The sequence below is a fragment of the Phaenicophaeus curvirostris genome, chromosome 2 (genome assembly GCF_032191515.1).
Source record: "Phaenicophaeus curvirostris isolate KB17595 chromosome 2, BPBGC_Pcur_1.0, whole genome shotgun sequence".
Taxonomy (NCBI): Eukaryota; Metazoa; Chordata; class Aves; order Cuculiformes; family Cuculidae; genus Phaenicophaeus; species Phaenicophaeus curvirostris.
Genome location: NC_091393.1, coordinates 49,155,294 through 49,227,382, shown reverse-complemented (window position 1 = coordinate 49,227,382; position 72,089 = coordinate 49,155,294). Strand labels below are relative to the sequence as shown.

General features: G+C 41.6%; 2 protein-coding genes across 2 annotated transcripts; both read left to right on the top strand.

The window, feature by feature from the left end:
* The first annotated feature begins 269 nt into the window (after positions 1-269).
* LOC138717947 (p53 apoptosis effector related to PMP-22-like) lies at positions 270-9,064 on the top strand. The gene is made up of 3 exons (XM_069851984.1): positions 270-518; positions 7,869-8,012; positions 8,653-9,064. Exons 1-3 carry the CDS (start codon positions 308-310, stop codon positions 8,886-8,888), a joined length of 591 nt encoding a protein of 196 aa, XP_069708085.1. The 5' UTR covers positions 270-307; the 3' UTR covers positions 8,889-9,064.
* Positions 9,065-18,065: 9,001 nt separating this feature from the next.
* On the top strand, positions 18,066-33,385 carry LOC138717946 (p53 apoptosis effector related to PMP-22-like). Its single transcript, XM_069851983.1, has 3 exons — positions 18,066-18,445; positions 32,348-32,491; positions 32,752-33,385. Exons 1-3 carry the CDS (start codon positions 18,235-18,237, stop codon positions 32,964-32,966), a joined length of 570 nt encoding a protein of 189 aa, XP_069708084.1. The 5' UTR covers positions 18,066-18,234; the 3' UTR covers positions 32,967-33,385.
* Positions 33,386-72,089: the final 38,704 nt, after the last annotated feature.

Below are 72,089 nucleotides of genomic sequence, written 5' to 3'. Positions count from 1 at the left end.
GGAGCAGTGGGTGCGGAGCCGGGAGGGTGTCAGCCAGCAAGGAGTTAAGCGCAAAGCCCAGCCCGGGAAGGGAAGGGATGGGATGGGAGGCTGGCGGGGCAGGGAGGGAGCCGGGGCAGAGCGGGGAGCTCCCTCCTCTTTTCGCTGCAGCCGCCAGGCTTAGTCAGAGGAATGTGGGTGGGACTCCCTCCTCCCCTGGCGCCTTAAAATCTCTCCTGGGCCGAGACGCCGCAGTCTCCCGTCCCGTCGGAGCGTGTCCCCCCCTCCCCGCGACGCCCCGTGTCCCCCGTCCCCGCCGAAGGGCAGGATGGTGGTGTGTAGCCTCGCCTGCTGGAGGTGCAGGTGGCTCCTGCCCCTGCTGCTGGGCTTGGCCATCATCATGGGCATCATCGCCCTGGCGGGCCGGGGCTGGCTGGAGTCCGAGTCAGAGCCCTACGTGCAGCAAGCGTCCCTGTGGGAGAGCTGCACGCGGGGCGAGGACGACCCCAACTGGAGCTGCGAGTCCCTCATGGACTACGGTGAGTGGGGAGCCCCCGGCCTCTCCTCCCGGGGCCCCCAAGGCCGGGGGCTGGAAAGTGGGGTTTGCGGGTGCTCCCCCCGTGAGCGGTCACCCGGCTGCTGGCCTTCTGCGATGGGGTTTCCTTTACGGGGCTGATACTGATGTTAAACCAGCAAGGAAATACGGGTCCAGGCTGCTTCAGAGCAATCTTTTCTTTATGTGCAATACTGAGAAGCTAGGGCGTGTTGTGTTGGGCTTTTGAAGTTATTTGACAACCAAAGTAATAGAACCAATTGGCCCTAAGTTCCTTCGGCTCGTCTGTTCGCTCTCTCTGAACTATCAGGAGGCTTACGTCCCAGCAGCCTCGCTCGGCACTAGCCAGATCCCCTGCCACATGCTGCTTGGACGGTGAGTGCAGAATCCTTCACTCGTGTGTTCACATGTTCACCACCTATGCAGAGCCACACCCGGGCAATATTAAAGTGGTCTTCTCTTGGCCATCTGGAGGAAGAAAGCATCATACTTCAACCCTGCTTGGCCATGAGAAGGTGGCTGTTTTGATGCCTCCTGACCTGCAGCTTAAAATGGCCCGATGTGGGTTTACAGACTAAAAATATGCTGCTTCCTCTGTATTCCTCTCTATTGCACTAAGACCTAAATCATGGGGTAATTGTGCCTCTGTTTTAACTCATTGAGCTGCTTTTTTTTTCTTTTTCTTTCCCCAGCACAACCAGCATAATATTTTTACTGCATACTCCTAGTTTCAGGGCTTTTAGGGGACTTCTTGGTTTGTTTGGGGCTTTTTTTTGTTGTTTTTTTTTGCTAGAACAGATGGGTCTGATTACATCTGCTTTTCCCCTAAATAAAATACTTCTGGACAAATAAGCAGACCCGCCTTAAGATCCTGGACAAGGGGACTTTGGGGACTGGGAAGCTGGGCGTGTTTCAGCTGGGAGAGCTGGGACTGCTGCTCCCGCAGATCCCTTGCTACCCAAGCACAGTGGACTGACTTCCAGAAGCTTTCCATTGCAACACTCGTGCGTAAGCTAAATACTGAATATATTGCAAGAGCAGTGGCTTTTTTCTCAGCCAGGTGATGACTGCAGGTCTTGCTGTATGTGGAAGAAATCTGGCTAGTTTGACAAAAATATCTGTCTGCCCCATTAGTTAGAGAAGAAAAACCAGTGCAGTAGATTTGCTGAAATTTGCATTGCACAGGGAAGAGGTTCTTCTACAGCAGACCTGCTGAAGTTTGCTTTCACCAGCAGTGACACTGCTTCTCCTGTCCCTCAGTACTTGTGGGCGTGTGCTTTCATCAGCCCTTAGTGTTGTGGGGCAAGAGCAACTTTCTGCTGGTTTTTCTGGTTAACAAGCTGTCAAAGAAGAATAGCACCCCTTGACTTCACTTATTTAAGCCTTGGCTTATTTAACCCAAAATTTATTTAAATCCTTGACTTATTTAGACTAACTGGATTTTGCCTCTTCTATAATTTTCATGTCATCAGTGCCACTGTCTATTCAGATACTATCGAGAGATAGCATGCAACGTATGAGTTCAGGTTTGATTTGTTTTATTTCCTTTTTTCTATGCTAATGCAATTAGGCTGAAAATAGGTGAGGGCATTTACAAAGGAAAAAGTGCCTAGCAGGCATTTGCAGCACTGCTGCAGGAACATAAAAGTTAATTAATTGAGATGCATAACTTGTATTTTGCATACAATAACTACTATGCACTAACCATCCTGTGCCTCTCCTGCTGAAACGAAAACTTCAGATTGGACACTCATTAGTCGAAAGCTCCTTTAGACAGTTTCTTTATTGAACTGCATTATGTGTACCTAGAAGATCAAGAGAAAAAGCAGGCTGAGTCACTTATTTTAAATGGATGAAAAAGGGGCTGGAACAGACAAACAAAGATTTGCAAATTGGAATGTCTCCTAAGCTGCATTCCTTCTTAACTGCACATTTGCAAATGCCACAGGAGAGGGAAGAAGTGGAAAGGGAGGAAAAAGAGTAGGATGTCATTTGATAGGGGGGTGGGGAAGAGCTGTACGCTGGTTTGTGTCTGGGAAGTACCTGGCTGACAGCGTCTGTGTATTATCAAAATGTTGCAATGCAGAGCTGCTGGACTGCACGATAAGATGACTCAAGATGACTTAGTCTGGACCATTGCAGAATTAAACTGTTGACTGCGTGTTTAAAACATATCAGTAAGCCATCAGATATGACAAGGATTGTTAGCAATGTGGTTACTTGGACGGCGTGGTTGTCTTTATAGTGACGAGGCTGTAAATTTGGGAACAATATTTGTGGGTGGCTGTGCCTTCCCAGTTCTGAACGCTCTCCCAGTGACTTTGCTGTGAATTATCTCTATAAAAGATGGGTGTGTATGTGTGTTGTAAAGGTGATCCCACGGAGGTTAACTCTTTCTTACCCTCCAAACAGCCATCTGGTATTCATTGAGTACAAAACAGCCAACTTAGCAAAAAGGAAGTATTCATCTGGATCCTTAGCAAGCACCAAGAAAAAATAAAGGGGAACCTAGAAGCAGGAGCCCAGCCTTTGTGAATCATGTTTCACTACGGCTGTGCCACTGTACCTGTGTCCCTAGAGGTATGGACTTTGATACCACACATTATTGGTGAAGCTGAGTACATGTGTTGACTTCACTGGAGGGCCAGGTAAAGAAAGGAGGAATGTTACAGGTACACTTATCTTTTCAGTGCGCCTCTTTTCAGGCATGCTTCTTTCTAATATATGGTGTCAGGATGTATTCGAGACAAACTTATAGTTGTCAGGCGAGTGCAGGCACTTAGAAAATGCTAATGGAACAGGTGTAGCAGCCGCTATCCCTGCCTACACCCAGAAAACATTTACTGCAACTCCCCCAGTAAAAGATCCCAGTGAGCTCACTGGATGCCTGTGTCCCTGCCAGTGGGCTTTGCTGGCCCCTGGGGCAGACGCACATCCACTGCTAGCAATTCACAGGTGTTAAAAGTTGGAAACGTAAAGGATTATGCCTTTCCTGTTCTCCTGGCAGAGAAAAGTGGCTGAAACCGAATTTCTACTAGTGGGCTTTTATTTAACAGTTTGGTAGTATAGGAATTGCTCTTCCGGCATTCCTAAGGCCAAAACTGAGCTGTGATTCCCAGTATTAATTCCCTACCAGCCTTCCTGGCAAACTTTTGATTGTGAGCTGTCCTGTGCTCATGGTAGGTGTGCATATACCTTCCCTTCACCAGTTATGCTGCTATGGAAGTTTGCACATTATGTGAGCAAGAAAATATTACTGACAGTGCTCTCTAACTTGCAGTCCACTACTCCTTTGTTTTGTCAACAAAAGCAGATATTTTTGAGCATTGTATGTAATGGATTCTCAAGGCTGAACAGGAATTGCTACTGCCATTTATATACAGAAAATTGTTATAACTGTAGCGTAAACCCATGCCTTGCCTATGTACATCATGGTAAAACGCCTACTGTAAGATTCCAGCTATTCACAACCTAACAAACTAGCTACTGCTTCTGTAAGGAAGTGAACAAAGATGAGAAAGGCATGCTACTTCAAATCTTGTAGCAGTTCATCTTCCTGCTGTTCTGTTTTTCCAGTTCTTTTATTAATTTCTAAACATAAATCTAGATTTAAATATCCTACCCTGCAGAGCTTCAATCTCGGCTGAGGCATGGTCAGATAAAATCAGGAAATATACCTAATACTGTTGCCTTTTTTTTTTTTTCCATTTCATTGTATTACTGGTGCTCATCTTCAAATAATCCTGACCCCTCCTAGTTATTTGTGTGATAACACTTGCAGCTTAGTTCCTTTCCATAGTCATCATTAATAAAGCTATGTAATAAGATTCTTAAACCTTCCTAATAATTATAGACCTTCAGCACCTGAGCAGTAGGGCTTTTTAATGTTCTTTCAACACCACCTATTTGATAAATACTTTTCTGTTGATTAGGTACAAAGAACATGACTCTTCTTTGAGGCAAAGCTGACCTGGCAAATGCTAATAGCTCCAGCTGTTGTGCTTTTCTGTTCTTCTATTTATGTAGCCCCAAATTACTGTGGTGTTATTTTGATTTCATAAACAGACATAATATTTTTGCCTGTTTTGAGTAAGAAATATACTCTCTGACACTCAGGGACCTGAGAATTTTCTATTTTTATGCAAAACTTAAATTCTGGCTAAATGTCTCATGATTACAAGGTACTTCTGAGCACAAACTAGATAGAATCTGGGGCTGATATGTCTTCCTGTGACAAGGTCTCTCCTGCTTTTAAGGCAGCAAACAGTGAGAGTGTAAACCCATGTCTCTCAACTCCCAGCTGTAAGGTGGAGGATCTTGCAGATAGAGACAGAGAGCTGGGTGCCTGCGGGAGTTCAGTCATCTCTCAGGAGCCTCTGGGAGAAGAAGTTGCTGAGAAAGCCTGACTTGATATGTATGGCATGAAGGGAGAAACATCAGTTTCAGTCGGAGCCCTGCAGGAGTCCGTCACCTGAAAGCTTTCCCTGTTGGTGCGGGTAGCAACAGTTTGTGGGGAAAGAGCATTAGGCCTGCACCTTACTCTTGGTAAGGGTGCAGCCTCCCCCCCAGCCTCTTCTATCAGTCACTTATTAAGACTCCTAGTAATTTTTTTGAGGTTTCTCTTCTGTGGCGTATATACAAGTCCAGAGCTTTTTGCTGCCCTTCCTATGACTCCCACTGGTGCACATCTGGCCATTCAATGGCTATTGTCTAGTCCTGCCTAGAGTAGACCCATCCAATGCTGTGGCTGGCACCTATGGCTTTGTCTTATCAGTACTAACCTGCTGATAACTGCTGCTGGAGAAGATAATCTAGCAGTGGAAGGAGAGGAAGGTATAGTGTCACCAGCATTGAGCACTGTCACGGGAGCGCAAAACTCACTGAATTTCGTAGTGGTGGTACCTACCACTGTCCTGTTTCTGAAGACCTGAAACACAGCTGGTGTTGATATTAATCTTTCTTTTCACATGGACAGAGACAAGAAAATAAATCACTGAGCAGAGCTGGGGGTAACCTGTATCCAAAAGCTTGTTATACCTGTAACGTAAGCACAGCGGGTATGGAAATAGCAGGAAGTGCACTGGGGCCCTTCTGGCTTATATCTCCTCTGGTCATGTTTGTGTTGCACCAAACCTCAAGGTGTCTAACATGCGGGTGTGTTTGAGTTTACAACCTAAATTTTATCAGGCAGATGCCAGACTAGGTTTCCTATGCTGTGCCAGCATATATAATACATCCAAAAAGGATTGTGCTTTGATAACTAAGTGTTCCTTCTTCTTGTTGTGCTTTTTTTCTTAATAGGGCAACTATCAATAAATAGTATTGCTGGATCCTGTAGTCTGAATCACTTTTCCTGGACTGGCTGTGTGTAATGGTTGAATATCATTTTGTATTAGTTGTCCCTAAATAAATCTTATTGTGGAGACAATATCCAATACCTGCATTGGGTATATCAGAGACTGTTTTATATTAAAAGATTTTATCAGACAATTGACATAGCTTGAATGTCCAGATGCTCATTGGATGTCACCCCTCACCCTTACCCCTTCTGTAAGGGAGTTCTGTGGGGTGATGAAACATGCACAACTGGCTGAAGGAAAACTAATTTGAAAAATATGTGATGTCTTGAGTTAGCTCCAAAGAGAGAGGGGAAGGATAATCCCTTTCCTTACCTTTTCTATGCCAGCATGACCATCTTCAGCTGACAGCAACGGTGACTGGGGTGTTTAGGCTGAGATCTGTCTCACGGATGGCTGCTATGTTTCACTTTTGCTCTTGTAATAGGCAGGAAAGAAACCAGTGCAGACTGATCTAATGAAAATAGCTCTAAAAAAATGCTTCGCTTTCGGAGAGTAAATTGATATATGGAGTAGGGGTGAGTGAAATAGTTTTATGCATTCTCTGTCTTATATTACTAGTTTTTCCCTGTTTATGTGACTAATTGAGTACGTGAGTTAAAGTGGAGGGGTTTAACTCTTTAGGAAAAGATTATCTGCCTCACTGTCTTTTTTGGTTTAGTTTTTGCACAGAAAAGAACAGAGACTATGTTGAAAGCAGGACGTCTCCAGAGTCACTTCAGCTGTGTTGGAACAGGCAGCTCTTATGAAAGAGATATTCTGGAAAATGTTCTGACCTAGATATTGCTGCTCTCTTTATTCCTACATTAGAGGGAGCTCGGGATCTGGCCCTACCTCTATCTGAATGTGTGAAAGTAAAAAGCGACTTTATGCAGATGTGGGAAGTGAGCTGTGATGACAGCTGACTGGAAGCCAGAGCACTAGCCGATATGGTTTAGTCCATGTCAGCATGTATCCTGCCTCCTGGGCAGGAACAACTTTGCTTGTTGTTGTTTGCATTAGGCTCACCTGAACTTCTGCTTGGTCTCTAAAGAGGAGAGAGTCTGACCACAACAACGGCCTTTTCACAAGCTTGTGGTACTGCAAAAGGGGAACTGCAGTTTGGTTTTCTGGGAGGTATTCTTACCTTTGTTGCCGCAGCCCTAGCCTGTTGTGGGTGAGTTCTGGGCACTGCTGTTGCTCTGCTGGCATAAGGCCACTTGCTTCTTGCCTGGGCGTCTCCAGCCTGCAGTTGTTTGATCCTAAGCATCTGCACCACCCCATCCCATCAAATGTCAAAGTAACAATTCCAGAGGATTCTTCCACTTCCTTGTAGCTTCTGCTGTTTCTCATCCACTTGCTATGTTTTAGCTATTTCTAAATTTGTGTCAGCTGCGAATAGATTTTTATCTTCAAGAGCTTTCTCTTTGTCATCTCTTCCTTCAGCTATTCCAAATCTGTTTCTTTTTGGTCATGCTAATTTTGCTCCACATGCATTATTCTTGATATAAACAGACAGGCAAGAAAGTGTGCACTGACAGCACTATTATTTCCCAGCAGTTATCTCCTGTGGTGGTACCTTCTTGTCTGCTCCCGTACTTCCCCATGCATGGAAGTAGTTTTGTAAACTTCTATATCAAGCAAGAATGGTAATGATAAAGGGCATTCTCAGTGGTTTGTGTGCTCTATCTGCTCAGATGTCTGTGGGTCTCTTATAAATAAAGAATTTGGATGTGCTAGCTCCATTACCATGCTTCACTTTATCCCTCTTTTCGGCAGGAAAAGTTAGCAGGCAGTCAGTTCTGTGCAGCACCAGCAATGATGGTGCCTCTCTGCTCTGCAGCTGTGTGCTTTGGAGGCATTCAGCGTTGCTTTGACATAAGGTGTGCTTCTTACAGTAAAGGTTTTCAACAAAAAATTAGTTAAGGAAACCAAACAGCTACAATGACCTACAGTTCAGTGCACTGCTGTATGTAACATCTTTTTGTTTTCTCTTCAAGGATGGGGGAGAGCAGCAGCTGCCACATACCTCGTTGGCTTTGTGATTCTGGTCATCTGTTTTGCCCTCGCAGTAATTGCATTCTCGATTGAGATACTCCGCTTCAACTTTGTGAGAGGAATTGGAGGCTTGCTCTTTGTTGTCGGTAAGGCTGGGCACAAAGACAAGGTTATTTTAGATGTAAAGCAGGCATCACTAGAAAAACATGCTAGATGGAGCCTCCCTTGTGAAATAAGCTGTCTTTGTCTGGCTTATGACTCATTTTCACAGGGAACAAGGGAGGGCTGATTTACACACTAAGAGGATAATGGTTAGGGAAGCTCCAGTGGCCTTTGTAAGTTAGTATTTTCCCAAAAGTGATATATACAGAACGAATAACAACTCTGACCCTGCATGTCAGTGCTAAGACTTAGGAGCTGAGAGCTCTGGGTGATTCCTACCTTCCTGAGGTGAGGAGGAGTTATGGGGCTGTGGTACAAGTGGGAGGTAACTAGCTTCTCAGGGATCAGGATACCTGGCTGTAGGACAGAGCTGGTCGTGGCATGCAGGGACGTGCCTTGGCAACCTGGCAATGTCAGCCATAGCTGCTGCAGCCAGATAGGCATGAGGATCTGCCTTGGCTGGGAGTCGTGTACCTCTTTAAGAATGTAAATTTGATTGTAGGACTGAAGCTAATCCTTACGTATCTTAAAAGCATATGTAGTTGTCTCCAGGTACCTTTTTTTTAGTGGGAAATGTATCATTCATTGTCATTTACTCCTGCTTTTCTTTCTTTCTCTCTTTAGCTGCATTCCAGATCATAGGCTTGGTCATCTACCCAGTGAAATTCACAGAAGACATTCCACTTACAGGAGATAATATGTTCAGCTGGGCCTATGGCTTTGGTTGGGCCAGCACTGTTGTTGTAATAGGTTGTGCTTTCTTCTTCTGCTGCCTCCCCAACTGGGAAGATGAAGTCCTGGGAAATATCAAGCCTACTTATTACTACTCCTCCCCAGAGAGAGCACCATATTTAAATTGAAACATTAAATGCAAATACAATCAACTGTCAAAACAACAGAGGAGAACCTCTGCTGTAAATCTGGTGCAATTGTAGGAGACTGAAAAAAACCACCTTATTTTTCCAAAGTATTTCTGACTAGCCCTGGCAATAAATTTGTGAAAACTTTGGCATCTTTAAGCAAATGGCTTTTACCTGAGGTATTATTTATGAATTCTCATGTTGATTCTATTTAGGTGGTTTACTTGCTCCTTCCCCTCCCAACTAATTGATTCATCCTTATTTTATTCAGACATTTGCTTATGAATAAAGATGCAGTGTTTCAAGCTTAGAAAGGAAGAGGAGATATTTTAAATAACCTATTAGAGGGGTCTGCAGGTTATTTTTTTTTTTTTATCATCTCTGACAAAATTGCCTTAAATGGAACTGAAAAAATAGCAACCTTCCAAAGAATGCTTTTTCTCCCACCAAAGTCAGTCCCAAGGAAAGAACTTCCCTGAGACTATTGCAGTCACCCACTGCCTAAGAATCTCTTCTCATTCCTGTTACTGAACCATTGTTGACTACTAGCTATTTGAATTAAGGGGGAAATAAAATTTATTTTCCACCAGTTGGAAAATACTGGTGTGTATAACTGTGGCTAATGCATCACTGTGGTGGAGCTACAATAGAGCTTAATATACATTGTCATGGAGAGTATCAATAAACCTTCATATGTTGAACTACATACATTTTTACATGGTATTTGAGGGGTGCCGATTTTGAAAATACCTTTGAGTGGAAACATACACTGTTCTTTATGTCTACCTTTTTAAAACTGCAGGGATTTAATTATCAGCCATGCTTTGGAGGGACATCTTAGGTATTGAAATCCTCCAAACATTTTTAAAGCACACTGTAGGTACTCCATTTTAGTAAAGTTAGGGATGCTTTGTGAGTGACTAGGGATGACAGGTAAAAATAGAAAAGCAGTTCTGTGAGGAATTTATGTGTGCAAACTTCATACAGACACTCATCTCAGCAGTGATTTGGCTGGCTCCTAGCTTGTGTTTCTTGAGCCAGCAATTCCAAGTAAGTATTCCAGTGAGGCAGAGCCATGTCTACATTGTCATGGACCTGCTGCAGCTTACAGCAGATTTACTTATGGTCTGTAATCTTTGTCAGAGCTTTCTTCAGCTGCAGAGTGTTACAGGTGGGGTGGAAAGCAAATGCTGTATGTTACTCTGTGTAACAAGCAGCTGGGGACTTATTTCTCACTATGGTGAATACAGTACTTAGGAGAGGGTAAGTGTGTGGGTATATGTATACATACACATGTGTGAAATAGAACTTACAAAGCATTAACTAGCATACTGTAGAGCTAAGTTACTTTAGAACTAGGATTTTCCAATGCCCAATAGTTCTTGTATTATATATTGTATAGCTTTCTGTTTTGTAACACCTTTTTAAATTTGATAATTCTGTATATTGCATGTGATCCTGTTTTAGAAAGGCCAGGCAAGTTCTGAAGGTCCCTTCCAGACCTGTATTTTATAACTTACAGAGAGTAAATATCTGCAGACTTCAGAACTGTGTTCCAAGCTCAGTCATGGCATATACTGTATTTATGATTCGTGCTGAAGAAGAGAATCCTGTGACAAATGTGTATTTTGTTTTTACTTTTCTGTTGAGTACTGGCTGATGGTGAATACTGTGTAGATTTCTCTGTATCATAAGTCATGTTAGTGCCTAACTTTCTAGTGAATTCAAAACATAGCAAAGAATCCCAGGTCTGGAAAATGCTTGTACAGCAAAGCTGAGAAGGAGAAAAGACTCAAGAAAATGGACACCCTTCCTAATGAGAGGGAGGATGGTACAGTAATAGGATTTAGCATCCTATAAATATAGGATTTATTCAAAAGCATACTTTTGTATGGTTTTTATAAGCATTGTCATAACTTGTCAAAAAAGCACAAATGTAAAATAAACTTGGCTCTGAATATACTGGGAGGGGGGCAGAATAACCAGCATATTACACAACTAAAAAGTTCAGGAGAAAGCTATCGCAAATAGTCATTAATTACTCTCAAGTGATACTAATGTATGTGGCACTCCTTTCAAATGTGGTGGCTTGATTAAAACTGTTTTAACTGATGGAAATAGAAACTTGGTGTTATTTGTAATTCATGGATTCATCTCAAATTCAAACAAACAGCCATTCTTTACTTATCTCCACATGAATATCGGTATCCATGAAGTGTCATGTTAATAAAATGAAGTTAAAGACTGTGTTCAGGAGGCACCAACTTAATTTTCTAGTCAAATAAGCTTGTGTTTACACTGAAAAGCATGGCTGTGCACTTTCATCAGAAGTGCCAGACAAACAGAACTCTCACTAATCCCAAACCTCTTAAGTGCGTCACAACTTGGAGGGGACTCTTAAACATTTTAAGGCTATTATGGTCTACAGGATGTCTCAGATGTGGGAAACCTGTGGGTTTTTTTAATAAAACCGGTGCCAAATAGCTTTCATATACTGATGGAGACCTTTAAATATGCCTAAAATGTTGAAGTACTTGCCTGCTATTTTCAGTTGAAGACTGCACTTCTCCCATGATTAGAAACCTTCCATTTCTAGCCTCAGATTATTCATGGCCTGTATGTAGCTTTGTGCTGGTGACATTTTGTATTCTGAACAACTCTGTCTCCTTCTGTGTTTTTAAAGAAAGCAAATCTCTCAGACACTGCTGTCTTAAATCAGACTGTGGCTTCTGGTTTCTGGAAAGACAGGTTCACCATTCTCCCAGTCTTTTTAGCTGTTCCCTTTGTTAAATGTCTTAGTTTTAAAACACACTTACCATCCTGGATTCTGGCTGCTTACATGCACGTCTTTTTTTTTTTGGGTCCCCCTCCCCCCCCTTCAATTACTTTTAAATACACAATTTGTGAAAGTATTTCTGTACCTTTTAGATTTTTTCTGAAGATAATTGGAGAGTTTGTATAATGGCTGTTTTCTGACCTGAGGAACATTTGTGCTATTGTTTACCTACCCGTCTGTATTCAGCTGCAGCCCAAATCTGTGCTTGCTAAAATTCACTGAACAACTCCAGTGAGCTCCAGGCTGCAGGGTAGCTTCTTCTAACCCACCCATGGTGAACAGAGAATGACAGTTCAGAAGAATCTGAGCACATTTAGCTCTCATCTCAGGAGGAGTAACAAGCAATCAAAATCGTGCATGACTGAGTGCTAGGGAAGGCTAATTGACCCAAATATGATGATTAATGATTAAATCTCATGGATATGGGAAACAGTTGATGCACCCCACTGAGATTTTGTATTTTTGGTTGTCGTAATAATTGACTCATCTTTTAGATAATTTTTTGGCGAAGTAGAATTCTTAAGAAGTATTCACCTTACCTTTACATCCTGTAAGCACTGCATGAGGTTTTTGTGACTCAAGTGTGGTACTCAACTATTAGCCTTGTTGAATCTCATACGATTGTTCTCCCATCGATCCAGCCTGTCCAGATGCTTCTGCAGGGCATCCCTAGCCTCAAGCAGATCAACACCTAACTTTGTGTCATCTGCAAACTTACTGAGAGCACACTCAATCCCCACATCTATGATAAAGACATTAAACAGAACTGGCACCAACACTACATCCTGGGGAACGCCACTTGTGACCAGCTGTTGGCTGGATTTAACTCCATTCACCACAACACTTAGGACCTTGCCATCCAGCCAGCAAAGAGTGTACCTGTGCAAGCCATAAGCAGTCATTTTCTCCAGCAGAATCCTGTGGGAAACAGTGTCAAAAACCACAGGCTTTCCCTCATCCCTTTTCTTTTTAAGTGAATGGGAACTCTGGTGCAAGCTGAAGAGGTGTGCCAGTGACAAAAAAAACTTTACAAAAAAAAACCAAAACAAACCCAAAACTTTAATATCCTGTAGGGAACTGGAACAAGCTGTAATACAGAGTATACATGTTTCTATTTGGAGTGTTTGAAGGTACAGCTATTTTCCTTGTGCTTCATGAGAAAATATTGCCTCAGTGAATGCCTCGCTGTCAAAGACTGAGGCAAAGAAAGCATTAAGTGCCTCATCCTTTCCTCATCCTTTGTCACTAAATTTCCCCCTGCATCTAATAAAGGTTGGAGAGTCTCCTTATCCCTCCTCTTACTGCTAATATATTTACAGTAACAGTTTTTATTGTTATTTACTGTGGTAGTAAGATTAATTTCTAGTTCAGCTTTGGCCCTTCTAATTTTTTCTGTGCATAACCTCACAAAGTCTTTGTAGTCCTCCAGGGGAACTCTGTGGGAAATGGTGTCAAAGGCTTTACTAAAGTCCAGATAAACAACATCCATGGAGCTTTCCCTCACCTACTAAGCAGATCACCTTGTTGTAGAAGGAGATCAGGTTAGTCAAGCAGGACCTGCCTTTCCTAAACCCATGCTGACTTAGCCTGATTGCCTGGTTATCCAGTACGTGCCACGTGACAGCACTCAAGATGATCTGCTCCATAAACTTCTGAAGCACCAAGGTCAGGCTGAAAGGCCTGTATTTCCCCAGATCCTCTTTCTGGATCTTCTTGTTGGCAGGCATCACATTTTCTAGACTCCAGTCAACTGGGGTCTCCCCAGTTAACCAGGACTGCTAATAAATGATGAAAGGTGGCTTGGTGAGCAGTTCAGCCAGTTCCTTCAGTACCCTTGGCTGGATCTCATCTGACCCCATAGACTCATGTGTGTCTAGGTGCTGTAGCAAGTTGCTGACCGTTTTCTTTTGGATTATAGGGGCTCCATTCTTTTCCTCATCCCTATCTTCCAGCTCAGGGGGCAAGTTATCCAGAAAACAATTGGTCTGACTACTAAAGACTGAAGTGAAGAAGGCATGAAGTGCCTCAGCCTTTTCCACATCCTTTGTCACTATGATTCCCCCTGTATTTAACAGAGGCTGGAGATTCTTCTTCGCGCTCCTTTTACTGCTAATATATTTATAGAAACATTTTTAATTGCCATTTATTTCAGTAGCCAGATTAATTTCTAGTTGAGCCTTGGCCCTTCTAATTTTTTTCCCTGCAGAACCTCACGATATCTTTGTCATCCTCCTGAGCTTCTTGCCCCTTCTTTTGGTTATCATAAACTCTCCTTTTTTATTCCTGAGTTCTAGCCAAAGCCCTCTGTTCAGCCAGGCTGGCCTTCTTCCCCATCTGCTTGTCTTTCTGCACACGAGGACAGCCTGCTCCTGTGCCTTTAAGACTTTCTTCTTGAAGAATGTCCAGCCTTCCTGGATTCCGTTGCTCTTCAGGAATGCCTCCCCAAAGACCCTGTTGATCAGTCTCCTAAACAAGCCAAAGTCTGCCCTCCACAAGTCCAAGGTGGCAGAGTCCTGCTGACCTCTCTTCCTCACTTCTCCAGTAATTGAAAACTATCATTTTGTGATTGCTAAGCCCAAGGTGGTATCTGACCATCAAATCACCCACAAGTTCTTCTCTGTCCTCAAAGGTCCCCTTTGTTGCCTCAGTCTCTGCTTCTTACCAGTAAGCATTCAACCTGATCATGGGTTAAAGTATGTTAGTTGACTGTCATGATCTTGAGGCATAAACACAGAGGCACATAATTGGGCAGGAACTGACATGTGGCCATTATGATCCCTTTTCAGTAGACAGTCTATTTTTAAACTCTCTTTGTGTTAGTGGTCCTATAGGACAAGAAATAAGCAGAGCTTATTGTGAAAAAAAGAATTTAGGTGAATCATGATACCTGAAATTTAATTTCTGTCCTGAGTTTCAATAGGAAGATAAAACAACTGACAAAACAAAACTTGGGAAAATTATAGTTGGCATTTTGTATCAAGACAATAGGAAAAGTTGTGAATGTTGATAGGAGACCACCATTTTCATTTCAATCCACTTCCCAAATAAATATGAAATATCTAAAACTGAAGAAGTCATCTCCATATAACATTTTGGTTTCAGCAAAACCCTACTTATGACTAAAGAATCTCGAAGTGAAAATTCATGGCCAAAACTCTTATAGATATGCTTGGTATGCATCTCTTAACTGTAAATCTCAAAGTGCTTAAAGAAGTAGCTGGGGTTGTTCCCAACCAACCCATAAGGCACAGTAAATTAAAGCCGTTTCTTTGTCAAAGGAATGTAAGTAGCAAAGGTGTGGCACCTGGAAGTTACCTACATAAGGCTGATTTTATTCCTTTCCTAAGGCAGCCGAGATACGTGCTTTAAATGGAATTACTGTTATGATCCTCTACAATGGGACAACTACTTAGTTAGCCTAGCTAGTCCACAGAGAAGTTGTGGGGTTCAAAGCAAGTAGCTTACGTAAAATTTTCCCATTTGTAGGAGAGAGATGCACTGTGCCAATCTAACGACTTCTACACAATTTATAGAAAGAAAACCTGAACGCAACTTTCTTACTTACACTCCTGACAGTCACTCGAGGAAGATACAGACACTCACAATGGTTAAAAATGGCCAGAAACCATCTCAGCTGGTAGCAGCATAGTGAGACTGCAGGACACCCTTGATATCAGCTGTTTGCCTGGTGAGGGTAGGCTGAATTCATCAAACTTACTCTCACGTAAACAGCCAACTTATACACTACAAAGTAGAAACCACATTGTGGGTAATTCATCACTTCAAATAACAGGCTCCTCAATGAAAGATTTCAATCATTTTTCCCTGATTGCCATTGGAGTATCACAGACACACAAGATACACTTTATTTCATCACCTTTGAATAAGTCTACCTCTCTGCTGTTCCAGATATCACAAATTTCCCTTGTACTGAATGTGACAATTGGTCATATTTTTCAGTTACTTAAGGATGACAAAACCAGGCAAGACACAGAAACACCTGCAATGATCAAACACTACTCATCTTTCTTTCAGAGCATGATAATGTGTCCTGTGATTTCATCTCACAAATGCTAACATTTGTGACTATGCATTTGTCCATAGATGAGTTATAACAAAAACTGATGACAAATCCTTCTTTCATAAATGCCTACCTGAAACATGGATGAGCATTCAAAAAGCAGGGAAGAGAATTTTATTCTTCAGCAAACATTGGCTCTCAAATATCTGGCAGTGCCTGAGTTCACAGTGGTTTCAGCTACAAATTCCTTTAACTCGATTTGGGCTATTTTCCTTGAGAAAAAAAAAAAAAAGCCGAAATTTTAGAAAACTGTAACTGTTCTTGAAAGATTGAAACTTGGCAAAAGACTGAATATAGACATTTGAGTGAAGGCTTAGTTACAGTCTATTGCCACATGCGTGAGTGTTTCTGAAGCCACCTTTTAAAAACAATTTAATATTCAAATCCACATTCTCTCAATCTTTTGGAGTCTATTGTGTCCATTTCTACCTCAGCTGTTGCAACAAAAAGAACTGTGTAAATAGACTTGGACATCTTGTAGGTACCAGAATATCACACTAAGGATGAGCTTCAAATTATATTTGTTTTAATGTAAAAAAATTTTTTTAATGGTGCATGAAGAAGGATATATTACAGTGTTATAGAATTGGTAAATGACATTTTAAATATATTTAGGTTCATGCTAACTGGATTTGTGGATAGTACAAATATGGTATACGAGGGAAGATATATGTATTGTTCTAAGGAAATCGTGGTCCCCTAAAGTGTTCTTTGCAAAAAAAACTTGAAAATTCCTAATTTTCAACCCCAAAGAGCAGCTGAGGTGCCTTCATAGCTGGCTTTTGTTTTAATTTACATTCAAATTCAAAAGCCAAATCTCTGAAAATGTCTCCTGCTCTAGCAGAAACTTGTGGAACGCTCCTGGTGGACCCCTCGCAACTCCAGGGATATTCGGCCGTGTCTGTACCAGGGGGAGCCACTGGCATGGTGCTACAGCTAGCCAGTATTGCACTGGCTGGAGAATGAGAGGCAAAGCAACCACAGCTCATCTGCTGCCAGGCCAATAAGCCATCTCTGATTTGAGATAAGGCACACTTTTGCATTATCCCATTCTAATTACTTTCATGACAGAGCAGTAACCTCTTCATCATGTTGCAGCTTGTAACTGTGGATGTTCCAATGTGGGTGTACGCAAGCTCAGTGCCTGTTCACGTGGTCCCTTGTACAGTGTATAAATTCAACTTAAATTATTAATATATTTATTAAGTCCATCATTGTTTATGAATATTAATTCAGTAAAATGCTGTGGAGTTTGCAGTTCAGTATGGATTTCATGTTTCACTGTGAAATCTGTAATACGGTAGCATATATCTGTGAGTAAATGAGATCTGTACTTAGATGCAGACTCCTCCAATGAAATCTACTGTGGGAGCAAAGGACATTTTGCATCCTCTGTGTTAATCATATTTCACAATACTCAACTTCAATCTGCAAGTGATGCAGCTAATTCCAGATGTAAACATGTGTGGGTCCTACCAAAATACTAGGTTGTAGCATGTGTTGATTCAAAGGGAGAATGCTACAAACATGCCCATGTTGCTTCTGAGCTGTCGGACAGAAAACACAGCTCACACTCAGCTGGGTGATCTCTCAGGGCACAGCAACATGATGGTTCATCTCCACATTGCTCTCACAGAACGTTGCAAACTGTCTCTCACAGGCCTCAGGCAGTACACGTACAGCCAGAGGCATGCGCAGGGAGTGTTCATGAGCCATGGTTGAAGTAAAGCTCAGTTTTCATTCTCTCACCAAGGCTATATCCCAGCCATACTGTGTTTTGGATAGTAAATCTTGATGTTTATTTCCCCCTTCCCAAAAGCGGAAGGGAAGGCAGTCACACATTCTTTATCATGTTAGCTTTATAACAGCTAGAGGATTTATTTAATTGTAAAAAATAAGGTATAATTTTATTTTAAAATTGAGTCCAAGAAAAGCAGCTTTCAACCTCCAGGTGGCAAGTTTCAGAAGGAACCACACTCTAATGCAAATAATTTGCTGGCTCGTCTCCTATTTTCACAAATCCCTTAGGAGACAGAAAGACATAAACACAGCTGTGAGATGCTCCTGCTGGTGGGGAGTGGCAGGAAGGAAAGCGTTAAATGCCGAGGGTAAACAGCACCTAGTTTGTTACCTAGTCAGCAGGGCAAAGAGGATCCCACAGATAAACCCAGCCTTGAAGCTTCTCCCCAGCTCAACTGGTTATTGCTCAGTGGCAGCTCTTACTCATTTAAATCTAGGTGGAGCTCCCTGCTTCCTTCTCTCCCTCCCTCCTCCTGATTCAAAAGCTTTTCTCAAACATCTGCACACACGCTTGCAGGTACCAGCACTCTCTTTCCAGGAGCTTTGCAGAAGCACCCTTTGCTTCCCATCACTGATTCTGTGGCAGAGACCTCCACTCTCATCACACCAGCCTCCCACTGCCCTGGAAGATGGTGAAGTACGGCCTTGACTACACACGGTGCAGATGGATCCTACCCCTGCTCCTGGGCATAGGTGTCATCTTTGGTATCATTGCACTGGCGGGCAGGGGATGGCTGGAGTCACAGACCTTGCCCTATGTGAACCAAGCGTCATTATGGGAGAGCTGTACAAGGCCTGACCAGGGTGGGCAATGGACCTGCGATTCCCTCATGAATTATGGTAAGCACCTGCAGGGGTGGGGGGAAGAAGTCTCTGAAGCAGTGGGTCACGTCTCCTAGCTCATCTTCCCTCAACTTTTCTACCAGTATCACCTAATACCTAGCATTAATATGTAAGGTTATGGGCAATAGGGACTGTCACTGAAATACATCAAGGCTTTTGACCAACAGCCTGAAGAACAAAAATGCCCTCACTCATGTGTACAGAGAAACCTGGTTGGTTTAGATGGTGGGTTGTGTAGTACAAAACCCCGTACATGGTAATATATCAGTGCAGAAAATATTACACCATTTAAGGTTTTCTTGCTCTCTTAGAAGCAGCTAGTAACCTCTAATCAGTACTTTCCAAAACTTAACAGCTACTGCTGTTAAAATGTGCAAACAGCAAGTTGCATGGATAATCCAGGCATTTGTGTGATAAGCCAGTCCTAAGTGCCAGCAAGAAACGTGGAGGTAAAAATGTAAGATGGTAGGAAGATATTCTCAGGGAGTGTCAGGCTGCAGAATGCTGCCCTGAAACTGCTCCGGTAGGTGGATTGTGTGAAGGAGTCTCCTTGTGATTATGAAAGAAAGCTTTAATTGATGAAAGGATTTCTTGTTTGTACTGAGTTTTGGTTAGGTATGCTATTAAACATGTTGACTCGGGTGCAACCTTCAGCTTAAATAGATATAAACCACTGAGTCTGTGAGAACAGGCCAAGAGAAGAATCACTCTAGATGTGCCCTGTTTCTCTCTTTTCCTCTTTTTCTTATTTTTTTATTCAAATTTTTAAGATTTCTTTTCCTATAGATCTGCTATTGGCCAAAGTCTGAAACAAGTTATTGTGAGTGACAGACTGTTAGCCTGAGCCAGCAGGAATGTTCAAGTGTTCTTACAATTTATGTTAATTCAAATTAAAAGGAAGAGCACTTTCTCTTAAGTTTCATAATCTCAGCTGCTTTTGTTGAAAATAAGCATATAAATACTTGCAGGAGCAGTCTCAGGGATCATTTATTGCAGCTTTTCAAAATTGTTCCCGAAAGTTTTCTTATCTACAGTCAAACTCTACCTTCTATGCACAAAATTCAGCTCTAATGAGTGAATTGTAGCAGGCCTCTGTGAGTGCAGGGTGCCAGGACCGGACAGGCTCCATTCAAAATAACGCCCAGAGCTCCTGCATCAGCTGTGTGGCTGGGCACAGATCCAGCCAGTTTTCTGTCTTTGCTACATGGCACCGGAGAGCAGGAGAGAGAGATCCTAAAGCTTAACAAAAGACTTCGGAATCCTGAGTTTTCATGAGAAGGGATTCCTCCTCCTGATCTCTAGGTTAGGCATTGTCTGTGTCATGAACGCCAGCTTTAACAGGACAGAAAATATTTAGAACTTACACCTTGCTTCTCTTGATCATACAAGAGAAGTTTCACCTTGCTTCCAGGTCCTACATGATTGTTTGGCATTTCACTTCTTAATTTACTCTGCCTCACTTTTACATGCTTAATTCTGCGGTTGTATGCACAGTTTCCCACTGGATAGCATTTACAGGCAAACCAGGGAGGTCATCCTCTATGTGGACTACCCTGCAATGTCTGAGGTTACCACAAATCGCATCCATATGTTAGAAAAGTTGGACATAGTACACACATACAGAATGTTCTCCAGCATGTATATCGCAGAGTCAGCTGATGCTTCTGAAAGCATTAGAAATGTTGTTCATGATTGCATTGCACTCTTACTGGGTGTGCGTCTATCACTTGACCTCTTCAAGCTTACTAAATAGCCAGAACACCTAAGTAAGTCCTCAAAATCCTCCTGGATAAAAATTCCAGATGGAGAAGGAAGATGCGTCTGGAACAATGGAGTAAGTTAGACAATGGGAGAATATGTAAGGCCTATACGTGAAAAAATTTGTGTGTAGGCCAAGTTACAGCAGATTACGCTGCCAGGCTGATGCCTCTGCAAGGTTATGCCGTGATAATACAGAACTTGGCCAATCGCAGGGGTGGGTTACCCCTGACTCAAATGAGGGCTGTCAGTCTGACTGTTAAGGATGCAAAGTCTTGTCACTGTCCTGATCATTTCCAGTCCCTTCCTTCAGACACCTTCTTTCCAGAGATGGGATGTGTTCAGATCCAATCCTCTCCTCCAATTTTCCTACCATTTTTCCCTTGCTCATTTGGTGTGGGGTTGGTAGTTTTCTTCTGGGGCTCCTGCCTTTCCTCACACAGGGAGCAGATACCTGATGTTGCTCTTGGATTCCACCCCCAAATATAGGCCATGCGACATTTCACTTGTGATTATCTAGATCTTGTGTTGAGCCTGATTCTATCTGCCTCTGTGCTGAAACATAGTTTTAATAATTCTAGAATTACTTTATCCACACTGCTACAGAAAGTTCATGGAAAAAAACCCACTCAGCATCATGTTCAGTGGGTTGTTTATGTTTATCTCGTGCCAAGCAAAACACAGTGCTCAATAAATAAAGTGTAATTACATGCCTTCCTGAGCACAGAAACAAAAGATGTGCTGCAAACAGAAAGTACAGAAGTGTTTTACACTTTTCCTGAGATGATCTCATTATTTCCCCTCTCCATTTCACAGTTTCCATCTCCTTTCCTCTGGGCTTCACTCTCATGTTCCCTGCAGAATCTGCTGCAGGCTGGGCAGGTTCTTAAATCTGCTCTTCCTTCAGGGATGGTTTCTCTGATATAAGTTACATGCATGTAACCAGCTGCCAGTAAATGTTCTCAACGTAACTTCGACAGCACCGCTTTCTTAATCCAGTACTGACATCTTTATATTTTCATAATTAGTTATAATGATAATGTTCTTGCAAGTTGTTCAAATTAATGTGCAAATTCAAATAGAATTCTCTACCTGCAATGTTTGTAATTCCCCTTGAATTTTTGCCGTTTGCGTTAATATGTATATATATACTCAGAGAGAACTCATAAAGCCAACATAGTTGAAGTCAGTGAGTTTGGAATGGAAGAAAGGTGAATGTTTCATTGATGACATCAGTGGAGTTTGGGGTCTCTGAGTAGTTGCTTATATTGACAGAATTCAAAACCTCACAGGAAAGACAAGATGCCTATTCAATTTTTTTTTAATTTTTTTTTTTTGAAAGCCAGAAGAATATCTCTACAAAGGCAATTATCTTCTGTAAAAGCATCTACACACTCTAGGCCTTCTGCAAACTTTATGAACTCTGTGGAAAGTGAGACTATGAAGAGTTTATATACTCTATTATCTTCTCCAAGAGTTCAAATCTTCTGCTTTAACCATAGGACACTTGCCTAGATTTTATCAGAAGTCTTTTGGTTTTCAAGCGTATTTAGCTCAAATAAATAGAGCTTTCAAGGAAAAAAATGTCTGCATTAGGACATTTCCTAGAAATGGAAGGAGTTTAGGATGAGAGACTGAGATGCAAACTGTAGCTCTGCAATGTTCTGACACTTGCAAGATAAAGCTCTCAAGTTTATACTGTACTTGAAACTATAAAGACAAGGAATTTTTGGATGGATAAAGGAACAATATGGGATATATCTGGCTGGGACATGGCTGAGCTTCTAATGAAAATGCGGAGATTAAATCCTTTCATGAAGTTAACATGAAACTCTTTTGTTTTTCTTGATTTTTGGCTATGTAAGCTCTCATGAACAGGGTGTGTCTTGCAGACCTAAGACACCTTTTCAGTATGTAATTTATTCCACTTCAGGCTTTGAAGATGTTCAAACATGTGTGAGTTTGGTTGGGGGAAAATGGTTGATTTTATTCTATTAGTCCTAATGTGGTACACAATACGATCAAAAGCTCATGGCTACACTGGCCCTGCAACTCTTCTGTGTACAGATGCTGGCATCAAAATAACTGCAAGCTTACAGCCTCATTTAGGTTGACGTGGTCAGCTCATTTGCATGGTGCAAACAGACTTCAGGTTAAAAATATAATGAAAAAGCATTTCCACGACAAGTGGAATCCATATCTTCAGTAATTTTCACAGGATCATAGAATGGTTTGGGTTGGAAGGGACCTTAAAGATTGTCTAGTTCCAACCTCACTGCCATGGGAAGAGAAACCTTCCACTAGGTCAGGTTGTTCAAAGCCTCATCCAGCGTGGCCTTGAACACCTCCAAGGATGGTACCTACACAGCTTCTCTGGACAACCTGCTCCAGTGCCTCGCCACACTCAGAGGAAAATAATTCTTCCTAATATCTGATCTAAATCTATACTCTTTCACCTCAAAACTTTTACCCCTCATCCTTCTACTGCACTCTCTGACAAAAAGCCTCTCCCCGTCCTTCCTGCAACCCCCCCTTTAAGAACTGGAAGGCTGCTATAAAGTTTCCTCAGAGCCTTTTCTTCTCCAGACTGAACAACCTCAACTCTCTCAGCCTGTCCTTGTATGGGAGGCGCTCCAGCCCTCTCATCATCTTTGTGGTCCTCCTCTGGACTCGCTCTATCAAGTCAACATCCTTCCTGTGCTGAGGACTCCAGAATTGAATGCAGTTTTTCAGCTGAGGTCTCAGAGAGCGGAGTAAAGGGGAAGAATCGCCTCCTTGGACCTGCTGGTCACACTCCTTTTGATGTAACCCAGGATACAGTTGGCTCTCTGGCCTGCAAGTGTACATTTCACATTGATGTTCAGTTATAGCCTTTTCCTAGGTTGTGTGGAGCCACTAAACCAGTGGCTATAGAGATTAGCGGAGGGATCAATGATTTTACCATCTGGAAAGAACACCCTTCTGCATATTGTCTTCTAGACAAATAATGGATTTAGGGTTATAGCTCATTCCAGTGCTGTTTTAGTCCATAAATGCAGTACTACAAGATAGGACTGCTAGTATAGTATGATTCTGATGAACAAATGAACTTTGGCAACAGATGAGTATGTTTACAGGATAAGTGAAAGAAGAGAGTGCTGCAAAAGGAAATATCCTCTTGAGGAAAGAAATATTCTGCTTTAGCCTCATAAGAACCCCACTGATGAGTAGATTTTCTTCCCTGTTTTGCCTGTATCATACTTTCGGGTCTGGGCAATCTTCTGCGGTGATGAAGCATTATAGAGGAATGATATAATGGAAACCACTTGCTAAAAATCCTGAGGTACTGAGACAATTGTGAGTTGCACGGTGTGTTCAGGATCAGTCTCCAAGCAGCAAAGGACCCCTCTTCGTAATACACCTACCACTGATCTTGCACTACTGATCCCACAGCTCTCCCTCTGGAAAACTAAAGTCTCCAACAGAGCAGTGAATCATCACACCATGGGCATAGGACAGACCAGAGACCGAGTTTCCCTGTTGCTATGCTGCCTACATAAAACTGTTTTGCCTTCCTTCACGTTCCCATTACATTTGACAGCCAGCCCCTAATCCCAAGCATGGGAAAGCCCCCAAGCTGAAGTGGGTGCCCTGAGCATGGAGACACAAGGATATTTCCAGAGCAATGGGCTGGGAGACAGGCCCTCTCAGCAGGGCCAGGGAGGAGAGAGAGGCTCCCCCAGTGGCCCTTTGGCATCCTCAGGTGTCCACACGTAGGAACAGAGATGAAGCCAACATGTGACTGTGCTTAGACTTTCCCTGAAGTAAAAGGTCTTCATATAAACTGTTTCAGAATTTGGTAAAATTCAAGTAGATTTGGAAAAGTGTCCTTACAACTGAGAAAAAAAGTCTGGGGAGGTTTCTAACCAGTCCAAAAAAGCCTGTGGGAGAGCCCAGGATGGAGCCGAAATCTATGCTCCATGCATTGCCCAGATTACAGAGTAAACCTTGACTCCTTTGACACAGGGTGAACTGAAAACAAAAGCTTGTTGCTGTTCCTGCCGCATTCTAGCATAAGCCAGTTATATTTATACATGATGATAGCTAGTAGTTTTAATGACAATGTATAGAGAAGCACATAAGTTATCAGTCTTCCAAAAATGTAACATTACCTGGCAGTGATCAGTGAGAAGTGAGATTACAAGATTAGTTACTTAATAACATAGAATATTCAACTGTTATTCAAAATTTAGAATACTAGAAAATACAGTTTCAATTAAATGTATATTATAATGAAAATTATAATAATTATTATATTATGTTATAATGAAAATATCACAAAAGTACATTTAAGGAAATGTGGTGTAAGAAAGAAAGAACAAATATTATTTTTCCCAAGTCTGTAGGGAGCATTCTGTTGTTGCTACAGAGGTATAAGAGGAAAGAACCAAACCCAGAGCATTTAATTGCCATAGCAATTTTTGTTCGTCACTTGCAATTGCTAACAAGCTTTTCCTTGTAATTTTAGGGTTTGTCCTTTTGTATGTTTAGTGGCAGATTCATTTAATCAGAGTATTTTTAAAGTAATAGTTATGCTTATCAGCAATTAACTCTAAAGAGAGCAATTGCAGCTGGCATCCCCCTGTTTATTACCAAACCTTTCTTTAACAATTACAGTTACATTGTGTAGGAAGATAGCAATAATGTGGAGGGATCTCATCTTCCTATGAGGAGATAAGAATTGCTGGCATTGAGGACTTCTTGAAGATCCTCAACAATTCACACTGTCAGGATCTTAAGTCCTTGAGAGCGTACCATCCACTCACACACAGAGAGAAGGCATCTCTGCTGAAAATGTGTGGAAACATGTGGCTAGGCTCTCATTTCTCCTCACTTCATCTGTTCCTCTACCTTATTGAGGTAGTCTGTTACAGCAGGCCTATAATGACCTCTCCATAATCTGGATGGTGATAAGGGCAGCAAGACAGATTTTGAATTCCACTGTAGGTTTGAATAGTCAGGTTACTTAAGCAGGAAAGCAGTTACACAGTAAAAGAAGCAAAGCTCTGTTCTTTTACCTTTCCATACCATTTCTCGCTGACAGCTTGTATTGTTCTGAGCAACTTTGAACATGTTGAGTCAGTGAGTATTGTAATGCTGGGTTTCTTCTTTGTCAAGCACCATTATGAGATCTATCATTGGCCAAAAATTCCCAGAAACTCAAGTTGATTGTGAAGTGACTATGGTAGCCTATGTCCTGGAGGTTTCTGACTTCCTTCTGCTGGTGTAAACTAACACTTCAGATCACACACAGTTCTGCTGAAGTACTAATCTGCAATTGAATACATCTAATGTCACTCATTATGTTGAATACCACACTGGGCCCAAATCAGGCCCCAAATGTTGGAAGCCTCTGCGTGGATCATCAACAACCCTATTGGCCATAAGCAGCAAGTGATAAAGACTTACAAGATGCATTGTAAAAGCTATTTCATTCACAAGAAGAGTAATTAGACCTTATGATGTATTTTATGAACACTGAGTACTATTTCTGCTTATATGTTGGGTGGTTCTGTTTTTTGTAAATGGTAAAATTTGCTTCTAACAAAATTAGATCCAGATTCACATCAGCTTTCTATTAGAAAGAAACTCTCTAGCGCAAAAGGCGACTCTCAGCAAGGTCTCAGAACAAAGTTTGCTGACAGCATGAAAACCACAGATCAAGAGTGAGAACATTACTTGGTGCATATAGAAATGAGATGTAAATTCAGTGTTCTTCAGCCTCAAATGGCTCTGGGAAAATTAAACTCAAAAATTGCTTTTTGGAAAGGTTCCACTCTGCTGTTTTGATTAGAAGTTCTAGTTCACAGACTGTGTTACCACGGAACTTGATTCTATTTAATTCAATTGAATATTTTAACCCACCTGTAACTCAGGTGTAGTTAGGGAGCAGGTACATCTTGCTACACTGATTAACTGAACTTACGTATATGTACTGATTTATCATAATATCTTACCTGGTTTATTTACTTAATCCTCCCCTCCCTCCACATATACACATCCAAATGTAAGTAATACTGCTGTAATTTAAAATAAAGGGTAGAAGAATAGAAGGAAAAAGTGTTATAGCGTTAAATTGCATAAGACTGAGCTTTAATCCTGAGATGTTCTCAATGTATGCAACCTCTTCTGAAGATAATGTGTGATAGGGGTACTCCCTGACTCGCTTGTGAGCAAACCTTTAATTCTGAGGCACTGTTTGCACATTATTTTAATAGCTACCTTACTGTCTCAGTGCTCTTTTTGATGATGGCTCTACGCCCTCTGCCATTTCTGCCTTCTTAGTGCTAAGTAAGCATCAGGGAGCAGCCCTCATTAATACAAGATTTGCAGAAGCCAGCTTCTAAGTCAAGCTTGTACATGTCTGGGCTTGTGATGAGATGAATTTGAACCACTCCTTCAAGATGTAACTGCCCCTCTTCTTAAATTCAATTTGAAAGAACTTCCAAGTTCCATTGCTTTCCTCAGTAAGCGAAGAGGTTTGCAGAAGTACATAAAGCCTTGGATGTAGACTTTGCCTATATACGTTTGTGAGTGTAGTCAGTGGTGGGGGATTAATAGTTTCTTGCTTTAAAGGAGTTAAAAATCTACCAACTCAAACTAAGCTATTACCTTAGCACTAAATTATGGTCAAGGCCATATGCTTGTTGAGACCAGATTGCTTTCTGCTAAAATATACCGTATTTTACTGATAGATGGCCTCTGCCTAAGGTCCTTGCTGTGACTCTTGTCAACTAAAATCATCATTATGGGGTAATTGGAAATCCTAGTTCTTTCTCATTTATGTGGGACCCACTACTAATCACCAAGAAAATTTGGCAATGATGTTATCTTACAATGAACCTAAACAGGTAAGTCTCCGTTTCCAGGGCTCTCTCTTACGTAGTGGCAAGCTAAAAGCTGGTTCCTGCTCACATAAAAATGGCTTGCAAGTTATGAGATCATACTTTGTTATTAAATGAGACATCCCTATTAACTGCCAATAAATTCTAAAGAAGTAATGCTAGGGGGAAAATAATGGAGTTACCAAAATTGGATACCAAACAGAAGAAAGAAAACTTCTGCATCCCACTCCAAAGGATATAAACTCACACAAAAAAAATCTAAAGAGAAACTTCTAGTATTGTCTTGCCAAGGGAAAGATTTTCAGAGAAGACACTTGTTTCAAGTAAGATCCAGATACAATGTAGAAGCTCAGAGAATAATATATACCCAATAATACGTTTGATTTTTTCTCTCATTTTATTCTGTGATTTTCTTCATTTGTATAGACTTCTTTTGAAATTATTTTCAGACAGTAGCTTTCAGTTTACACACAGAGTTTATTAGTAAGTTCCTTTCAATTGTTTCTGAATTATCTTGGCTGTGTACAAACACATGCACACTGGTATTTCAATGTCAGCTCATGTGATGAGCAAACAATCCCCAAAATTTCAGTGTTCATTTGTTTTCAAAAAAAAAAAGCACAGAAATTCCCTCTAGTTGGCACGTTAGAGAATAATGATTTCTACATAGCAGGATTTTGCAGCGTCCAGTGTTGCACAGGTAACACGGTGAATTCAGAGTTCTTAATAACAGTGGCTTGCATACACACAGCTCATAACTGTTCAGGTAACAAATAGAGGTGTGGATTTGATGCAGTATCTTAAAATTCAAGCTAAAGAGAATGCGTATTCTTCTGCAGACATGCTCACTTTCACATGGAAACTTTCTCAAGGAAAACGAACAAAATGAAATAGATAAAACCTGGCCAAAGCTGTTCCTTTCCAAAGTGAAGCATGTATGCTGCAGAGTTCACCACACCCTGATGAGGAACGTCAGGTTGAGAAACCTGAGTGAGTTCAGCTTTGTTTCCAAAATAATGCTCTTTCCCTTTAATCAGAGAGATGTAAAACAGGTTGAGCTCTGCAAACTCAGCCTAGAAACATTCTCATCATGTTCAACACAGGGATGAATCACCACCATGGCAGATTTTAGTTCTTGTAAAAACTGCTTTGCAAGACTGGAGCTAGAACTGCAGGGTTTGTGTTTCTTTCCCTTAGTGGTATGAAGGATAACAATAAAATACTAGTCTGTTACATTTCCTCTCCCCTCTCCCCATTTTTTTTAGAATTAAAACTATCCTTCCTAAAATTGCTGCACAATTCACTGCAGTGAATGATGTGTTAAAACGATCAGTCAGCAGGAACCCGTAGATAATGGTTGGTGTCTGCAAGCTGGCAATAAACATTTGTTTTTCTTTCCAGTGCTAGTTGTGTATTTAGCTTCAAGCCAGGAGGAAAATTTGTAGGATCATGTTCTTGTTGACTAGACCAGAAGTACTTCTGAAGTCTCTGGAGTTGCTTGCAGAAAATGTCACCCAGAGAGAGACTCAGTAGTTTACGTGGTTTGAGGGTACCAGGTAAAGAAAGACCTGAGAATGTTGTTGTGAATGTTTCCCCATGTTTTGAACCACATACACCAGAAACAGAAATTTGTATTTATCATGTGGGAAGTAGACTTCACATGCTGTTTTCAAGGCACTACATTTCTTTTTTGAAGGCACTGTTTGGAGCACAAAAACCAGCAGATTAAGGAAAGATGAGATCTTGGCTTGACTTACTACTGAGCAAGGAAGTTCATTTCCTGATGTGTGAAGTGCAAACTATGTTTACACATTTTCAGACTGGAAAACACATGAGAGAGTAAGATCAGGAAGGCAGGAAACTGGAGACATTTTTGGTACTGGATCTCTAATGAAGACCATCAGCTTCCCTATGGTGCAGTTAGCAATAGGATACTCAGAATGTGTTTAGATGGTGCAATACTAGAGGTAGTCATGCTACCTCTAAACTGTGTTAACTTTAATAGCAAAGAAATAAAGCTGTGTTGTTATTGTACACTGTCTAAGCCAATTATCTTGCTCATAAGCTATGGTGAGCTCTGTACTGGCATGAATGAACTTTTTCTGGTCTCTAAATTAGCTCAAGGATCTCCTCACACAGCAGGCAGTTTTAGAAGGCAGGCACTTATTTTCATTTTTCAGTAGTCACATATTACCACATCCACTGTAGGTAGTCTGGATTCTCAGAAATTGATGAACAAAACACTGTGATGAGAAGAACCGGCCTTGCTCTGCTGGAGCAGAGCCTGTTTGGGGCAGCAAAATTGCTCAGAAAATTGCCAGCCAGAAGTAATTTTCAAGAGCAGACAGTGTGTAGCTTCCTACAGAACCTTTCATAGTGTTCATTGGTGTTGCTTCAGCTGATAGAAAAGCTGAAAAGAGGAGAAATAGTGTTACAGGATCCTGCTGGTATTTAAGGACACTCCCACATAAACACAGATGTTCTTTTTTTTCTAATAAGCACATTTTAACTCTTAAGCAGCAAAAACTTCACTGCCATTTTGGTCAATGGAGAAAAAGTGTCTTACAAATAATAATGCCCCCTCCCCCCCACTCCAAAGCCCCCCAGCCCCCACCAAACTATTATTGGCAGGTAAGGAAAGATTTGGGACCAGATTAGCTACTTGCTTGTCAGTTTACTTCTTCTAATTCTGGCATTTTAAAGAATTATAAGTATTAGTTATATTGTTAAAGACACAAAGCTGCTCCTGACTGGCACAAGTTAAAATAAGCATCTCAGATACAGAAACAGTTGCAGTTATTCCTACACATAGCTTTTGCTACCTTTTACCCTAGAAAGGTAAGGTGTTTGCATACTGGGGTCTTAGACTACTGAGAACAGCTACTTTTAGTAAAGGACAGATGAAGTCAGGGCACAGTTCCTCAAAAACCCACAGTGACTCTTCCATGCAATCCTATTGCCTTACCTGGAGCTGCATATTGTTTGGTGTTGGTTTTTTTTTACAATATCTAGCTATTCTTTTTCTCTTTTGTAGAACCGAGAGTCACGAAATTGTCTGCTAAGTGATTAAGCAATGCCTCCCAATGTTGTAAGCATCCTGCAACAAGCATGTCTCTTCTTGTCATGTAGCCAGTGCCTGGCAGGCTGGGTGTGCACCCGATCTGCTTTCATACAGCATTTCATACAGCATTTGTAACACTACTTCAGGAAAAACACCTGGGCAAGCCTGGTAGAGGAGAAAGAAGGCAGCATGGGCAAGATGCCATCACACATGGCTGTGGCCACCAGGCAGGGCCTCCTGATCCCCTAGCCCAGGCACTGCTCACAGTGCTCTGCCATCAGCTCTTCTTGGGAAGCAAGATTGCGCTTTGGCAGACTGCCTGCTGCCCACAGCAGTGGAGGTGGCAGCGAATAAGATGAAACTCCCAAGTCTTAAGGTGCCTCAGCACTCCCCATGTGGGTGACTTGCTCTGCGTCTGCTCTGGAAAAGGACACGCCTTTGCCCAGGAGTTTTGCACTTACCCACAACCAGTTATACGCCTAACAAAACCTGTCATCACTACATGTCCTTTTCATTTCACTCTTCTGTCAAAAGTTAGAACACTCATAACCAAGAGCAGAGAGGTCACTGCTGCTGAACAACTTCTCTTATGGCTAGGTGCCCCTTTTCTTTGTTGTTTTAGAAGAGTGGCTGAGAGGCTGGAAGTGGGAGCATTTTCCACAGGGTAAACTGAGCTGCATCAGTATGAGAAATTCCTCATTCTGGCTGTTTCCTTTGGTACTCTGCCAGCAGGGTTATCTTCCTACCTATGCCTCCACATTGCATGCTCTACCTCCAAACCTGCTATAAACTCCTTAAGAGAAGAGTTTGGGCTAAAATACTGGGCTACGAGGTGAGCTGTAGGCACACCTTTGTTGTCCCTTTGAATCTTCTCAGACAGCTGCCTATTTACAGGAAAAATAATACAGTTGAAAAAACCTATGAACAGATAGAATTCTTTTGGCATAATGAAGACAGGGCATAAAACTGAAAACACAGTGCAATAGCTAGAGTGAAGCAGGGATCAGAAACCAGGAGGGAATGGTGAAAAGCAAGCAAAAAGGGAAATTGGTTTTGATGGGCTGATGGGAAGAAGAGTAGAGCTGGAAAATCCTGATTAATTTTTCTAGTCTAATAGCAGAGGTGGTGTGCAGTCTAGGTGAAGAGAAGTTGAGCACCAAGGTGACACTCTCCAGGGCAGTGGCTTTCACTGAACAGTAAGTGAAGCATTTCAGTTGAGTTATAATTACCATGAGGGTTGTTTGGGCTATGGTAATTTTTCAGCACTGCTGTTTGGTTAGAAGCTGACATCTTACAAACACATAGTGTAGGTGAGAGGGTGAAGTCTAGATACCCAGAAGATTTTAACTGCCTACTCCATCTACATATACAATTTTAAAAGTGTCAAAGTGGGCTTTTTATATTCAGAAGAGGAGGCACTTTAATCTCTTTGAGCAGCAGCTGTCCCTCAAGACTTAAAACACTGAATAAACAATACCTTTATTCAGTTGTTATGCTAGCACAACATGCTTAAATCTCACATGTTGGAACATAAAGTTATATAACTTGAAAATGAAAGTAACATCCTGAATAAATTTTTATAATGGTATGATTTTGACTTTGGATCAAAAGCAAAGGTCAAATTTCCCTACAAAAGAGATTCCAAATCTTTATCTCCATTTGGGACACAAAGCTAAACAAAGGCTGAAATGGCAGATACTACTGAATTTTGACATTTATGAAGTATTGTCATAGTTTTATATTTGCATGCCAGGATGGTAGTTCTTGTATAAACACTTTTTTTTTTTAAGGAAGAATTTGATTAACTTTAGGGACAGTCTAATTCTCCTTGTCCATAAAAACGCCGCTAGTTTTATGGCATATTCTGAGGCAATGACATTTGTTATTGAAGGAGAACGTCCATTCTTACATCCTTACAGTCATTTTCATCTCAATTCCTAATTGCTAAATCCTGCAGCAAGTCCCATCGCATTCTGTATGATAGATGAAAGCTGGTGTTCTTACACATTCCTAGTGAATGATTTCTTGTGGAACTAAAATGTTCACCTATGAGAGGAGAGAAAGCTCTCATGCTTTCCTTTGTGGGAGCTGATCATTTCATGTTTGTTTAAAAATAGCCTTTCATTATAAACCTGAGAAAAATACTGTAAGGGTTTGTTGTTGTTCCTCTCTAATATATCTTCCTTCTGATTTCAGCTTGGGGAAGAGCTGCTGCTGCCACATACCTAGTCGGCTTTCTACTTCTAGTCATCTGTTTTGCTCTGGCCATCATAGCATTTGCCATTCCCACACTTCGGTTCAACTTCATACGAGGGATCGGAGGCTTGCTTTTTGTTGCTGGTAAGGCAGTATACAAAGTCAAGTTTAGCTTGTGTAGGTATATTCATACTAGAACTGGTATTTCTCTCAGCTGGTTCTAAGCCTAGGTCTTTGCCTATGTGCACTTGAACACTCAACGAAAAATCATACAAAGTTTGTCACGGCACTGGATCCATTTTCAAATCCTCCAAAACGTGGGTGGGTTTAACTACAGGTGTTATGGAGGCAGGCAATGTGATGGGTGTTAGCTTAAGCTTTTTTGTTTTCTTCTGTTTCTTCAGCTGTATTCTCCATCATGGGTTTGGTCATTTATCCTGTAAAGTTCACAAGTGAAATGAGACTGAGTGGAACCAATATGTTCAGCTGGGCCTACGGCTTTGGCTGGACCACCGCCATTATGGAAATATGCTTGGGATTCTTCTTCTGCTGCCTTCCTAACTATGAAGATCAGATCTTGGGTAATGTGAAGCCCACGTATTTTTACTCTTCCCCATAAGGAAAAATGTGCTCATATTCCAGAGCTATCTGACACACCAGCTACGTTTTCCAGAATATTGTCATTGGATGTTAGTAGAAAACGTTGGAAACTTTTCAAATGCATGTATCAAAATGGTACTGGCATTCTTCAATAAAGTTATCTATTCTATTTTGGACTTTCATATCTGATGTGGGTTGGTTAGATGAAGTCTAAACATTAAAAAAACTTGTGTTTCCTCATTCATTACCATGAGTGGGGTATATGTGGAGTCCATTGCATCTTAAATGTTTTCATATTTCTAATTAAATTCAGAAAAGCTTTTTAAATTGCCAGTAAACAAAATAACATATCATCTTCCTGAAGGAAAGCAGCTCACAAAAATCCCATGTTATATAAATAATTTTTTAAAACTGAAGATTTTGCACATTTTTCAAGAAGGTAAATACCTTTAGCCACTGACTGCCCAAGTAGTAAATTACTAATCCAGCCCTTCATAGCTTTGCTTCTATTTTTTATAAATTCACTTGAGCATAAGAACAGGATGAGAAAAGGACAAGAGAAAGTCCCCTAGCAAATCAGCAGCTTGGCATTTACCTATCCATGTGGAATATAAGTATTTATTTCTGAATACTTGCAAGGTAAGCAAAGACCATCAGTAAACCCTTAAAAATCCTGACATGCCGTTGCTGGGCCAGCACAGAGCAGGCAGAGGGGATTTCAAGCCACCCCTGCAACCTATAGTCCTGTTTGAAGAGGCTCTTGGCCTGGCTTTCTTCATGGGCATCTGCCTTTTCTATCTGCTATATCGAAATCTATGGCTTTAAAAAAAACTCTGTTATACTGGTCGAGATATTTTACCCAGCACAAAAGAGTCAGGAAAGACTTGTGATTCCCCTGCGTATCAGAAATGGACCTGGAGCAGTGTGAATGTAGGTATCAAACATTTGTTAAAGGGCTCTTTTTAACTGGTTTGCTGTTCATGAGTATTTAAAAAGTGTAAAGTGTATGCTGTTGTACATAAGTGTAAAATGCATAAATAGCCCTTACCATCTCATACTTAGGCTCTCATAGAGAAAATCAAATTATGAAACACTTTTTAGTATCTTATACACAACAGTGCTGCAAGCAATGAAATGTACTCAAGACCCTGCTAGTTTCTGCCTTTTTAACCCTAACTTTGTAATGTTCCATTCCTTGCCCTTAAGTGAAAAAAATGGATACTTCCGCAATGTGGAAAAAGAAGTCTCATCCAAATCCTCACCTAGAGAGGATTTTTAGCTTGTAATACATCTGCAATTTTGTAACTACCTGTACTTTATGTAAAGTGCTCTGCCAAATGTTCTTTTCTGCAAAGAATAGGAGGGAAAAAAAAATTTTAGTAAAAGCTCTGGATAGCAAAAATTAAGACAGACATGGAATTTATCCTTTTTCTTTTTATTTTTTTTTAAGAGTTAACTCCATTCACTTTTATTGAGTGTCATCTAACTTTGATCAAAAAACATGAGAGATGTATCAGACTAATGGGGAGAATAAATGCAACATGTTATAGTTAGACAAGAACTTGCAACTACATTAAGAAGATACTTCCTAGTTGAAAAGACACAAAAATGAAATGGATTTGAGAAAGCAGTTTGTATAAAATAGCTTGCAGTTGTTTGCGTAATATTATCTGTTCAGGAAAAACAATTATTATAAATATTTTCATTGTGCTTATTACACCTAATAAATAATGATACCTGTGTATTGTTTCAAAAAAAGAGTCTTATCATTTGTTCTCTACTAAGAGTAAGGAAGTGTGGAAGACCCCAAAGCCTCCTCTTCTCAGACACTACCTTGGAGCACTACCTTGGTACAGAGACTCAATTTTGAAAAGGGAGAGTAGTCTACAAATCTGGCATCACAGCAGTTTGTATCATTCTTCAGTCCCATTTGGGCTGTCTCCTAAGGCCTCTTTCAAAAACAAATGAAAATAGTGGGCTTACTCTATTTGCTTGTGGACTATATGGTGCAAGTAAACTACACGCATGATTCTGTGCTATAATGTGCTACAGATTGTTTCAGCAATGCACTCATATTCACAGAATACAAAGCCAGTGTGGTCCCACTCAATGCTTTTGCTCCAAAGGATGTGGCAATCTTCTGAGGAAGCAAAATGGAACTTGAACTGACTATATTTACAGGTTCTTTGACATTAGTTGGACACTGACCCAAAATTTGGAGGTGGGGAAAGGTGCACCAAACAAGATTTAGGAGTGACTCTAATCTTGATGAGAGAGCAGAACATAATTAAAAGGCAAAGAAGATCTCCAGTGACAGATCATTCCCCTCCCCCTTTTCTCCTTTGCTGCTCTCAGCAACTTCACCATCTTCTCCTCCCCCTTTTTCTCCTTCTCCTTTTCTTCCTCCTTCTCCACCTTAAGGGTGATAGAGCAGTGTCAGGTCTGCTGGCTGTGGCTCTGTGGCAGGCAACCCCAGTCCACATTCATCACGGCCACATTCCCCTTTCCAGGAGAGAGGATAGATGGAGTGGAGCACAGCTCCTTGCTCCAATTCCTGCAGAGAAGGGCTTTCTCTGAAAAAATCGAGGGGGTCAGGTGAGTAGCCAACAAGCAAAAGCACCACAGGGGCTAGAGCTCAAGAGCTAGACATTAGAGTTGCTTTCTTCCAGTCATGCCAGGACAATTCACCACAGATCCCTAGAAAAACACATTTTAAACCTCATGGCAGAAAAACAGCAAGAGAATGAATACAAAACTGTTGTAAAGGTCCCAGTGCTGTCTCCTGTGACTGCCACAACAGGGGACCATAGTAAAAGCAGCACACACAATGCACTCGGTTCTGATAGAAAACGAACCTAAATTCAGAAGCCAAGGATGTGGCTCAACTAGATCATTAGCTAACTAGGTTATCTACCAGATAGTTTATCAACTGAATTGTTAAATTAGCCTACAGCCAGATCAACCAGACTATTAACCAACCAAATTGTTAGATTAATTTGAACTAAATCAGCATAAGAAAGCTTGGATTTTCAAGCAAAGGAGAAAGTAGAAGAGGAGGAGACATCTCTTTAGTTCTGCATCTCTGTTTGGGAGGGTTCTTGCTCCAAGTCTTGCCTATAAGAGAAAAGGGCACTTACCCACTAAGACCAGCAAAATAAGACTTTAAGTTTCCTTGTGCTCAATGGTAATGCTAAACAGAGACCAGGAAAAATAGAGATGCCTGCAAGATTTCGCCTTTGAGAACATTAGGTCTTCTACAACAACAGGAGCAAAGATTTGACTGCCATAGGCTTTGCTGCTGTTCCTGTCAAACTGAGTATTTGAGGAAATAAGGGGAAACATCCTCCAACAAACGCATCTTATTTAATTCAACCATATTAGTGAAAAAAGAAGGAAAAATTGTGTTGAAAAAAGAAATGTTGTCAAGCAGCCCTGCAGGTGCAAACTGAAGCAGAAGAAATAATGAAAACTTTCTGCTAATAATAGTATGTCCAATTTAACATCTGGTGCTTCTGCCAGTGCTTGTATAAAATGTGGACATCTTGGTCTTTTCAGTTTCCTCTGCGAACATACCCATCTTTCACTACACATTTTTCAAGAACCTGCCTTTGATCTGAATATACAGCCTGCCTATTCGATGATTCAAAGGCAATCTAATTTACAACTGTATTAAAGTTGTGCATATTTTGTTGTATGAACTAGGACTGTGAGTGAAGTTTTGACCCCATTGGCATCATTCGCAAAACATTTATTGATTTTCTTGAGGCTGACATTTCATTATTGAAACGCAAACACTTTTTTTTTACATGTGCTCAGAGTCAATAGTATCTCCATCAATTTCAGCCTCTCTCTTTCTTCTGGAGTAGGACACTGGTCTGTACAAGGTAAGGAACAAGAGTTACAGCAGATAGGACTATTCCCAGAATAAAGGACAGTTCAATGTGTGCAAGACAAGCAAAATTTGGGTCATAATTAAGTAACGTTTTCTTAGGTACACAACATGGTCACAGTAAAAAGATTCATCTGTTCTTTTGACACATCTCAGTTGTGCAAGAGTCATGCTTATAATTAAATTTCTTGGAATACTTCTTTGTATATTTCTATATTCAGTGGATTTCTATGTGCTCTGAAGATGAGTAGATTTAAGAAAAGAATGAAACAATCAGGTTTGTAATAAGGGAAAACACAATTGTCCCATTTGTACACTCTGTTGGAAAGTAGGAATCAAACCATCCTGCTTGAAGAATAGTGAGCTCAGCAACCAAGGAGTTACTTCAGAGACATAACAGAAATTCAAATAAGAAAACCGAGAATTGAAAGACTGGTATGTAATTGATAACGGGGTGGGGGGCGGAGAAGGAGGAAGGGAGAGGAAGTAGTGTGGATCTTCCTTTATGTTTTTCCTCACTGTCAAAATACTGCTATTGCTAGAATAATAACGTCTAGGCCTAAATTTTATCTGCCAAGCTCTTCAGTGCTAAATGCCAAAATCTAGAAAAGCATCTGATAACCTTAAGCTTGCAGATAGTTCTGATGGGGTCAGCAGACCTGTTTACATAGACAGATCCTTAAGTGACTTACAGACTAGGGCCCATATGCCAGTCTACACACACTGTTCAATATTAATGGTACACATTAGCTCTACAGACTTCCTGCATATGAAATTTTATAGCAATTTTTTCCAAATTTGTTTTCATTTTTTTATGATCAGTGTGAAAATGTGGATTCATCATAGATTATTGCATGTGTCTGCTGGATGTGAGGAGACTTTATAGGAAAAGCTTTCAAAATAGTTTTACTGTTTATGATAAATGTGGTGCGAGTAGATCAAAGTGCCCTCTCTTGGACAGCTTTTACGATACATCCTTTTACTTGTGCCACTGTTTGCCTAAGCCATCTGTTCCTCTGTAAAAACTGTTTTGTGAAAACCTACTCTAATGATCATAGCATACTGAAAAGAAATTACATTAGGCATCCATGGAGAACCCATCATCAAGCACTTTAAATAGCCCTTGATTGTTCAAATGCAGTTCAAACTGAGAGAGAGATGTTGCCTGTAGGATTTTTCCACAGAATAATGTAAACCCAAGAGAAACAGATTTACTCAACTGTTCACTGTAGGCCTGGGTTACATGCGAGGTTACACCCTCAGCTCCCCATTTCTTACAAAGTAACTAGTGCCCTAGAGCCTTGTCCTCAGCAAAACATCAAACAAATAAGTAAAATGCAAACTAGAAAAACAGTTAAGGAAAAATATTACATAAATGCATATATATACATACATACTTTGTATCACCAGTTAGTCTGTAGTTGACCTCAATGTGAGTGAGGATGGACCAAAGTTATGTAAAACACATTTAGGTTTACACTGTCAGCTCTAGTTTTTCATTCTTGTTTTCTCCCATATGGAAATTTTCTCACCTCACTTCTATAAAGCATTACTGCTCCTTGGTAAACTGTCCAATTTTTACCACGCCTTGCCCTGCCAAACACACCCATGGTTGCCACATTCGTATCTGAAGCTTATACAAAGTATTAGTACAACTGGGCTTTTATCCCTTAACCCACTCTCTTTGTTTCTTAAATAAAAAGAGTTTTAAGTAATGGAACCTTGCTGACATTAGGCAAATTAGAAGAATGGAAGATTTTCTCAGGCTATTTTAGAATTAACCCTCAAAAAGCAAAACAAGAACTGAGGTTCAAAGGAAAAACAGTCTTGTGAGGAAATGGTATCCAAAAGCTACTTGTGGTACTGATAGTCAAACGGCCTGGGGAGGTTAGCAGTGAAATTTCCTTTCCAGCTCCCCGCTACGTGTAAGTGTGTACTCTCTGCTACCTTGCAGTTGCTCAGTGACATTGCCAAATCTTCTGGACACCGGTTTCTGAGTTCTCCATTACGCTGGAGGAGGAGTGGCCCATCACCTCTGCCTCGTATAGCACCCTTGGGGAAAGCCCAAACGACTCATATGGACCTCCTGAGATGTGGCTGGTGCCTTCCTGGCCACACAGGATGGTTACCCACCTGAGTGGAAAGCTTCCCTCTGGTTTAACCTACAGTCTCAAACAAGTTGCTAGCAAAATGAAACTGCCATTTTATTCAGTTGAGAGAATTGTTTGTGGGGAAGATAGAGATCAGAGGCTTGGCAGCTTTTGTTTTGCCCAAGACAGAAAAATGTTCTTGTAAAATAAAAAATGCACTCTGCCAAGATATATAACCTTCCTTAAGATACTCCTATGTATGATATACATAAAAAGGGAGGGAACAGACACGCCTATTTATCTTCATAATTGTTAGACCTGATGCTTCGACACCAATAAATACTCTTTGTATTAGTAACAGGAGGATGAGTACAAAAAGCGAAACTTTACACTTTGTCCTGAGTCACAGCACAGGTAAGGAACTTCCTGAGTCACCAAGTACTGTCCCTGGCTACCAGAGAAAATTTCTCATCATCTTGTTCACGACTTGATCCCAGCTTTGCTTTGCCATCCATCTCTTAAAGGAGGCTGGTCTGAAACATCATCCTCTGATTTCCATCCTGATGCATATCACTAGCTGAACGAAAAAACTACCTCTTCCTCTAGCACTGCTCACAGTGATACCTAGATCTCACCCTGGGGCGGCATCACTGCCTTTGAGATTTTCTCCAGTACAACTTGTGTTTTGACTGCAAGACCTTACATTTTGTCTGCTCCATCTCCTCCAGCATATCCTTCCCTAAGCAGTGCACTGCTTTCTACACTTTCTAAGCTGGCTGTGCACAGCAGCCCTTGCCCGAGAAGGCTGAAGGGAAGCCTTGCTAATGTCTGTGGCAGCGCATAGCTAAATAACATCTGTGCCGACATGAAGGATCATTGCAAAAAAATAAAAAGGAAGTGAAGAGTAAGGTAAAAGCAAACTTCTTCAGCTCTCCATATATGCAGTTAAGACAAATAAGGATACAAGAACTGTTTGTTAGAACACTTTTTGCGGTTATGGACTTGAAACAACATGTTCTGCTTTCTCCTCCCAAGCTCCTGAGGGCACTTGGGAACCATGGTGCTTGCAAGAATTCCTCTAGAGGTTCAAAGAAAGCAAGAAGATTTCTTCTGTACCTACATTTCCAGCTCCTCCTAGCCATACAACTCAAAAATTGCTGGGAACTTGCAACTGAAGTGCAACAAAGACAAATCAATCAAACCAAAATAGCTCCAAGGAGAAAAGATGTCTTCAGGCATCACAGTCAGTTATCAACTCCTATATATGATGATAGTTTACATAGAATATTACACAGATAATAGACATTGCATGTTTTCACAAATGATGCTTTGTTCTCGTGTATTAAACATTGCTACAAGTGGAAAACTAGGTTGACTAGTATTGGAAATGGGGACTGATATAAACCAACCTTGTGTCATTAAAACAGCTCCAGTCTGAGCTGTGTTTATTTGCACCTTACCATGAGAAAAAAAATCCAGAAATTTTGTGTTAAATTTGCTTAAATTATTGTTTCTTAAGGGCATTTTTTGGTTTCTTTCTATTTGGCTACTTTCATAAATTTTAGTTCAGCTCAAAAAAAATCTTTATTTCAGTTTCCTTTTGCCAGTACATTTTTTTCCCAGTTTTAGAATAATATAATTTTGAAATTAAATATTGAAACTTTATTTCAAAAGTATGCAGGCACAATATTTTAGTTAACTCTTTTTTATTTTATAGTGCATATAAATATTCACAAATAACAAACCTGGGAGTTTAAAATCAAACTGAGATCTGATTTGTTTTTTTAAGGAATAATCTATTTGCCCCAGAACTGGCCTGGTTCTGCTGTTGTAAATATCATAGCTGTTTTGCTACTAAAAATGATAGTATAGCTGATGTAATCTAAAGAGATTCTTACTTTCAAGTCACTAGTGATAAGATACAAACAGTGAGTGAAATGCAGAGAAAGGCATGGCTTTGCAGATTATCATATGAGAGATCACAGAAGACTCAGCCAAGTTACAGATGACTGGGCTTGTGCATGGGCTCCTCCTCACTTACTTGCCTGGTTTTGAGAGTCACTGCCAAGTCAAACACAAACATAAAGACTTGTTGACAGCCTGTGAAAAGCATTTAAAGATGGGGAGACACCGCAGACAAATGCCAAATATTTATAGTGCTGTTGCTGTACATTCTTGCCACTGAAAATGTGGCTCACTACAGCTCTATAGATGTTTTACTTTCCTTACATTAGGAAGCTTCATTTAGTCTGTGCTAGTAAAATGGAGATGTGGGCTGACTTAGCAATAAAAAAATGAATTAACTGATGTGTAGGGTCTATTTGAAAAGGGAGTGATTGTGCCAGTCTTGCAGAGCTTTACCTTTGTGTTTCCATCTTCCCTCATGGCTATAATAAGTAGCGCTATAATCTGCCAATAGTGAGCAAAAAATATGAGTTGATACCCATCAAATACCAGTTTCCATCAGGCTTTGGGACTGCCAAATTACTGCATAGATGCAAATAGTAGGCACCTAGAATATCTGCTTACATGAAAATTAAGCTGAGCATAAAATAGTCAATTTGGGAAACAGAAAGCCTCTGTTCCAGCTTTAGGGCAGCCATTGTCTTTCCACCATCACAACAGATTAAGAAATACACTGTGCAGTCCTGAGGAGCTGAACCGGCAGAAAACACTGGGCTGAGACACGGTGATGAGGCATTCAGTATCAGTTATTGGGAAGAAAATGTCCCTTAGGCTAGGGCTGGGTTGCTCCAAACCTCCTCAGCAAAGAGGCAGGAGGCACAGGTGGTGCAGTCATCTCCTACTTGGTGCTGGGGAGCAGCTCCTCTGCAATCGCTCGAGGGCAGTGAGACAGTTGGCCAAGAAGATGTTACAGCACTGAAATTAAAGTTACAAGCTGCTTTCCCATGGCACTACTGGGACATAGCATGGTGCTTTTTAATTATGTTGTAGGAGCCTCCACCCTCTTGCCCTAATTTACAATTAACAGTTGTATCCTTCCCAATAGTGACTGCAAGCATCATGCAGATAGGGGGAGGAGGATGAGAAGGACCATTCCACCAGGTCAATAGCAGGCTGCAATCCGGAGAAATTACTTTATGTCACCACCACCAGCTTCTCAACCTCATAGCCTAATTAAATTTTTTCTTGTAGACTCATTGTCAGTATATTTAAAACCACAGGGAAAAATGGCCAGAGAGTGGAATGGAAATGTTGTCAGAATGGAAGGAGGGGGAAAACAGAGATGAGGCAGCAAGATAGTGGATGTAAACTCTGCAGTGCTTCAGCCTGATTGTTATTTCTGTTGTCAGTCAGCTATGACATGTCTGGAGTGAAATGCTAGACTGAATGTGTCAGCAAGGACATACTTTTTTCTAACCATATCTGGGTATTAGACTGTCTTCTCCAGTAAAGCTCCTGTGTTTACTCCCATCTCAACCTAGTTGATCCAGAAGCTACACTGAAAAACCGATGCTGCGCAGTAATTTTATGATATTTTGAAAGGTGGAACATCAAAACTGTACAACCGATAGTATTTTAAAATATTTTATTGCTGAAGCTTTATGGACTCTTTCAAAGGTTTCATAAGCTATTGCTGGTTTCAATAAAGATTTTTAAAGTGTTTGCAACTCTTGTTTCAAATCCAAAATGTCTCAGACCCACATTTTCATCTCCAAAAGTTCATAAATAGAAATTTCCTGGTGGTTTTAAATGACACAGATGAAACCAGGATTTTTGACTTGTGATGGAAGATGGCAGCATCAATTTTAATGAGGAAGGAAGCTGAAAATGCTCTGATTTACCATGTCCGAATAAGTAGTTCCTCTCTGATGGGCTATGTTACCTGGTCAGTAGATTGCAACCATTATGGATGGCAACATTACTTGCTCGTCACACAGCTCCTCCTCTGATGCATTTTCCTTCTCCTCATTCGCTAGTGGAAGGAGGAGAGTTTCACAGTTCTGCATGATCCATTCTTTACATGTGAGTATAAATTAAGGAAAGACTATAACCTCACGTGGGTAATTTAAAGGAACAACTTTACCCATTGTAATGATAATAATTTCCTATCTCCAATAGGATGTTAAAAGGATATTTCTCCCTTCATCTGCATAATAAAGTTTCCTTTTAACTTCAATAGTCCTTGTTCTATCATCTGTATCTAGCAGAATGTAACATTAGCAACAAATGTAATTAGAAGTTTATGTACTTACATTGAACCCCTTACCAGACTGTTTCTGTACACTAAAATTGTCATGCCTTTAAATTTATAAATATCTCACAATGTATGGAAACATCAAAATATTAAAACATATATTACAGAAAATAAATTTCTTCATTGATCAACAAATGGAATTTTTGGGGATGAGTTTTATGAATGTTTTGATTTTGGTGAAATGACTGGGACTGGTGGTATCAACCAGGAGTTATTTTTCATTAAGAAACTTCTTTACAGGAAAAAAAGAAATGTGACTTAATGTGGAAAAGAGAAATATTCCTGCAGTTAGATGTAATGATATGAAAGGTTAGAAGAAATGTCCATTCTGCTGGGAACAGTAAATGTCTTATCCTTTGAAGAGTATCATACCTCAGGGTCTGTTACTGGGTTTCAGCCTATTCGGCTAGGTCAGATGCTGCCTTAAAGCAAAGCCATGTTCAAACTGACATCCCAGCAGAGGCTGCGCTGCTTGCTTGAAGCCACTGAGCACCTGGCACATAAATCTTATACCTACCTGAGGAACAATCTTGGAGGAAGGCTGCAGGGAAATCACAGATGGATGTGGAGACACAGCTGAATAAGAGTTTGTGCCTTTCTTCATGATGGGAGAAGTTACAACACAACCAGTTTATGACCAACGCGATTGCTATTGTTGAGGATAATGCTTTGGAAAATATTGGCCTCCACTTCAATCGAAGGTGGCATCCCCATCATTTCCTTTGCTCCCTATGTAGTACAAGATGGATTACAGGCAGAGGGAAGAGTATTAATTGTATAATTAGCAAATGATTTAAGCTGAAATGTTACTGATTTAGCAAGAGCTTTTATTGCAGCACAAATAAGCAGCCATGTCTCTCATAAAAGACACAAAGCATTTTGCTCATAGCTCTTCAGGAGTTAATAGTGCTAAAGCTTTTTCATGCTAGCCTGGACTAAAAGGTTGATCAGCAGCTGCACTAATTGGAAACCTTACAGTCATCTATCGATGAGGAGGCGGGGTCACAGGACAAATGCACATGTTCAAGACAAGAGTCTGCACTCCAGTTCAACAGGTTAATACAAACCCACAGTTTTACCCTCTTTTGTCTGATTTTACTTGTAGTCTTCCAACAGCAGAAGTTCAGGACAGCTTATCTTTCCGTAGCCCAAAGAAGGCTTTCTCTAATTATCCTAGGGAAAGAAAACCTGAATCCACACAGAAACGGTAGAAAGGATCAGGTGTAACTTTTTTTTTCCCCAGAAAATGCAGAGTCAGACCAGAATGTCTGGTCAGATCAGTAAGTGAACTACAGATGGAGTGAGTGGTGGAGAAGTGGAGGCCATACTGAGAACCTTTCTTAAGGAAGATGTGACAGTGAGGGAGTAGCTCAAGGAAAGCTTGAAACAGCTGCTAATCCTGATGTGAAATGACAGTACCTTAAGTACTGAAGTGAAATGTTCTCAATGTTATTTCTCATGTCTTGTTATTGCTGCACCTAGTGATCCATGTAGGAGTCCTGTGGGGAAAGTTTTCAGTGAGCTGCACGTGCAAACCGGACTTTCAATGTTATAATTTCTTCAGGAAAGTAGTCATCTTTCAGCAGTTTGTTGTGTGTGAGGGTTTGTGAGGAAAGAAACCTACAGGGAGTTGAGCTTACTGTGATTTATTGAGTGGAAACCTCAGTTTTGCCTACACATGTGGATATGATGGATGAACAGAAAAACATGGCAAATAATCCAGTGAGTGTAAGAACAGGGCACTGTAATTCTCTAGTGCCACTTCATCTCCTCTGAGCACCTGTTTCCGTATAAAATAGGCATAACAGCATCTTGTAGAGTTGTTGGGAGGATGCATATTTAAAAGGTACACTGAAACTGTGGATGTTTTTGCATTTAGCTGCAACTGATTGCTGAAGATGGCAAAAAATCCAAGCCTGTTGTTCCTCAGGATGCCAACGCAGCCACTCCTCAATGGCAACACCCAAGGCAACACCAACACCACCACTCTGATCTGAAAAGAAATTATGAAGATGCTTCCCTTCCTCTTACTCCACTGTGTCATAAATCCCAATTTGCTCACATTAGAAACCACTGTGATGGAAGCAGGTGAAGCAATAGTGCCCTTTATGTCCTTCCCCGTGTTTTAGGGAAAGAACAATTGTGACAAATAACTTAATTAGAAGCACATTCAAACTACTCAGAATATTTTCAATAGATTTTGTTGTTGATTCAGAGCAGCCAGTATACTGCTTGCGAACAGTATATGTTCTAGCAGAAATCAGCATCCCTGTATTTTTGCAGGTCTGGTTGAAAGTCCAAGCTCTGTATGTTAGAGAGGTTGAAGCCCACCCTTCTGTGATCGGTAGCAGTGGTGGTAGTACTGGGTTTACTGCAGTGCCCCGAAGTCAATAAGGTAACAGCCACCATTGCATTAGCAATGCTAGTGTTGTCATCCTTCTCGTGGTCTGCAGCACAGCAGTGATTATCTCGGGTCTCTTGGAAGTTGCAGTGAAGCTGAAGTCAGTTTGTCCTGGTAGCTGAGCAACAAGTTGCTGTCACAAGGGGGGATGATGAATCATGAGGGTGTTGGTTGAGGCGTAGCAGGGTTTGGCTCAGAGAAGCACTAAACAAAGAAGCCTAACAAATCTTGTACGAAGCCAGGAAACACTGACATTGTCACTGTCCATGTCAGGGACTGGCCTGTGCAACAGATAGCAGCGCACGCACAGAAAAAAATCCCTGTCTTTGCAGCCAGAGGTGTCAGGTAGCAGACACTGCCTCATCAAGTGACCAGCAAAGACACTCACTCCGATTTTTTTTTTCCCAGGCGTTACTCTGTTCTGTATTAAACAAAAGCAAGGCTCTAATATTTGTGTATGTATGTGAACTTGAGCACAGAGACTAACAGCATCCATTCAACAGCTTTTAGAATAGCAGTGGCTGTAATGGATTTTAGGACTTCTGGCAGAATTAAAAGCTTTGAAATTTGGTACCAGTTTTAGAAACGTGCACAGACTTAAGGAATTGATTATTTTAATCAGTTTATCTTTTTTATTCCCTGCTAATAAAACAGGAAATAATGAATGGTGGGGCTGTATCAGTTACAAAGTTTGGTGAGATTGGTAAACAAACAAGCAAATCAATCCATCAAAAGCAATTTATGAGTGTGTGTGTGTAAATTTATAGCTGCACTAATGAGGGGCTGTACAAATAGTGATACATTTGGTTTAGGTTGTAAGTGAGCTATAGCACCAACTAGTCTTTACCTTGGAGGGCAAATCTCCTTATCAGGGAGCCTCCAAGTAGCAAAATAAAGGTAACCAACTGAAATTATGTCCTATACCCCAGGTATCATGGAGCTTTATCTTGAATGACTAATTTTCTGTTGTTCATTTTTAAACATAAATAAACCTTGATTGAATTTCAGCCCAGAAATTTAGAAATCCCAGTTCTAAATTGAGCTTGCTTGGGTGATAAGGATTTTTGTCCATATGCAAAACTGTCTGATTCTCTAGTCTTCTCATTTGTCAATATTGGAAAGATCAGTTTTGCCTCTTAAAAATGAGACATAACTAGAGCTATTGCTTTCCCAAAACCTGGCAATGTCTATGACAGTCTTTAAAGGATGCAGAAGAGCAACCTTATCCATTTTAATTTCTTACTACTCCCTTCATTGGTTGTATGACCTCTTACTACAGGTCATCATACCTCACTGATCTGCATGAAGAGAGACTTGTGTTAATGGTCCCTGACTTGTTTCAGGTACAGTTAGTTGTATTATTTCAAACTTTTTTCCACCAAGTCTCTACTTTCCTCTGATTTATGTTACATATCCTTGTTGATTAACAGTGACATGAATTAGAAAATACTTCTGCAATTGTGGTTTTGACAGAAGAGCTATGGAAGAAAAAAGTAGCTGGGAGTAATTTTTTCTGCTGTCATTGGACCCCCTGTGTTTGCAATATGAAGTGCATTTCTGAGAGCTTAGCTGGGCCCAACCATGTCTTCATCAAAGTCTTTGGCAAGCTCTTCTCTAGGAGTACGTGGATGCAATTTATTCTTTCTCAAACTAAATTCATTCCCTGCTTCCTTCACAATCCTACAAACCTCTTTTAGAAACACCCATATAAAACGGCAGTATAAAGTACTGTTGTGTAGCCTGAATGTACAGCTAAATCTCTATTAATGCTTATTAATGCTTTCTCTGCTTTCAAAGGAAAAATCCATTGCACCCCAGTAAAAAATAAAGATACAACAGCCCATAAGAGGTCAAGATATTTTCAAGTGGACGTGTGAAATACCTCCAGGAGCTCACGATCTTCTGTCTTTCTCAGTACACAGCACAGATAACCTAAACTAATGAAGCAAAGCCAAGACCATTTGTCTATATTAATAGTCCAAGTCATAGCTTTAGTAAAATAGATGTGTATTTTGTATAGAGAGTCTATCATTTTAAGAAAAATTCTCCTTTGAAGCAGAAAGTAAAAGTTAAAATTACTTTCTACTCACCCCAAAGGGGGTAAGTTAAATGGAGTTAGCTGATTGGCACCTTCAGGAGGAAATATTGATTGAACTATCTACTCTTTCTCCTTTCTTAAGTCAAGAGTTAAAATGTATTAAGGCTGCACTGAGGAAGCTTGCATTGTTGCATCTTGTGCCATACTTGTTGGTAAATGAAGGCAGGATTGCATCTTCCACCACAACTAACATTTGGGTGCATTTCATGTGAAATAAGCGTGCAGGAAATGTGAAAATGAGAAAAATTAAGAGAAGAATTTTGAAATGGATCTAGGACAAAAACATTAGACAATTGCAGTGCAGCATCCTTTGACAACAGACACTTTTATAGTCATCAGAGTCTATGAGAAAAATTATCTCATGAGCTTCTCCTCTTCTGAGGAGAAGGTGAGCCTAGCCTGAGCTGCTTTGATGTATACATCTAAGAGTGATTAACCTATCTATATGTCTATGTCGCTTTATCTGTATTTCTGTAACTATTTCAATAATCTCAGATTTGAAGTTTATAAGAGACTTGTCACTACACTCTTGCCTCTTGCATGACACCACCATGTTATTTTTTAATGAATAAAGTGTCAATACTGCCAAAATTTTCCTTTATAGTTTTTCTGTCAGAAGAACAAGATCACTTTTCCAACTTTTTAAATTCTTACTCCTTTGAAGGATTAATACAAAAAGAAAAATCCAAGCAAATTGCTTTTGTCTGTTCTAATTCCTGGATCATCTTATGATGGGAAGAAAACACTGCTCAGAATTTACAGTTTTTGTTCATATATTCCATACTGAAGAGTTGTGGTCAGCATGAGATTAAACCCTCATACAGATCTGGGCCTGTATGATTCAACACTTTGCTGTTGTGAGTGGGCACCTGTGAGAGCTCTCCTGATCCGGAGAAGCCTGTGTCGGCCAAGGATCTCCTCTCCTGGAACAAGTTGGAGGTTATACTCTGGGGACTGCTGGGAAGGAGGAATGACTCCCTTACTCACACTGCAGGGAAGGGGCCAGAGGCTTCTGTCATTAGCCTCTGGCAGGTCTCAGGCACAGGATATCTGTAAAACAAAGCAAGATTTTGTTTTAGTGGACTGGTTGGGAAAACTTCAACAAGTTGTGTGCCTGTCCTGGATTACCAAAGTCATGAGTGCTTCATAAGTCAAAATGTAAGGCTTTACTAATACTGACACTGGAAGCATTGATATTTTCTGTTGTAACATGAGTATACAGTTTATACTCATTTTGGTCTTGGTCAACTGAGGACACGAAGCACAAAGTGGAAGCAAATCAGGGTCTAGATTTTGATAATCCCTTTTGGTCTTTTCCTTTCCCAGTCTTCCCAGATAATGTTTTCTGAAAACACTGAATAAAGATTTGACATATAAAATCCCATAAATGGGGCTTAATTTAAAAAAAAAAAACAACAAGGAGGGGTTGTGAGAAAATAAATCAATCCAATTATATTGAGAATATACTAACTCTAATTACACCTTAGTTACCTATGCTCCTTGCATTTTGCCTTCTGCTCATTACAGCTGGGTGAGGTTAGTCTCCCTGCTTGAGTCCCTGAGTTTGAATCCCTCAGAGCTGGTCACATTGCTGGATGACAGCAAAACCATTTCTATGGTGCTCCCCACCAGCCAGTCTGAGAAAACATCCTTCAACAAGCTTCTAGGAAGCACAGCATTGCTAACTACTGTGTGTTAGCATGCACATTTTTCTATATTTGTGGCTCCTGCAACTTCTTGCAAGCCTACTCCCTGTGAGAATGAATGGCACAATCCCCTTTGATTATACTGTAAAGAAAGTGGTTCAAGGGCAAGGTTTGTATCTGCTTTTCTTGCCCAATGAACTTGTAAAGAGGTTCATTAACACCTTTCCTTCCAGAGATGATGTGATCCTGCCTTCTGCAGTCAAAGCTCTATAATTTAACTGAAGTTAAGCCTACAGCCACAGTCTCTGCTCAGGCTGGAGTGTAGGAGCTCTTACTTCAGTTCCTCACTTTACACCCCACTGAACTTTACCTTTACCATGCAGATCTCTTAGAGAAAAGATTCAGTCTAGTCACATGGCTGGAGTTTTCCATCCACCCTCCTAAAAAAACTAAAAAAAAGTCAGTCCAATCTACCATGAATATTGCAGTAAGTAGGGGGCAGTGCACAAAATAGGATGAATTCACTGCAGCATTCAGAAAGGCTACCAGTACTTACTGGCATTGTTACCACCTGATATCTGTACAAATAACTTTAATGTGCAAATTTGCTATTAAACAGGCTTACAAGTGAACCGTCTGCAGATTTAATAGTATCTACATGCCTATTCCACTTGGCATAGATTTTCCTTTTATGCACAAAATAATCACAGAATCACAGAATCACTAGGTTGGAGAAGACCCACAGTATCATCAAGTCCAACCACAGTCTTAAGGAGCAATGTCTTTTCACTAGGAAGCATGTCACAAATTCAGCTGCAGCTTATGGATCTTGTGCCCTGGAGGTCTTTGAAGTTTATCCTAAAGAAATCCAAGAAAACAATGATTAGCTGCAGATAGATGTAAGTCTTAATCAGAATGCTCTCTTAAAAATATTTCACAAGAATCTAAAGGATGTTACCCTTTCCAAACTGCTCTAGAAAGGGCAGTCTGCTTTCTCAGATTGAAAACAACAGCCAGAATAGTTGTTTCTAAAACAAAACTCAAAGTATTGATGATATTTGGTCATTTCACTCATGTTTTCTTACCTCTTGATTTGCTTGTTCAAACCATGTGAGCAGCTTGAGCCTTTCTATGTCTGTGGCAAGGAGGGAGGATTTAATTCTTTTGACAGGATTTTGCAAATAAGAAGCTATTTATCATGTAGGAAAAATAACAATTTGTTGTATATGGCTATAATAACTTTAAAAATTGGTCAGTGAGTCCTCCCACATTTAACCTAGTTGCTAACTGCAACTTAGCTTTTCTATGTGATGGCTAGTTAATTTCTGAAGTTACGCTTTTCTCAGTTGTTTGACTTAGAAAGCAACCTCAGCTTTCTGTATTATTAGTAGCTACATTGAAACCTCTTTATTTAATTTCTAGAGACTTAGTTTTTGGAGTAAGAAGGCTGTAATCCCTGCTAGGGATTACCTGGAAAACAATAAGTATGTGCCCTCGGTTAGTTTCCTCAGTGAATAGAGATGGTTGAACCTTGTAGCTGTAACAGTGTGTTGTTTTTTCGGAAGGAAGAGTTGTCAGCCTCAGTACAGATGATCTGATGGTCTAAGAGAGCCTTTTAACACCCTCCTGTCCCAGCAGTTACTAAATTTAGCTGAAAATGTGAAAAATCTATTAGAAATCTTATCACCATTCATTATCAAATGGTCTTACGTCCCTTTTGGCATTAAATCAAAGCAATGTTGGCTCAAAAATCTGAAGAGAGGGCACAGCATTTCACATGGGGAAAGCTGAAATTCAGTCTCTTGTACTTGTTTCTCTCTTGTTCATTTGTTTATTTTTGAACTGATGTAATTTACCACTTGACACAACATAAAAAAAATAGCTACTTAAAAGTAAGAGAGAAAACGTGGATTTTAAATCAGAGATTTGTAAGGATCTCTATTCTTATTCATCTTTATGACAACTGAGCACTCAGTTCCCTTTAGATCTTTTGAGACAACTAACTCCATTGATACAATTTATCTAGACTATGCTTGCATAAAGTGAGGGTCACCTGCACTTTAACTGTCTTGGAAGCTCTAAATATTACATTCATGTACTCTAATAGAAAGTTCTACCCTTTTACCATGGACATACACCCAAAACAGCTTACACTGAGATTTTAATAAGGGACCTAGAAGACTCAGTGTTACAATGAGTTTGAACTTAAGCAGTAAATTGGGTAAAGAGGTCAGATTTCATAGCTCTGTAAGACAGAATTGATTCCTTGCATGTAAACAAAATCACATCTTCCACTATATAGGAAGGAAGAAAGAAGACATTGTAACAACAGTATTGGCTTCTGTACCTCCCAAGGTAGCAGGTGGGTTTTGATGTATGTGCCTAAGTTGCAGGTCCCACGACCTGAGGGTTTTTTGAATGTGAGCATGGTAAGTGAGAAAGTGGAAAGTTCCCAGAGGGCTAAAAACTTTAAACTGAGCTATTGTGAGTAATGTATATCTAAATTGAGTCTCATGTTGTCCACACTCCAGCCCACAGCAAAACCTCAGCTGATTCAGCCAGAACCAGACCACACATACAGACCTTTGATACACAGGCTGACTATTTAGACAGCAAAATATATAGAAATCCCCTCTTTTTTAATGTACTCTGTCACATTTTCCAATGTGGGATCCTGCTCAGAAGAGCCAGACCTTCAGGTTGAAACCAAAGTTCAGTTTCTCAGTTCTGGTTTCAGGTCATTGACAGTAAATCATTTAACGGACTGGCCAGGGCCTGTCATCGTATACCACTTGGTGGTTGTTCGTTGGCATTGCCTATAATGTTCGCATGTCTGCAACGGGTGAAAGCATTGTTTCCCTCTTTCATGTCACATTACAATGACACTGTCTGCACATCTACAGCTATTAAGCTCTTGGGGGTAGGGGAAGCTACAGAGCCATTCAACAACTCACTTTTATTCAGCAGGTTAGAGAACAGAAGGTTCAATTCTCCAAGCCTGCTGATTTAGAACATGCTGCATGTGAGTATATGGAGTAGAGTGCCCTGTACGGAAACAAACAAACAAATAGTGATGTGGCCAGACTGGTGCTGCTAATGAGCAGGGTAGCATTAGGGGCTGGCAGAGTGTCACGCTCTGTAGGAATGTTAGGCTGCACTAATTACTGAAGAAGAAAAGTGGCTTACATAATTCAGTGTCACTAAGGTGGAATAACAAAAGTAGAAATCAAAACACTTAGTCTAGAAGAGAGTACAATCCAAAGAGAATAAATTCCCCAGCACAGTTGGATTCCATGGATGGCGAGGTGCTCTCTGTTCTTGCTTTTCAGTGCCTGATGCTTCCTGACTGCAGTGCAGCACCATCCCAAACCTGCAGCAAGGCTCTGAGCAGGAGGTGTCCTGGTCTTAAAATACTTATTGTCTAAGAGGCATTTGGACAATGCCCTTAATAATATCCTTTAACTTTTATTCGGCCTTGAAGAGGTCAGAGTTGGACTAGCTGATCCTTGTAGGTCCCTTGCTACCTAACTGAATTGAACTGACCTCAACAGAAAAGAACTGTTCTATCCTAGTCTAGACTAGTCTGGTCTATTCTATAGTGTTCTGTCCTCAGACAGTTATGAGAAGAGATATATAGAGAGCCATAGGAGACCTGAACAATGAAAAGTTCATTGCCTGTCGTTCATATCCCCTGTCACCTTGGGAAGTCACTTTGGGTAAATCAGTAAAGGACCACTATGCTTTTAAGGATGTAAGATAAGAAATGTTTGAAGGCAAGAGCTGTTCTTAAAAGTTACCTTAATCTGAGTGTTAGATACTATTCAGGGTTGAGAAATGTGGTTTCCCCTATGTGGGACCTATAATTTAGCACATCTATTGACAAAACCACCAAAAGCTTGCTAAACTAGTGGTCATTCTAACACTGAGGGACCCCTTAAATTTATTTATTCAGCAGGGAAAAGTGCTGTTGGCACCAAAGGTGAGAAGCCACGTGCAATTGCCCATGCCTGTACTGCCTGGGGTGACTCAAAGCCCCTGTTTCCCTCTGCCTGGTGGCACTCTTGCTCCCTCCTCAGGTGGGGACACTGCAGAGAAAAAAAGTGAATAGTGCAAAGCAAGAAATGAAAGGGATCACAGCCCTGAGCTCAGAGATTAGACCTTTTCTCAAAGTACTAGTTGTATGTTTAAGAACTGTTACATAGTCATGAATATGTATGTATGTTTATGTTCACAGACAGAGGTGTCTATAATCCAGTTCCTCGCATCTTCTCCCTTTTCTGCCACATGAGCATCTTTATCATTGTGCTGCAGAATTGTGCTACCTCAGTAGCCTGGTGAGATGTGAAGCCATAGGACTCAATGTGAGAGAAGGAGCTATAGCCATTTTTTTTATGGGAAGCAGCTGAACCTAAGGCTCCCATGGCCTTATGACTACTCTACCTGTGGGTGTCTGTAAAAAACCCAGGTGCCTGTGGCATTTAGAAACCTTCAGGAATAGCAGCAGAACAGGAGCTCGCTGATGTGAATCTGTGCACCTCATTCTGACAGCGCACCATTTCATTAAGGAGGAATTTCTTCACTATGAGAGTGGTGAGGCACCGGCACAGGTCGCCCAGGGAAGCTGTGGCTACCCCATCCCTGGAGGTGTTCAAGGTCAGGCTGGATGGGGCCTTGGGCAGCCTGGTCTAGTGGGAGGTACCCCTGCCCATGACGGGAGGGTTGGAACTGGATGATCTTTAAGATCCTTTCCAACCCAAACTATTCTATGATTTTATGATCATTACCAATGTTTTTTCAAGATCTCCACCTTTCTGTCCAGTACTGAAGAGTGAAAGGAAAAAATGTACGCAGAACAAACTGCAGGCATAAATACACTGAAAGGCTGCAAAACTATAGACAGTAGAATAATGAACAAATATACTTTACCTGTCATGCCCTCTGAGTTAGGGAGAGTTACCTAAGTGATTCCTTTCCACCTAATGCAAGACCAACATTAATTATGTCTAACCATATAATTTTGTCTTGTACAGATACATTCTGGCCCCCGTCCAGCTACCAAAAAGCTTAACCATGTTATAACCACATTTTTATTATCTACTGCTTAGAGAATCAGCTTCAGGCCTCCTGAAGGCACAAAGGAAACGTGAATGAACATTGCCAGTACCCTGACAGTCACCGTCTTCCTTCTAAAAGCACTTCAAGAACCATGGCAAGACATCTTCATTTCTCTTAGATGCATCTGTCCTCCTAGAACAGGCTTTTTCTCCAGCTGCTGCCTCTGCCCTGGCCAGCTCTATGCTCATCCTGGGGTGAGGATATGGTATAATTTCTGCCACGTCCATAACAAAAGCCACCAATTTAGGAAGAAGAGTCACTGCTTGCATGTTTGCAGGAGGGGCAGTAAGCTGTTAGAGATCCATGTTTACGGCTGAGTAACAAATTGTTTGATAGGCAGTGTGGCATTAAGGAGTTAATCAGCAGCGAGGCAGAGATTAATGTCTAATTGTAGCAAATCCAGGCAGGTTAAATGCTTCCCTTGGCCTAGTGACAAAATGAAACTGTCAACTGGAGCTGTGTGAAGCCTGCTCCACCCAAATCAGAGTGGATTCAACCAGAAAGTGCCTGCCAATCTGCCCATCTTGTCTTCCCGCATGCACAGAAAAGCAGAAATCATGTACAACTCTCCAACTCCTGATCTCCAACTCCTAAGCTCCTTTGTTCCTAGGGAATTACCCATGATGGAAGCTGCCGTCTACTCAAATTGGTTAGGCAAGTTCACATGCTGAAGAAAAGATAAAGTGGCTTTACAATTTGAGATTAGTTTCTGTCTCCTTTTGTTGGAGTTGTATTCACAGTGCATGGCCTTGGCCCCTGCACAGGAGGGAGAGAGGGATCAAAGGGATTACTATGAAAAGCTGCAATTCTGCACTGAAATGTGGTTTCTTTATCTCACTTTTCCGTCAGTCACACTCCACTGCCCTAACTCTGGAGTCAGATCATACTCAGAGAAAGAACAGGAGTAGCCTGCATTTGGCACTGGGGAGACTATTTTTGTACCTGCACATGTCTTGGACAAAGATTAACAGAAATGTGGCTGCTAGAAATGTGGCTGCTATAGCAGCTTCTTTTTTTTTTCCCCCCAAAGAATCCAATATCACCACTTTGTACAATAATTAATTTCACAACTCTCCACACTGCCCAGGTCCTAATAAAGGAGTTTGTTTACAGCATGGCACAGCAGTGAACAACTGCTTGGAAAGTACTTAAACATTGCAGTAGCAACAATAGTAGTTGAACCTGCAAGGGAACTTCCAATAGGATGGATGAAGACATTCAAATTGGAATCTGGCAAAAAAATCTGAATTAATTCCTTTACCTTAAAAAACATATGATGGAAACGCTAAAGGTTTACACTACATAAAAAAACCACGGTCTCCTCTAAAACCACAAAACTTCAGCTAATTCCCTAATATGGTGAAATCAGCCGTTCACCCAAGCAATTTGAATTGCTTCTCCCCAAGCAAGGTCTCACCTGCTTTAGGAGAGCATCTTTGCCAGCCTTAACTCTGATGTTGTGGTTGCTAGAGAAATAATTACTTTGGGCATGCAGCTCAGAGTCCTAGATGTTGGTTCTTATGCAAAACAATAGAGAATATTTTTAAGCAAGCTCTGGGCACAAATATGCCGAAAATGTGTGAACTTATGTGTACACTGGCATGCGTGTGGCAACCCCAAGCTGATGCAGTGAGGCACTTAGGTGTTAAGCTGCTCTTTGACAGTGTCACAGACTGCAGCAAGTGCCACTTTCAGCCTTTGCTGAAATAGTTATTTAATTCCCAGTGATACTCTGGGGAGATTTGTCATGCAAAATGGTGGAGCATCAATTTTTCAATGTGAGATATTTACTCTCATTTTGTGCCTGTTTCTTTTAGGTGACAAAGTCGGTGTGCTTATCCTTGAAAGAGTGAGACCCCAGGGACGAAAGAAAAGGGCACTGATTGCACATAAAAATCAGAAAATGCCTGAGCTGACCAGCTGCTGTAGTGGAGAGATTGCAAATTTTTTCCTATCTCAAGACCTAGGATCTGACCACTTCCTCTGGCCAGTGCTGTGACAGCCACCAAACCTTTACTTCCAGACACAAGGAAGCTGCCTCTAGAAAGCAGGGCTGGTCTGGGCAGAGCCTGGAAGGAAATATTTTAGTGTCCCAGGAAAAGGGAGAAGGCATGGACCTGACTCAGTCGGTCTTGCTGGGCTCTCAGGAGAGCGGAGTTTATTGATCTGCAGAGATTCTGGCAGGCCCCAAGCTCATCCTTGCTCTTTGCACCCACCTGGAACTGGAAGCTCCACCTCATTTCCCATGACTAATAAAATACCTAAACACTGGTTTTCCCAGTGGGACTCCATCTGAGGTGAATTATTACCACTCCCCCCAAAACTGCTGGCTGTCACCTTATTGCTTAAATCGCCACTGTACTCTGGATGTGACCTACCTAGACTTCTGTAAAGCCTTTGACATGGTCTCCCACAACATCCTTCTCTCTAAATTGGAGAGATATGGATTAGACAGGTGGGCGGTATGGTGTGTAAGAAACTAGCTGGATGGTCGTATTCAAAGAGTAGCAGTCAATGGCTCAAAGTCCAGATGGAGATCTACGACAAGTGGTGTCCCTCAGGAGTTTGTTCTGGGATTGGTGCTGTTTAATATCTTCATCAATAATATCAACAGTGAGATTGAATGCGCCCTCAGCAAGTTTGCAGATGACACCAAGAAGAGTGGTGTAGTTGCTACCCTAGAAGGATGGGATGTCATCCAGAGGGACCTGGACAGGCTGGAGAAGTGGGCCTGTGAGAATCTCATGAGGTTCAACACAGCCAAGTGCAAGATCCTACACCTGAGTCATGGCAATCCTTGTTTTCAGTACATGATGGGGGATGATGTGATTGAGAGCTGCCCTGCAGAGAAGTTCTTGGGGTTGCTGGTCAGTGAGCTCAACAAGACCTGGCAACGTGCTCTCGCAGCCTAGAAGACTAACCATATCCTGGGCTGCATCAAAAGAAGCGTGGCCAGCAGGTCAAGGGGTTTCTGCCCCTCTATTCCTCTCTTGTGAGACATCATCTGGACTACTGTGTCCAGTTCTGGAATCCTCAATGTAAGAAGGATATGGAACTGTTGGAACGGGTCCAGAGGAGGGCTACGAAGATGATCAGAGGGCTGGAGCATCTTTCATATGAGGGCAGGCTAAGAAAGTTGGGTTTGTTCAGCCTGGAGAAGTGAAGGCTCCAAGGAGACCTTGTAGTGATTTTCCAGTAACTGAAGGGGCTACAGGAAAGCTGGGGAGGGACTATTCATAAAAGCTTGTGGTGATAGGAATGGGTATAAACTGTAGAGGGGCGGGTTTAGACTAGATATAAGGAAGAATTTCTTCACCGTGAGGGTGAATGCCCTGGCACACGTTGCCCAGGGAAGCTGTGGCTGCCCCATCCCTGGAGGTGTTCAAGGCCAGGTTGGATGGGGCCTTGGGCAGCCTGGGCTGGTGGGAGGTGTCCCCGCCCACGGCAGGGGAGGTGGAACTGGATGAGTTTTAAGGTCCCTTCCAACCCAAACTATTTTATGATTCTATGATTTTTACTGGTGAGAAGGGCGTTTGCCGATCTCCGCGGTGAGCACGGAGCAGTGCGTCCCCACACGCACTAATTACAGATCGAAGAGGAGGCTGAGGGGAGACCTCATTGCTCTCTACAACTACCTGAAAGGAGGTTGTAGAGAGGAGGGTGCTGGCCTCTTCTCCCAAGTGACAGGGGACAGGATGAGACAGAATGGCCTCAAGCTGCACCAGGGGAAGTTCAGCCTTGACATCAGGAAAAAATTTTTCACGAAAAGGGTCACTGGGCATTGGAACAGGCTGCCCAGGGAGGTGGTTGAGTCACCAACCCTGGAGGTGTTTAAAAGATGGGTGGATGAGGTGCTGAGGGGCATGGTTTAGTGATTGATAGGAATGGCTGGACTCGATGATCCGGTGGGTCTTTTCCAACCTGGTGATTCTGTGATTCTATGAAACAGCTTTTCGGCTGCTGCCACCGCCCCCCCCGCCGGGATCCCGCCCCCTCGCCACCGCCCCCGCCGCGCTGCCCGCGCCCGCCCCCTGGCGGCACCCGGCGGTACTGCCGAGCGGCGGCGGAGATGGCGGGGGGGGGGGTGTGGCACCGGCGGTGGGGCGGGGCGGGGCAGAGCCGTCCCGTCTCAGAAGGGAAGTGACCACAGAACAAGGGCCGGGGGACACCTTTTCTCTTTGAGCGGACAGTTGTTTGAGGACTCGTCCCAAACCGCGGGTTTCTCATGACCAAAAGAAAGCCAGCGGTGTTTAATTGCTCCGTGAGTGTGAAACCAGGCGAGGAGACGCGGCAGGGAGTCCTGCTGCGGGTGGGGGCCGGGGCCGGCTGCCCCTGGGCTCGGTCTGCCCGGTGCAGGAGGAGCTCTTGTGCCCCTGGCACGAACCGCCCTGCCGGCAAGCCCAACTTTACACTTTTTATCTTCGTAAAAGAAAAAGAACTAGCACCCAGGCAACAGCTTAGGCTGCCTTCTCACCTCCGGAAGCTTGGAAACTGCCTTGTCCCACTGCAATGTGCCATGCAGATGAAAAGAACTTCTATAAAACCTGGGACAGGCTTCCAGAAGTACCATGGTTTTAAAGCTAGGCCTTCCCCAGGTGGGGACAGGCGGATGGATTGGTGACCTCTGTCCTAGAGGAATCACAGAATCACTAGGTTGGAAAAGACCCACTGGATCATCGAGTCCAACCATTCCTATCAAACACTAAACCATGCCCCCCAGCACCTCATCCACCTGTCCTTTAAACACCTCCAGGGTTGGTGACTCAACCACCTCCCTGGGCAGCCTGTTCCAATGCCCAGTGACCCTTTTCGTGAAAAATTTTTTCCTGATGTCAAGGCTGAACTTCCCCTGGTAGAGCTCGAGGCCATTCCCTCTTGTCCTGTCCCCTGTCACTTGGGAGAAGAGGCCACCACCCTCCTCTCCACAACCTCCTTTCAGGTAGTTGTAGAGAGCAATGAGGTCTCCCCTCAGCCTCTTCTTCTCAAGGCTAAACAACCCCAGCTCTCTCAGCTGTTCCTCATAAGGCCTGTTCTCCAGCTCCTTCTCCAACTTCGTTGCTTTTCTCTGGACACACTCCAGAGCCTCAGCATCCTTCTTGTGGTGAGGGGCCCAGAACTGAAGGTGCAGTCTCACCAGTGCCTAGTACAGAGGGAGAATAACCTCCCTGGACCTGCTGGTCACGCCATTTCTGATACAAGCCAAGTTGCCATTGGCCACCTGGGCACTCTGCTAGCTCATGTTCAGTTGGCTGTCAGCCAGCACCCCCAGGTCTTTCTCCTCTGGTGGTGCCACAGTCTGGCTATGTGGGAAGAGCTTAAATGATCAATGGAAACCCAGCAAATCCACCCTTCCTGATTCTTGTCCCCAAATGGGCTGTGGGCTCTTGCCCCACCAGATGCTTTGGCATGAAAGCTTCTTTCAGGTGCTCAGCACACACACACACAGGGCTCTGTGGGATCAGATGTCAGCCAACCCTGTAACATGCCGAAGCTCAGTGACACCAAACAGCAGAAAAATAAAATAACTTGCAACAGGAGGGCCCTAAACCCTTTCTTTTCCATCAAAAATCCTGATGCTAACATCACACTGTATGGATATTACATCCTTAATAGACTGACCTGTGAGTGTGTGAGCTTGAAGAGGGAGCTCAGCAGGACCAGCTCATTGCTTTCTTGCAAGGTGGAATGATATTCACACAGAAGTGTAATAAAAGCAAGGACCAGCATGGAAATGTATTCCTGGTGTGATACAGGAGGTTAAACCAGGGAACTGTAATGCTTCCTCTGGGCCAGAATTTCTATGTTTTTCTCACAAGCCTGTATAAATTCACATGTTCTCCTGTGTTAAGAACAAGTGCCTGAAAGGGCTTGTCTTCATGGTGTGCCCTATAACCTGCTAAAATAGGATTTGACTCATTTGTGTACACTTCATATTAAAATATTGGTTTGCTTCCGTAGGTGGATTGCCGCACGAGGTAGAGCAAGCTGTATTCCTATGAGAATACAAACATAGACACTGAGGGTTATACCATTTCATTTTTTTTTTGACAATCTAAAGGCTAGACTGCAATGAGTATGCCCAGTTAAAGCAAGCACCATTAAGAAATGGAAGGGGAGGTTCTTCCCTCCTTTTGTGCACTGTTCTGAGGTGGTACAGCTACGTGGGGCCCCTGAATAGCTCAAACAGCACATAGGTAGCGTGGCGTGGCTAGGTCTAAACGGCTGAAGTTGCTTTATCTCCCCTCTTGCTGCAATAAACCCACTCCTCATGCTGCCACTCTCCGCATGGTCCACGAGCAACTCCTTCCTGCATGCAGCGGAGAAAGGGTGACATGTGTGGCAGTACCTGTCCCAGACCAGGGATCAGCTGGCATCCTCTTGCAAGGTGAAGGAAGAAGATGCAACAGAAATGGGAAACTAGTTGAATTCTGTTACCTCGTGGTAGTAATTTAACAGGAACTAAAAGCTGCTACTCAGGCCTACTGGAAAGCTTTTCTAGTATTCAGCTGGTGATAGGAATTAGATAAATCCTTAGACATTTCTGCAGTTTCTTCTATAATTCCTTTTTATTACTTAACTCTTTGACTAGCTGAATAGTAAGTATTCCCACACAACCTGTTTAGGAAGTGTCAATCAATTTATATGAAATAAACCTGATATGTAACGGGTGCTTTTTCTTTCAATTTGAGTTTTCATGCTTTTCTTTAAGATTTTTGAATCAGAATTTGTCTGACCCAAAGCAGAAATGCTAAAATAAGATAGGATTTTTTACAAATTAAGTGAGAAAATATTTTATTTAGGAAATAAACCTGTATTGTGTAAAGGAAAAGGACCAAAAGTACACCAGGAAGTGTTTAGGTGTGGGAATTTTATAGACATGTAATCACATAAACACTGAATAGAACTGTTGCCATTTCTGTCAAGAATTACCCATCTGGTATTGGTGGGGTTTCAGACCTTTTTATAAAGTCTACCCATAGCCACAAGTTGAGATAACCGAGTAGTCTCCTCAGGTGAGACACTAAGGGTAACTGTTAGGCACTGGAAAAGTAGGAAGGGAATTCTCTTGCTTGTGCACCCTCGTTCTCTTGGGCTTTCTTAACTTGTCAGCACTCTTCTCTTTTGAAAACTGTAGGGAATAAACAATAATTCACCACTAGATGGCTGTATTCAGTAACAAAAGGCTACACATTCTTCTGCTGTAATCCATTCTAAAGATGGATTATTTTTATAAACTCAGTCTTTTCATAGGCAAATTCATGTACATAGGCCAAAGAGGCTGGACAACCCACCCTGACAAAGTTATTGGCTACATAAGCAATCTTATTCTGTGTACCAGTAGCTGGACTACCCCAGATAAGGAAAGCTGTGGAGTGCAGTGCAGAGTTTTGTGCAGTAGCTCTTCACAAAACCCACTTGACTAGGACAGCTTGGTCAGCACTGAGCCTGAGCATGTAGGTCTGAGCTGTTCTCTAATGCTAGTCCCAGCCTAACAGAGGCCAAAGATGATAATTCCTGCCTGTACTATGGGCAGACCCTCCTGCCACAGTTTGAGAAGTTCCTAGAAGTCCCAGATATGCACTGCTGATCAGCCTAGAGATCCCAAGAGAGGACTGGTTCGTTGACCTTGGCTAACAGTCAAATGCCCACCCAGCTGCTCCCTCCCTCCTCCTCTCCTCCAGCAGGACACAGGAATAAAATAGCATGACAAGGTTGTGGGCCAAGATGAAAACAAGAACTTTGCTCGCCAATTACAGTAGCACGCAAATCAAACACAACTTGGGGAATATAAATATAATTTATTGCCAATTACAATAGATTTGGGTAGTAAAAACCAAAAACTACATCAAAGCAACACTTTTTCTCCCCCGTTTCCTGGACCAACTTCACTCTTTCACTCCAAACTCCTTTATCTGCCCCAAGTGGTTTAAGGGGTGAGAGGGAGTATGGTCAATACCATAGTGGTTTCTCTTTGCCACTCCTTCCTCCTCACACTTTTCCTCTGCTCCAGTGTGAATTACCCATGGGCTGCAGTGCCTGTTAAGAAAATCTGCTCTGGCATGGGGTCACTCCAGGCTGCAGTCCTTCAGGAATATCCATCTGGTCCAGTGTGGGTCCTCCATGGGCTACTGGGAGTATCTGCTCATCTATGGAACCTCTTGTCCCCTTCCTGCTTTCTCTGACCTTGGCATTCCTTCTACTACTTCTTACTCTTTTCCCCCTTCTCCTCAGTCTCAGAGGGCCCTCTAGAAATCATGGGAATTAAATACCTACAGTGTCTACTTGGCTTTGAGCCTTCTTTCAATGACCAGCTAGGAAGAATCTGTCCTTAGGTGCACTGGGATGCGCCCAGCAGCCTGGGCATACCTAGCCTTCATTCAGCATCTCAGAAAGGATGTGCAGAAGTAGTAGACTGGCAGCCCCAGGCTCTTGCAAAAGCTTAGCAAAGCCATGACACCCAGAACAGAATCTCCAAGTGTCACGCCAGTAGGAGCTAACTGAGAAGCACATGGGAGGCATGATTTGGGCCAGTGAGGTGGTTCTCCGTGGCTCCAGGTTGACTATACTTGTTGATGATGATCCTGAGCTGATGGGGTGTTCATCCAGCATTGACAAGGGAGTTGATGGATATGGCACCCATTATGGAGGCCCCACTGATCAGCTGATGGCTATGAGGCACTTCTTTATTTGCCTTTCTTGGGATCCTCTGTGCATACACATTACCAGACAGTGACCAAGGATACTTTTTGATATATGGCTTTACAATGCAGAGGTTAGGCTTGTGTCCTGAAACACAGGTCAAAGAGGGCTACTTGTCTGTCTGTTTGTTTAGTGCACTTCTATGGATGAGTAAACCAAAAAGGTACCTTTTATGAATTTTATCTCAATAATCCCATGTTGGCTTGCATCTTCTGCTGTCGCTAGTTGTAGATTCACAACCCTCGTGAGAAAATGGCTGGCCAGCCTTGTGAAGGTCTCTTCACTTGGTCTCTCTGTTCCTTAGTTTTGGACATAACCAGAACAGAAAAGACAAATATGGGTAAGGCCACTTGTCTGAGCAGGACTTCATGAGCCACAGGATACATCTGATGATGGCAGTATGCAGTTTGTTAGTGTGATAGAGTGGTCTTGTCAAAGATGCCAAAAAGGTTTGTGCACTGGGTATCATTTCATATAGCACCTCAAGTGGACACTTAGGGCAAGAAGGGAAGGACTTGCAATGTGGATGTGGTTGGTGCTCCTACTAAATCTGCAAATGCAGAATTTTTTCAGTGGCCACGTTTGCATTGCTGTTGAAACTGTTCTTCATAAAATCATAGAATCATTTGGTTTGTAAAGACCTTTGAGATCACAAAGTCCAACCATACCTGTCCACTAGTAAACCATAACCCTGGGCATCTCATCTACCCATCTTTTAAATACCTCCAGGGCTGGTGACTCAACTACCTCCCTGGGCAGCCTGTTCTACTGCCAGGTAACCCTTTTGGTGAAGAAATTTTTCCTGATGCCTAATCTGAATCTCAAGCTGGTGCATCCTGTCGCCTGTCACTTGGGAGAAGAGACCAACCACCCACCTCACTACAACCTCCTTTTCTCTAGGTTAAACAAGCTGCCTCTCTTGTTCTCCAGCCCTGTCATCAGCATTGTTGCCCTTTTCTGGACATTCTCCAGCACCTTAATATCCTTCTTGTAGTGAGGGGCTCAAAACACTCTTCCCCAAGACTGACCATGGCTTGTCTTACTATTGCCAAATCCGGGTAAAGATAGCTTTTTCTTTTACCATTTAGAAATCAAATTGTTAAGTCAAAACTTTTTAAGAAAGCAAATTAAACATCATTCAAAGAGACTAAAGGTTTTCTTTCATAAAGGGTTTTGAAATTTTTGAAATGTGTATTTTGAATTTGTCATCAAAGAACACTAGACAAGCGATAGCAATTCAACAAAAGAAGTTCTGCAATTAGTCTAACTTCAACTTGCACAGGAACTTCTCTTTAGCAAAAACCTGTAGTTTCAGTAGTCTTTTTTTTTTATGAGAAATTTAAGCAGATCGTCTGATCATGTCAGTAATTTCTCATTTCCTCTGAAACACTATTTTGGCAGAACTGGCATGAGATTGTGAAAAATCATTCTGATAGTACTGATGTTTTTGAATTCGGAGATATTCTGTAATGGTTTTTTGCAGCCACTTTGGATGCAGGTACCTTTTAAAACACATTTTCTTCCTGTTTACCTGCTTTTTATAACCATTACAATATCCAGGCTGATTTGTCGGCAAGATGTGGAAATCTGGCCTCACAGGCAAACAAAAGGAAAATCTGTCACTATCTTCAATATGGTGATTTTTTTCCATCTCCAGTTCCTGGAGTTATGTCATTCTTGACTAGGCGATTAAATTACTTGTTTTAAGGATTTAAGAGCAGCTTTTTGTTTATACACTGATTAAAAGAAGAAGTAGTATTTTTTAGAATAGAAAAGTTTTAACAGTTTCTTGTGTATTTAGAATTGTGGGTGTATCCTAAGATCTTGAGGAGCAGAAGTTCAAGACAGATCAGAAGCATTGCTGCATCCAACTTACCAAGCCTTATTTTGAGTGCCTACCGACAGGAAATCTTTGCTTCTGTATCCCTATCTGATGACTTTTTTTTTTCAAATGGATTCCTATTTCTTGACATCAGACAGTGAAATGTAAGCACTTGATAAAGCACTGGGTTAATCACTGGGGTATCCTGGAAGAGCACTGTGGTACCAAAAAGCTTTTCTGCCCAGCTGGTTCCTGGTTAATGTCACTCTGGGGATTCGTCTTAAACTGCCAGGGTAAAGCGGTGATGGAGAATGGCAGGCAGGTCAGGCAATAGCTACCAAAATACCTACAAGGAAGGATTGCTGTATCTTGTTAGTCATGACAACTGTCTTCAAAATCTTGCAGCAAATCTCCAGGTGAAGAGGATAGGTGTTTTATTCTATACATTTTCACTGCTCCAGTAGTGAGATTTGAGTTTATATTATTAGATAATACATTCAACCCAAAACTGCTAGTGTCAGCTAAGAGTGTCTGAGATGAGATTTAGCTGAAACTGAAGTAGTTTAATCAAATTTTTGCTTTCATCTTAGTCTTCTGGTAAGGGGAAGGCTCTTTCTCCAAAGTATATAATGTGAAAGTGGTAACTGCAAATTTATTTACAAGATTTCATAGAAATTCTGCAAACTCCTTTAAAAAATGGTATTTATTAATATCATGGCAATAGAAATCAGTACACATTTCAGATTATGCAAATAAAGAGTTACACAAGTGTACTCTAGAGTTCTTATGCTGAATGATGATTTTTTTCTTATTTTTTTGTCCATTTATGTTGATTGCCAGTAAGTCTCCATAATTCTTTCTGTATTTTTCTAGTAACAGGAATTATGCAAATTCAGAGAAAATAAATGATTGCCACTTTCTAAAATGGGTAAATGAGGAATTTCTTAACAGACTGTCAAGATAATCTTGCAGCCCTATTTAGTCAGTCCTTGAAGAAACTGTCTGTTGTGGTGTGAAACAGAAAGTGAGTTGTGATTATGCACCTCTCTTTAGAGCTTTCTGAGCTCTGTTGATCATCTTCTCTTACGCAAACATCATACCTTCAAGAGATGGTGGTGGCTTTTGCGTGCTGCACCAGCATTAGGAGGGAGGATTAGGTATGTATATGTAACACAAATTTTTATAGAATATCTCAAGCACCTGACCTAGTACACGAAAATGTCGTATAGAGCAGTGTTACTAGGAATGCTGTTAAGGACAACAACTGAAGCATTGATATGTTAAATGATTTGTCTAGGTAATATAGGAAAATTGTGAGAGACTCAAGAGCTGCCTCAAATTCCTGCAAAAGCACAAAAATATCTCATTGACAGACAGGCCTCTAGAAAGAATTCATCTAAATACTTTATTAATCATATTTAGAATTATTCTCAAAGTCTCTTGTTTCCTCTCTCCACGTAACGAATACTTTGTTCATCCTTTATTTCTTTCTCTACGTGTCTGAAAGTGCACGTTCAGTGTGCTGCAGCAGTTGTACCTTACTCCTCGTGGGTACACACTATATGTTCTGCATACCTTCAGCAGCTGTTAGGGATGTCCATTAGCAAATATTTATATGAAGTTATTAATATTTAGTCAAGGATGAACACTGATGGTAAAACAAGCTGTCAGTTTCTGATTCAACAGGCTCAGGACTGCTCATCTGGAACCAAGGGCACCATGAGGTCAAGTACTTCCTCTTATTCAACCACACACAATACCCCTGGCTGCTCTGTATTTTTAGTTTCAAGCTTTTTCTATCTTTGGTATTGGATTGTTCTACGAATGAAGAGAGTATAAGAAAAATTTTGCAGTGAAGAGCTTCCAGGAAGCTTTGTTGGAAGGTTTGTGGTGTTAACCCAGACACTGGCATACTTCTTGCACTCACATTTGAAGGGATGGCAATGGAAGATTTCAAGCTGCTGACACAAAGGACTCCTGTGCTCCTCTGACAGGCAGGCAAAACAATGTTAGTTCTGTACAGTTTTCTGTAAGCAGATGGAAGTGACAACTTCCTCAGGAAAAGGTTGTCAAGTAGTGAAAACACGGGTAGAGACACGGCATGTAGCAGTGAGATTTTCTTGGGCTTTGGGTGTGTTAATGAGAAGCATCTTGCCTGGCTAGTGGTGCCCCTCCTGATGGTAAGAACATTAGCAGCTGTTCAGGTTAGTTCCAGTCCCAATATTGAAATCTGCATGAAGTTTGAGGAGAAAACAGAGTCTTCTCTGATCTTCTCCTGTTGCAGCTTTAATCAATGAATGAGTATGCTTAGTCAGACAGGTCTGCTGTGCTGGTAACCCAGCCCACAGAGGGATCCATTTGATTCTGGGAACATTCAAGTGACACCAGCCACTGGCAAAACTGTTACTGACTCTCTGCCTCCTTCAAGCTGAGAGCAATATAAGCAGTGCTAAGGCAAGTACAGCTTGTTCACCTGACTCATCTAAAGTGCATAGAATCGTGGAAGAATTTGTGTTGGAAGGGACCTTTAGAAGTTATCTAGTCCAACACCCCTGTAGTGAGCAGGGACATCTTTAATTAGATCAGGTTGCTCAGAGTGCCATCCAACAGGCCCTTTAGTGTTTCCAGGAATGGGGCATCTACTACCTTTCTGGGTGACCTGTTCCAATGTTTCATCACCTTCATTGTAAAAAATTTCTTCCTTATGTCTAGTCTAAACATCTTCTCTTTTAGTCTGAAACCATTGCCCCTTGTCCTATTGCTGCAGGCCTTGCTAAAATGTTTTTCCCTGTCTTTCTTATGAGCCCCCATTAAGATTTGAAAAGCTGCAATAAGGTCAGGACAGCTGCAGTGCTGTCCGTTATGGATAGCAAGATCCAAGGTGAGGTTGTACACCCACATCACGTTCTCTGAAATGTGGAGGGTACAGTCAGAGAGAGACTGCCCTGCCTTACCCAGCCAAGGTGGAGCCCTTTCAGTCTGTCCCACATGGGGCAAGGAAACAGAAGCTGCTGACCCAGGACCAGCCATTCCTGAAGCCTTCTCATGGCTCTCCCCAGTAGATAAGCACCTCTTTGCCCTTTCCACTGAAAACCACTGCAAAAAAAAGGTGCAAATAGCTCAGCCCAAAGCAGAAAGCCTGGGTGTACTCCCAAGCCTAGGGTGAATAAAAGATACTCACAGCTGGGTAGGCTGTTAATCACTTGGTGGAAACACTTCTTAATTATGCAACAGGCAGCCTTATATAACCTCCTAGAAAAAACCAAAGCACTTCTTCACTGTTGATGGGATACCTTCTTAAAGAGGCAGAGAAGCACTGAGAGGCAGCAGAGGCAGGCAGCCACTGTAAAGTCCTGTGAGCTTCACGGGGCGGCTGTGTTGTGAAGGGGAGGCCAACGAGAATCATACACTGGAAAGCAAGGCATTTGAGCCGGACTAGGACGGCTGCCATTTGTGGAACAATGTGCCAGTTTGCAGAGTGGAAGACAAAATGCAGCAGGCAGGAAGGCAAGCTGCTGGCCAAGCAGGCAGGAGGAGGCAGGAACAAGCAAGGAGGAGGCAGAAAATGTCTAAAAGAGGAACTGAGAAGGAGAATCTACCCGCAAGGAAACTTTTCTCAGCCAGAAGTTTGACGGCACTCTCACTGCACGGTTGTGGCTGTGCCTACCATGAGTGCTACCCTGCTACCCTATCTGACCGGGGGTCCTTGGCACACCTAGCCCTGTTGCAGCACAGGCAGGCAGCATCGAGCCTCTGCAGTTGGAAAGCACAGAAGTGGAGACATTGGGATGCCAGAACAGATGAAAGACCATGCATGCAGTGAAGCTATGTAGATCTGCTGGCCCCTGGAAGACAAGAGGTGGTGGGAACTGAAGGCATCATTTGAGGATGAGTGTGTGATGTGCTTCTCCAGTGAAAGACCTTCCCAGATAACATCTTGTGGCAGCAATCGCTTTCAAAACAACAACAACAACAACAAATTGACAGAAGTCAGAATAAAACACTTTATTTAGCAAAACAGATGCTTAATCTACCAAACCCTGTGTTGTGACGACAGGCCCCACGAAATATGCCCCAACAAGCCACCAAGGGTTTCTAGTTTCCCCTCTGTCTCACTGACAAGGAGTGGGGAGGAGTATGCATAATTAATACCCAGGGGAAAAGTAGAGGACATCTGTTAAAGTAATCCCCACAGAGTGCTGCATGCCTGCTGGAGGGGCAGAAGAGGTGGAACATGGGGTAGATCCTCTGCTGAGATAAGCCCATGCACCCCGCTGCTAGTGGGCACAGAGGACAGACCCATCCAGTCTCTGTGAATACTTAACAAAAAAAAATTTTTTTAAGACTTTCACATGTGATCTTCAATTAAGCTAGAAGTAGGAGGACAAAAATGAGTATTTGAAGGTTGGAAAAAATCACCTGTCATTTGTTCAGGAAACTCAGGTTGTTCTGTGTGCAAGAAAAGTTTCTGGGTGTGGTGTGACTTAGCTTTTCCTGTTTCTCACTGTTATTTAGTGAGATGACGGCTTTTTAATTGCAGTTATTATATTTATGTGATAAACTTAGTTCTGATGACAAGATAAATAATGCTTTTTGTTAAGTAACTTATGCTAATTGCAGAGGAAAGCAAGGTGCAATGTAAATAATCCCCATCCTTTTTTATACAACCTTTCAGTAATATTGTATTGTGCCAGGTAACAACTTTGTTTGATATAGCAAAAACTTTATGTCAAGCTGCAATGTTAAAAAAAACCCAAACAACTGCACTGTCTGCTTTGTCTTTCTTCACCCTGATCACAGTTTTTCAGGAAAGATCAGTTACATAGTATTTTTCCTCTTTATTTATAATTGCAGTTCCCTTGAAATTTCAAGGCGTGGAAATATTTGCCAAACAAATACCCTGGTTCAATTGCTGTGAGCAAGGCTAAGCCCAGTTCTGAACATTGGTCTCTCCCACATGACAGGTGCAATAAAAATTTGTTTGTCAACACTCATGCCTCCAGCTATCTGGAGAACCATTCTGAGAAAAGCTGAGATGGTTCAATCATAATTTAATTGCAAATAAAGTTGTGTCCTTGTGGGTAACTGGGGTGGTGTCAGTGGTTGGAAACTCGCACCTAGCTCACACTTCACTGCACAATTTGGGTAGGGGTGAACAATCAGGCCAGGCAGAAGACACACTGCTGAGGTTCGTCCTTCTCCCTTGCTGGAAGCACACTTGTCTGAGGACTTGCTGAGACATTTGCTTTCTAAATTCATGGAAAATTATACAAAACCCCAAAACCGCCAGATTCTGCTAGTTTGTGTTTATGGAAGCAGCAAAGAGGTTTCAAGGGATTTTGCCACACATCCTAAAGGCACTGGGCCATATTTTACATGGTGTAGAGTGAACTGGTAGAGGCCAAGTTGAGCTTGGGGTGAAAACACTACTGAGGGTGACAAGGACCCTCCCAATAAAGAAATATACCCTGTACAACAAGGGCTTAGCTACAGTAAACTTCTAATTTTTGATTTCTTTTAGTTAGAAAAATAAAAATATCTCAATTCTTCATAAGCCTTTTTTCTCTCCTCAAATATAAACTAACCTGAGAGCTATTTAATACTTGCTTACACAGCATTTTTTATTCTGGTATCAAATATACTTCTAAGTCCTTTTACTTGTGTCCCTATGCAAATCTTGGTACATGTATGTGAATTACAGTTTCTTAAACTAGAGCTTTCCCCTTGCAAGTTTTCAGTGAACTGACAGAGGAAGCCAATGACATATTTTTTCTCTTATTTAATTGAGGAAAAAAATATTTTTTTTATTGTATTTACAGTTTGTTTAGCCCTGTACAACACAGCAAATGAGTAGAATTACAAATAAAGGCAAATAAATGTTTCCCAAACTGGGAGACCAAAGGATCGTATCCTCAGCTGAGTTGAAGCAGGTCAGTGGCCAGAGTATTGCAGTGGAGCTGGGTGGCTGGTGCAGACACGTAGGAGTAGGTAACTTCTTGCATTGCCACATAATTCCAAAACTTGACAGTTGAACTCTAGCCCAGCACCCTGTGTGTCATCCATTTATCTTTTGACATCCAACTTGTTTACAGCATGAACACTTCTCTCCCACATACAGGGATTGAAACTCCTCAAAGTCTAGCACCAGATGCCAGAAGATAGGGTGATTTACATGTTTGGAACAGAGGGTAGGTAAAATTTTTTACCTGATCTGAAACTTCTTCCAGGGTTTCACTGCTCTTATTTTTCATGTGCATTAGATGAATACACAGCTGCTTCTAAAGGTTAATGGCAGTGGAGAGCCTTCATACTGTTGGTTATCTCCCTGGTCAAATTTTATCTTAAGTCAAAAGTTTCTTCCAGTTCAGAACTGATAGTCAGCGAGCTGTGTGAAATGATTAAATTCCACTTTATCAAAACAGAACATGAACATTTGAAGAATGAATTTAGAAACTTTTTTGATATCTTCCCAAGTCTGAGTTGCACTCACATTGAGGTAAAGTCAGAGGTTGTCAAATCCAAAGGCAATAAAGAAATTTTTTATTATGAAATTAATTTCAGTGATAGTAAATATATAGCCCGGAGATAACAGAATTCTAAACGGGGTGGGGGGAAGTGTTTAGTAAACATCCTGGTTCTGTATCTACCATTGTCTTTAAATATTAATGTAATGGAAATTATTGTTCTAATGTGATACAAGCAAATAACATCACTTCTTCTTGAACAAAGCTTACACCCACAAATCCTACAACATTTGCTTGAAGAAGGAAAACTGTAAGTGGCGTTCTATGTTAATTATTAGAAAGCAAAGCTTCTTAAATAGACCTGATTCCATGTTTTGCTGATGTAAATTACTAGCTTGGTTGATAAAAGCAATTATGCAGACATTTGTGAGGCATTTATTTCAGTATTGTACAGTATTTGGACAGAAAAATCTAGCAACTCTTGCTGATAAAGAGCCCATGCCCATTGAACTGAGAAGTGGCACCCCGACAGAATTACTAGAAGGTTGGCAATAAGAAATCTTCAAGACATGACTTCTCTACTTATTTTATTCAGAGATCAGTGCCAGATTTGATCTCATTCTACATTTTCATCTGTGGCCAGGAAGAAAATTTTTAGACGCTACTGATAAAAACAAAGATGACAGGAAGACTGGGAA

Coding starts and splice junctions, on each gene's coding strand:
- LOC138717947 (XM_069851984.1), top strand. CDS start 308: ATGGTGGTGTGTAGCCTCGCCTGCTGGAGGTGCAGGTGGCTCCTGCCC. Junction 519..7,868: donor CGAGTCCCTCATGGACTACG/GTGAGTGGGGAG, acceptor TTTCTCTTCAAG/GATGGGGGAGAGCAGCAGCT. Junction 8,013..8,652: donor AGGCTTGCTCTTTGTTGTCG/GTAAGGCTGGGC, acceptor TTCTCTCTTTAG/CTGCATTCCAGATCATAGGC.
- LOC138717946 (XM_069851983.1), top strand. CDS start 18,235: ATGGTGAAGTACGGCCTTGACTACACACGGTGCAGATGGATCCTACCC. Junction 18,446..32,347: donor CGATTCCCTCATGAATTATG/GTAAGCACCTGC, acceptor TTCTGATTTCAG/CTTGGGGAAGAGCTGCTGCT. Junction 32,492..32,751: donor AGGCTTGCTTTTTGTTGCTG/GTAAGGCAGTAT, acceptor CTGTTTCTTCAG/CTGTATTCTCCATCATGGGT.